Raw genomic sequence first — 72,089 nt, forward strand, 5'->3', positions numbered from 1 at the left:
TGGAAAATTGTGAATTTTTCGACTTTTTTAACTTCTTGTTTTTATAGCCTACAAAGGGGTTTTTTCTTTCTAGAATATCCTAAAAGAAATTTTCCTAGCTTATATTGCCTAAAAAAAAAAAAGTTAGAAAAATGGCCATTTTTGGACCAAAACTCTGGGTTAACCCCTTTGGAAAATTGTAAACTTTACGACTTTTTCAACTTCTTGTTTTTATAGCCTAGAAAACGGTTTTTTGGTCTAGAATATCGTAAAATAAATTTTCCTGGCTTATATTGCCTAAAAAAAAAGTTTGAATAAGGGCCATTTTTGGAGCAAAACCATGGGCTGACCCCTTTACAAAAATGTCAATTTTTCGACTTTTTGAACTTGTTGTTTTTATAGCCTAGAAAGGCGTTTATTTCGTTCTAGATTGTCGTAAAAGACATTTTCCTGGCTTATATTGCCTAAAACAAAAAAGTTGAAAAAATGGCCATTTTTGGACCAAAATCATCGGTTAACCCCTTTGGAAAAATGTCAATTTTTTTGGCTTTTCGAACTTCTTGTTTTTATAGCCTAAAAAGGCGTTTTTTCGTTCTAGAATATCGTAAAAGACATTTTCCTGGCCTATATTGCCTATAAAAAAAGTTGGAAAAATTGCCATTTTTGGACCAAAACCATGGGTTAACCCCTTTGGAAAAATGTGAATTTTTCGACTTTTTGAACTTCTTGTTTTTATAGCCTAGAAAGGCGTTTTTTCCGTTCTAGATTGTCGTAAAAGACATTTTCCTGGCTTATATTGCCTAAAACAAAAAAGTTCGAAAAATGGCCATTTTTGGACCAAACCGTGGGTTAGCCCCTTTGGAAAAATGTCAATTTTTTTGGCTTTTTTAACCTCTTGTTTTTATAGCCTAGAAAGGCGTTTTTTAGTTCTAGATTATCGTAAAAGACATTTTCCTGGGTTATATTGCCTAAAAAAAAGTTGGAAAAATGGCCATTTTTGGACCAAAACCATGGGTTAACTCGTTTGGAAAAATGTCAATTTTTCGACTTTTTGAACTTCTTGTTTTTATAGCCTAGAAAGGCGTTTTTTTCGTTGTAGAATATTGTAAAAGACATTTTTCTGGCTTATATTGCCTAAAAAAAAAAGTTTAAAACATGGCCATTTTTCACCAAAACTATGGGTTAAGGTGGCTCCGTAATTAATACAAGAGCATTTAGCTGTGACAAATTTTCCGTCATAACTTTTTGGTTTTTAACGCGTTGGCTGCGAAACTTTGCAAAGAATAACAGATATCATTCGGCAATAATACGAAATATTCCGATTTCATTGATGGTAAATATTTCTTGTGAAATTAGTGCTTAAGAGGACCCTACTGTTCAAAGAAAATCGCGTCTAGTAAAAAATTTTGCTGAAATTTTTTACTGAAATTTCTGGAATCGGCTTTAATTGATATAATAAATATGCCAGAGGAATTTCAGAAAAATCGTTGGAGCAAAAGTCCGTAACTAAAAGTCGCTCAAAATTCAGCTGTGAAATTGTTTTGGAATTTCAAAAATAAATTACCATCAGGAAGAAGGAGCCACTAGTTTGAATTTTCGGGACAAGTAAATTCAACGTTTGCTAATTCTTAAAAAAAGAGCCGATTGCCTATCGTGTTATTCTTTAAAAAGTACTTTTTAGTTTTAGAAGCACTATAAATTGCTCCAACGTTGCTCTGAAGTAGAATGACTTGTTCTTCGACATTTTTAAAATATCCCTCGACAGTTTTGGCTCAAACTCCTGCTGCATACATTTTGATGTACTGCAATACATTTTCAACGACTTTTACTGCTCTTCGTTGCTTCCAACTCAGGAAAAAAGTATTGAGATTGGACGCTTCCTCGTATCAGAGCTCAGACAGAACTGTCCAGCACCTTTGTTTATGACTACAAAATGAGCACGGGCGGCGGTTCTGCGAGGAATTCGCCCCTCAGCCAGGGGAGACGAATGACAATGATGCCCATGTCTGTGAACTGATCTGTATAAACATGTATTGTAGAGCAAAACCTAATAATCAAGAAAAAAATACCCATTCATTGAAGGAAGGAGTGACAAAAATTTCAGAGTTGTAAATTTAATCACAGGCAGTATTTTTGCCATAATTTTATTTTGCACTGTGATGTTATTCGGTTCACAGGCATGGTCATCGTGGTCGTTCGTCCCCCCTGGGTGAGGTGCGAATTCCTCGCAGAACCGCCGCCCGTGCTCATTTTGTAGTCATAAACAAAGGTGCTGGACAGTTCTGTCTGAGCTCTGATACGAGGTAGCGTCCAATCTCAATACTTTTTTCCTGAGTTGGAAGCAACGAAGAGCAGTAAAAGTCGTTGAAAATGCCTAAAAAAAAAAAGTTGGAAAAATGGCCATTTTTCAACCAAAACCATGGGTCAACCCCTCTGGGAAAATGTCAATTTTTTGACTTTTTGAACTTCTTGTTTTTATAGCCTAGAATGGCGTTTTTTCGTTCTAGAATATGGTAAAAGACATTTTTGTTGCTTATATTGCCAAAAAAAAAAAAAAGTTGGAAAAATCGCCATTTTTGGACCAAAACTATGGGTTAACCCCTTTGGAAAATTGTGAATTTTTCGACTTCTTAAACTTGTTGTTTTAATAGCCTAGAAAGGCGTTTTTTCGCTCTAGAATACCGTTAAAGACATTTTTGTGGCTTATATTGCCTAAAAAAAAAACTTTGAATAAGGGCCATTTTTCGAGCAAACCCATGGGCTGACCCCTTTGGAAAAATGTGAATTTTTTGACTTTTTGAACTTCTTGTTTTTATAGCCTAGAAAGGCGTTTTTTTCGTTCTAGATTGTCGTAAAAGACATTTTCCTGGCTTATATTGCCTAAAACGAAAAGTTGGAAAAATGGCCATTTTTGGACCAAAACCGTGGGTTAACCCCTTTGGAAGAATGTCAATTTTTTTGGCTTTTTGAACTTCTTCTTTTAATAGCATAGAAAGGCGTTTTTTAGTTCTAGATTATCGTAAAAGACATTTTCCTAGGTTATGTTGCGTAAAAAAAAAAGTTGAAAAAATGGCCATTTTTGGACCAAAACCATGGGTTAACCCCTTTGGAAAAATGTCAATTTTTCGACTTTTTGAACTTCTTCTTTTTATAGCCTAGAAAGGCGTTTTTTTTGTTCTAGATTGTCGTAAAAGACATTTTCCTGGCTTATATTGCCTAAAACAAAAAAGTTTTAAAAATGGCCATTTTTGGACCAAAACAGTGGGTTAACCCCTTTGGTAAAATGCAATTTTTCGACTTTTTGAACTTCTTGATTTTATAGCCTAGACAGAGGTTTTTTCGTTCTAGAACATCGTAAAAGATATTTTCCTGGCTTATATTGCCTTAAAAAAAAATTAGAAAACTGCCCATTTTTGGACCAAAACAATGGGTTAACCCGTTTGGAAAATTGTGAATTTTTCGACTTTTTGATCGTCTTGTTTTTATAACCTTGAAAGACGTGTTTTTGTTCTAAAATACCGTAACAAACATTTTCCTGGCTTATATTGCCTTAAGAAAAAAGTTGGAAAAATGGCCATTTTTGGACCAAAACCATGGGTTAACCCCTTTGGAAAAATGTCAATTTTTCGACTGTTTGAACTATTTACTTTTATAGGCTAGAAAGACATTATTTTGTTCTAGAATATCGTAAAAGACATTTTCCTGCCTTATATTGCCTAAAAAAAAAAAGTTGGAAAAATGGCCATTTGTGGACCAAAACCATGGGTTAACCCCTTTGAAAAAATGTCAATTTTTCGACTTTTTGAACTTCTTGCTTTTATAGCGTAGAAAGGCGTTTTTTTGGTCTAGAATATCGTAAAAGACATTTTCCTGGGTTATATTGTCTAAAAAAAAAAGTTGGAAAAATGTCCATTTTGGGACCAAAACCATGGCTTAACCCCTTTGGAAAAAATGTCAATTTTTGACTTTTTGAACTTTTTGTTTTTATAGCCTAGAAAGGCGCTTTTTTGTTGTATAATATCGTAAAAAACATTTTCCTGGCTTATATTGCCTAAAAAAAAAAAAGTTGGAAAAATGGCCATTTTTGGAACTAAACCATGGGTTAACCCCTTTGGAAAAATGTCAATTTTTCGACTGTTTGAACTTCTTGTTTTTATAGCCTAGAAAGGCCGTTTTTCGTTCTAGAATATCGTAAAAGACATTTTCCTGGCTTATATGGCCTAAAAAAAAAAAGTTGGAAAAATGGCCATTTTTCAACCAAAACCATGGGTCAACCCCTCTGGGAAAATGTCAATTTTTTGACTTTTTGAACTTCTTGTTTTTATAGCCTAGAATGGCGTTTTTTCGTTCTAGAATAGGGTAAAAGACATTTTTGTTGCTTATATTGCCAAAAAAAAAAAAGTTGGAAAAATGGCCGTTTTTGGACCAAAACTATGGGTTAACCCCATTGGAAAATTGTGAATTTTTCGACTTCTTAAACTTGTTGTTTTAATAGCCTAGAAAGGCGTTTTTTCGCTCTAGAATACCGTTAAAGACATTTTTGTGGCTTATATTGCCTAAAAAAAACACTTTGAATAAGGGCCATTTTTCGAGCAAACCCATGGGCTGACCCCTTTGGAAAAATGTGAATTTTTTGACTTTTTGAACTTCTTGTTTTTATAGCCTAGAAAGGCGTTTTTTTCGTTCTAGATTGTCGTAAAAGACATTTTCCTGGCTTATATTGCCTAAAACGAAAAGTTGGAAAAATGGCCATTTTTGGACCAAAACCATGGGTTAACCCCTTTGGAAAAATGTCAATTTTTCTACTTTTTGAACTTCTTCTTTTTATAGCCTAGAAAGGCGTTTTTTTTGTTCTAGATTGTCGTAAAAGACATTTTCCTGGCTTATATTGCCTAAAAGAAAAAAGTTTTAAAAATGGCCATTTTTGGACCAAAACAGTGGGTTAACCCCTTTGGTAAAATGCAATTTTTCGACTTTTTGAACTTCTTGTTTTTATAGCCTAGACAGGGTTTTTTTCGTTCTAGAACATCGTAAAAGATATTTTCCTGGCTTATATTGCCTTAAAAAAAATTAGAAAACTGGCCATTTTTGGACCAAAACAATGGGTTAACCCCTTTGGAAAATTGTGAATTTTTCGACTTTTTGATCGTCTTGTTTTTATAGCCTTGAAAGACGGGTTTTTGTTCTAAAATACCGTAACAAACATTTTCCTGGCTTATATTGCCTTAAGAAAAAAGTTGGAAAAATGGCCATTTTTGGACCAAAACAATGGGTTAACTCGTTGGAAAAATTGTGAATTTTTCGACTTTTTGAACTGTTTACTTTTATAGCCTAGAAAGGCGTTATTTTGTTCTAGAATATCGTAAAAGACATTTTCCTGGCTTATATTGCCTAAAAAAAAAAGTTGGAAAAATGGCCATTTTTGGACCAAAACCATGGGTTAACCCCTTTGGAAAAATGTCAATTTTTCGACTTTTTGAACTTCTTGTTTTTAAAGCGTAGAAAGGCGTTTTTTCGGTCTAGAATGTTGTAAAAGACATTTTTCTGGCTTATATTGCCTAAAAAAAAAAGTTGAAAAAATGGCCATTTTTGGACCAAAACCATGGGTTAACCCCTTTGGAAAATGTCAATTTTTTGACTTTTACAACTTCTTGTTTTTATAGCCTAGATAGAGTTTTTTTCGTTCTAGATTATCGTAAAAAAAATTTTCCTGGCTTATATTGCCTAAAAAAAAAAGTTGAAAAAATGGCCATTTTTGGCTCAAAACCATGGGTTAACCCCTTTGGAAAATGTCAATTTTTTGACGTTTTAAACTTCTTGTTTTTATAGCCTAGATCAAGTTTTTTTCGTTCTAGATTATCGTAAAAAACATTTTCCTAGCTTATATTGGCTAAAAAAAAAAGTTGGAAAAATGGCCATTTTTGGACCAAAACCATGGGTTAACCCCTTTGGAAAAATGTCAATTTTTCGACTTTTTGAACTATTTACTTTCATAGCCTAGAAAGGCGTTATTTTGTTCTAGAATATCGTAAAAGACATTTTCCTGGCTTATATTGGCTTAAAAAAAAAAAGTTGGAAAAATGGCCATTTTTGGACGAAAACCATGGGTTAACCCCTTTGCAAAATTGTCAATTTTTGACTCTTTGAACTTTTTGTTTTTATAGCCTAGAAAGGCGCTTTTTCGTTGTAGAATATCGTAAAAAACATTTTCCTGGCTTATATTGCTTAAAAAAAAAAAGTAAAAAAAATGGCCATTTTTGGACCAAAACCATGGGTTAACCCCTTTGGAAAATGTCTATTTTTTGACTTTTTAAACTTCTTGTTTTTATAGCCTAGATAGAGTTTTGTTCGTTTTAGATTATCGTAAAAAACATTTTCCTGCCTTATGTTGGCCAAAAAAGTAAATTGGAAAAATGGCCATTTTTGGACCAAATCCATGGGTTAACCCCTTTGGAAAAATATTCAATTTTTCGACTTTTTGAACTTCTTGTTTTTATAGCGTAGAAAGGCGTTTTGTCGGTCTACATTATAGTAAAAGACATTTTCCTGGCTTATATTGCCTAAAAAAAAAGTTGGAAAAATGCCTATTTTTGTACCAAAACCATGGGTTAACCCCTTTGGAAAAATGTCAATTTTTGACTTTTTGAACTTTTTGTTTTTATAGCCTAGAAAGGCGCTGTTTCGTTGTAGAATATTTTAAAAAACATTTTGCTGACCGATATTGCCAAAAAAAAAAAAGTTGGAAAAATGGCCAATTTTGGACCAAAACCATGGCTTAACCCCTTTGGAAAAATGTCAATTTTTGACTTTTTGAACTTTTTGTTTTTATAGCCTAGAAAGGCGCTTTTTTGTCTTATAATATTGTAAAAAACATTTTCCTGGCTTATATTGCCTAAAAAAAAAAAAGTTGGAAAAATTTCCATTTTTGGACCAAAACCATGGGTTAACCCGTTTGGAAAAATGTGAATTTTTCGACTTTTTGAACTTCTTGTTTTTATAGCGTAGATAGGTTTTTTTTGTTCTAGATTATTGTAAAAAACATTTTCATGGCTTATATTGCCTAAAAAAAAAAGTTGGAAAAAACGGCCATTTTTGGACCAAAACCATTGGTTAACCCCTTTGGAAAAATGTCAATTTTTCGACTTTTTGAATTATTTACTTTTATAGCCTTGAAAGGCGTTAATTTTTCTAGAATATCGTAAAAGACATTTTCCTGGCTTATATTGCCTAAAAAAAAAAGTTGGAAAAATGGCCATTTTTGGACCAAAACCTTGGGTTAACCCCTTTAAAAAAATGTGAATTTTTCGACTTTTTGAACTTCTTGTTTTTATAGCGTAGAAAGGCGTTTTTTCGGTCTAGAATATTGTAAAAGACGTTTTCCTCGCTTATATTGCTTAAAAAAAAAAGTTGGAAAAATGGCCATTTTTGGACCAAAACCATGGGTTAACCCCTTGTGAAAAATGTCAATTTTTGAGTTTTTAAACTTCTTGTTTTTATAGCGTGGAAAGGCGTTTTTTCGTTCTAGCATATGGTAAAAGGCATTTACCTTCTCTATATTGCCTAGAAAAAAAGTTGGAAACATGGCCATTTTTTCACCAAAACCATCGGTAAACCCCTTTAGAAAAATGTCAATTTTTGGACTTTTTGAACTTCTTGTTTTTATAGCGTAGAAAGGCGATTTTTCGGTCTAGAATATCGTAAAAGACATTTTCCTGGATTATATTGCCTAAAAAAAAAAGTTGGAAAAATGGCCATTTTTGGCTCAAAACCATGGGTTAACCCCTTTGGAAAATGTCAATTTTTTCACGTTTTAAACTTCTTGTTTTTATAGCCTAGATCAAGTTTTTTTCGTTCTAGATTATCGTTAAAAACATTTTCCCAGCTTATATTGGCTAAAAAAAAAAGTTGGAAAAATGGCCATTTTTGGACCAAAACCATGGGTTAACCCCGTTGGAAAAATGTCAATTTTTCGACTTTTTGAACTATTTACTTTTATAGCCTAGAAAGGCGTTATTTTGTTCTAGAATATCGTAAAAGACATTTTCCTGGCTTATATTGGCTTAAAAAAAAAAGTTGGAAAAAGGGCCATTTTTGGACAAAAACCATGGGTTAACCCCTTTGGAAAAATGTCAATTTTTGACTCTTTGAACTTTTTGTTTTTATAGCCTAGAAAGGCGCTTTTTCGTTGTAGAATATCGCAAAAAACATTCTCCTGGCTTATATTGCCTAAAAAAAAAAATTGGAAAAATGGCCATTTTTGGACCAAAACCATGGGATACCCCCTTTGGAAAAATGTCAATTTTTCGACTTTTTGAAAAATTCACTTTTATAGCCTAGAAAGGCGTTATTTTCTTCTAGAATGTTGTAAAAGTCATTTTCCTGGCTTATATTGCCTAAAAAAAAAAGTTGGAAAAATGGCCATTTTTGGACCAAAACCATGGGTTAACCCCGTTGGAAAAATGTCAATTTTTCGACTTTTTGAACTATTTACTTTTATAGCCTAGAAAGGCGTTATTTTGTTCTAGAATATCGTAAAAGACTTTTTCCTGGCTTATATTGGCTTAAAAAAAAAAGTTGGAAAAAGGGCCATTTTTGGACCAAAACTATGGGTTAACCCCTTTGGAAAAATGTAAATTTTTGACTCTTTGAACTTTTTGTTTTTATAGCCTAGAAAGGCGCTTTTTCGTTGTAGAATATCGTAAAAAACATTTTCCTGGCTTATATTGCCCCAAAAAAAAAAAGTTGGAAAAATGGCCATTTTTGGACCAAAACCATGGGTTAACCCCTTTAGAAAAATGTCAATTTTTCCACTTATTTGAACTTCTTGTTTTTATAGCGTAGAAAGGCGTTTTTTCGGTCTAGAATGTCGTAAAAGACTTTTTCCTGGCTTATATTGCCTAAAAAAAAAGTTGGAAAAATGGCCATTTTTGGACCAAAACCATGGTTTAACCCCTTTGGAAAAATGTCAATTTTTGGACTTTTTAAACTTCTTGTTGTTATAGCGTAGAAAGCCGTTTTTTCGGTCTAGAATGTCGTAAAAGACATTTTCCTGGCTTATATTTTGCTAAAAAAAAAGTTGGAAAAATGGCCATTTTTGGACCAAAACCATGGGTTAACCAGTTTGGAAAAATGTCAATTTTTGACTTTTTGAACTTTTTGCTTTTATAGCCTAGAAAGCCGCTTTTACGTTGTAGAATATCGTAAAAAACATTTTCCTGGCTTATATTGCCTAAAAAAAAAAATTGGAAAAATGGCCATTTTTGGACCAAAACCATGGGATAACCCCTTTGGAAAAATGTCAATTTTTCGACTTTTTGAAAAATTCACTTTTATAGCCTAGAAAGGCGTTATTTTCTTCTAGAATGTTGTAAAAGTCCTTTTGCTGGCTTATATTGCCTAAAAAAAAAAGTTGGAAAAATGGCCATTTTGAGACCAAAACCTTGGGTTAACCCCCTTGAAAAAATGTCAATTTTTTTCTTTTTGAACTTTTTCCTTTTATAGCCTAGAAAGGCGCTTTTTCGTTGTAGAATATCGTAAAAAACATTTTCCTGGCTTATATTGCCTAAAAAAAAAAAGTTGGAAAAATGGCCATTTTTGGACCAAAACCTTGGGTTAACCCCTTTGAAAAAATGTCAATTTTTTTCTTTTTGAACTTTTTCCTTTTATAGCCTAGAAAGGCGCTTTTTCGTTGTAGAATATCGTAAAAAACATTTTCCTGGCTTATATTGCCTAAAAAAAAAAAGTTGGAAAAATGGCCATTTTTGGACCAAAACCATGGGTTAACCCCTTTGGAAAAATGTCAATTTTTCGACCTTTAGAACTATTTACTTTTGCAGCCTAGAAAGGCGTTATTTTTTTCTAGAATGTTGTAAAAGACATTTTCCTGGCTTATGTTGCCTAAAAATAAAAAGTTGGAATAATGGCCATTTTGGGACCGAAACCATGGGTTAACCCCTTTGGAAAAATGTCAATTTTTGACTTTTTGAACTTTTTGTTTTTATAGCCTAGAAAGTCGCTTTCTCGTTGTGGAATATCGTAAAAAACATTTTCCTGGGTTATATTGCCTAAAAAAAAAAAGTTGGAAAAATAGCCATTTTTGGACCAAAACCATGGGTTAACCTCTTTCAAAAAATGTCAATTTTTCAACTTTTTGAACTTCTTGTTTTTATAGCGGAGAAAGGCGTTTTTTCGGTCTAGAATATCGTAAAAGGCATTTTCCTGGCTTATATTTTGCTAAAAAAAAAGGTTGGAAAAATGGTCATTTTTGGACCAAAACCATGGGTTAACCCCTTTTGAAAAATGTCAATTTTTCGACTTTTTGAAAAATTCACTTTTATAGCCTAAAAAGACGTTATTTTGTTCTAGAATGTTGTAAAAGACATTTCCCTGGCTTATATTGCCTAAAAAGAATGTTGGAAAAATGGCCATTTGGGACCGAAACCTTGGGTTAACCCCTTTGGAAAAATGTCAATTTTTCGACTTTTTGAACTTCTGTTTTTTATAGCGTAGAAAGGCGTTTTTTCGGTCTAGAATATCGTAAAAAACATTTTCCTGGCTTCTATTGCCTAAAAAAAAAAGTTGGAAAAATGGCCATTTTTAGACCAAAACCATGGGTTAACCCCTTTGAAAAATGTCAATTTTTCCACTTTTTGAACTATTTGCCCTTATAGCCTAGTAAGGCGCTTTTTCGTTGTAGAATATTGTAAAAAACATTTTTCTGGCTTATATTGCCTAAAAAAAAAAGTTGGAAGAATGGCCATTTTTGGACCAAAACCATGGGTTAACTCCTTTGAAAAAATGTCAATTTTTCGACTTTTTGAACTTCTTGTTTTTATAGCGTAGAAAGGCGTTTTTTCGGTCTAGATTATCGTAAAAAACATTTTCCTTGCTTATATTGCCTAAATAAAAAAAAGTTGGAAAAATATCAATTTTTGGACCAAAACCATTGGTTAACCCCTTTGGAAAAATGTCAATTTTTCGACTGTTTGAACTTGTTACTTTTATAGCCTAGAAAGGCGTTATTTTGTTCTAGAATATCGTAAAAGACAACTTCCTGGCTTATATTGCCTAAAAAAAAAGTAGGAAAAATGGCCATTTTGGGACCAAAACCATGGGTTAACCCGTTTGGAAAAATGTCAATTTTTCGACTTTTTTGAACTTCTTGTTTTTATAGCCTAGATAGGGTTTTTTTCGTTGTAGATTGTCGTAAAAAACATTTTCCTTGCTTATATTGCCAAAAAAAAAAAACTTGGAAAAATGGTCATTTTTGGACCAAAACCATGGGTTTACCCCTTTGGAAAAATGTCAATTTTTCGACTTTTTGAACTTGTTACTTTTATAGCCTAGAAAGGCGTTATTTTGTTCTAGAATATCGTAAAAGACAATCTCCTGGCTTATATTGCATAAACAAAAAGTTGGAAAAATGGCCATTTTTGGACCAAAACCATGGGTTAACCCCTTTGGAAAAATGTCAATTTTTAAGTTTTTGAACTTTTTGCTTTTATAGCCTAGAAAGGCGCTTTTTCGTTGTAGAATATCGTAAAAAACATTTTCCTGGCTGATATTGCCTAAAAAAAAAAAGTTGGAAAAATGGCCATTTTGGGACCAAAACCATGGGTTGACCCCTTTGAAAAAATGTTCAATTTTTCGACTTTTTGAAGTTCTTCTTTTTATAGCGTAGAAAGGCGTTTTTTCGGTCTACATTATCGTAAAAGACATTTCCCTGGCTTATATTGCCTAAAAAAAAAGGTGGAAAAATGCCTATTTTTGTACCAAAACCATGGGTTAACCCCTTTGGAAAAATGTCAATTTTTGACTTTTTGAACTTTTTGTTTTTATAGCCTAGAAAGGCGCTGTTTCGTATTAGAATATTTTAAAAAACATTTTCCTGACTGATATTGCCAAAAAAAAAAAAGTTGGAAAAATGGCCATTTTTGGACCAAAACCATCGGTTAACCCCTTTGGAAAAATGTCAATTTTTGACTTTTTGAACTTTTTGTTTTTAGAGCCTAGAAAGGCGCTTTTTTGTTGTATAATATCGTAAAAAACATTTTCCTGGCTTATATTGCCTAAAAAAAAAAAGTTGGAAAAATTTCCATTTTTGGACCAAAACCATGGGTTAACCCGTTTGGAAAAATGTGAATTTTTCGACTTTTTGAACTTCTTGTTTTTATAGCCTAGATAGTTTTTTTTTGTTCTTGATTATCGTAAAAAACATTTTCATGGCTTATATTGCCTAAAAAAAAAAAGTTGGAAAAAACGGCCATTTTTGGACCAAAACCATTGGTTAACCCCTTTGGAAAAATGTCAATTTTTCGACTTTTTGAAATATTTACTTTTATAGCCTTGAAAGGCGTTAATTATTCTAGAATATCGTAAAAGACATTTTCCTGGCTTATATTGCCTAAAAAAAAAAGTTGGAAAAATGGCCATTTTTGGACCAAAACCTTGGGTTAACCCCTTTAAAAAAATGTCAATTTTTCGACTTTTTGAACTTTTTGTTTTTATAGCGTAGAAAGGCGTTTTTTCGGTCTAGAATATCGTAAAAGACGTTTTCCTCGCTTATATTGCTTAAAAAAAAAAGTTGGAAAAATGGCCATTTTTGGACCAAAACCATGGGTTAACCCCTTTGGAAAAATGTCAATTTTTGAGTTTTTAAACTTCTTGTTTTTATAGCGTAGAAAGGCGTTTTTTCGTTCTAGCATATGGTAAAAGGCATTTACCTACTCTATATTGCCTAGAAAAAAAGTTGGAAACATGGCAATTTTTTCACCAAAACCATCGGTAAACCCCTTTGGAAAAATGTCAATTTTTCGACTTTTTGAACTTCTTGTTTTTATAGCGTAGAAAGGCGATTTTTCGGTCTAGAATATCGTAAGAGACATTTTCCTGGCTTATATTGCGTAAAAAAAAAAGTTGGAAAAATGGCCATTTTGGACCAAAACCATGGGTTAACCCCTTTGGAAAAATGTCAATTTTTCGACTTTTTGAAATATTCACTTTTATAGCCTAGAAAGGCGTTATTTTGTCCTAGAATGTTGTAAAAGACATTTTCCTGCCTTATATTGCCTAAAAAAAAAAGTTGGAAAAATGGCCATTTTTGGACCAAAACCATGGGTTAACCCCCTTGGAAAATGTCTATATTTTGACTGTTTAAACCTCTTGTTTTTATAGCCTAGATAGAGTTTTTTTCGTTTTAGATTATCGTAAAAAACATTTTCCTGGCTTATATTGGCTAAAAAAAGAAAGTTGGAAAAATAGCCATTTTTGGACCCAAACCATGGGTTAACACCTTTGGAAAAATGTCAATTTTTTGAGTTTTTTGAACTTCTTGTTTTTATAGCCTAGATAGGGTTTTTTTCGCTCTAGATTATCGTAAAGACATTTTCCTGGCTTATATTACCTAAAAAAAAAAGTTGGAAAAATGGCCATTTTGGGACCAAAACCATGGGTTAACCCCTTTGGAAAAATGTATATTTTTCGACTTTTTGAACTTCTTGTTGTTATAGCGTAAAAAGGCGTTTTCTCGGTCTAGAATATCGTAAAAGACATTTTCCTGGCTTATATTGCCTAAAAAAAAAAAGTTGGAAAAATGCCAATTTTTGGACCAAAACCATGGATTAACCCCTTTGGAAAAATGTCAATTTTTGACTTTTTGAACTTTTTGCTTTTATAGCCTAGAAAGGCGCTTTTTCGTTGTAGAATATCGTAAAAAACATTTTCCTGGCTTATACTGCCTAAAAAAAAAATTTGGAAAAATGGCCATTTTTGGACCAAAACCATGGGTTAACCCCTTTAAAAAAAATGTCAATTTTTCGAGTTTTTGAACTTCTTGTTTTTATAGCGTAGAAAGGCGTTTTTTCGGTCTAGAATATCGTAAAGGACATTTTCCTGGATTATATTGCCTAAAAAAAAAAGTTGGAAAAATGGCCATTTTTGGACCAAAACCATGGGTTAACCCCTTTGGAAAAATGTCAATTTTTCGACTTTCTGAACTATTTACTTTTATAGCCTAGAAAGGCGTTATTTTTTTCTAGAATGTTCTAAAAGACATTTTTCTGGCTTATATTGCCTAAAAAAAAAAAGTTGGAATATTGGCCATTTTGGGACCAAAACCATGGGTTAACCCCTTTGGAAAAATGTCAATTTTTCGACTTTTTGAACTTCTTGTTTTTATAGCGTAGAAAGGCGCTCTTTCGGTCTAGAATATCGGAAAAGACATTTTCGTGGCTTATATTGCCTAAAAAAAAAAGTTAGAAAAATGGCCCTTTTTGGACCAAAACCATGGGTTAACCCCTTTGGAAAAATGTCAGTTTTAGACTTTTTAAACTTTTTGTTTTTATAGCCTAGAAAGGCGCTTTTTCGTTGTAGAATATCGTAAAAAACATTTTCCGTGCTTATATTGCCTAAAAAAAAAAGGTTGGAAAATGGCCATTTTTGGACCAAAACCATGGGTTAACCCTTTTGGAAAAATGTCAATTTTTCGACTTTTTGAACTTCTTGTTTTTATAGCGTAGAAAGGCGTTTTCTCGGTCTAAAATATCGTAAAAGACATTTTCCTGGCTTATATTGCCTACAAAAAAAAGTTGGAAAAATGGCTATTTTGGGACCAAAACCATGGGTTAACCCTTTTGGAAAAATGTCAATTTTTCGACTTTTTGAACTTCTTGTTTTTATAGCGTAGAAAGGCGTTTTCTCGGTCAAAAATATCGTAAAAGATAGCCTAGAGGTGCGTTTTTTTCTCTAGAATGTTGTAAAAGACATTTTCCTGGCTTATATTGGCTAAAATAAAAAAGTTGGAAAAATGGCCATTTTGGGACCAAAACCATGGGTTAACCCTTTTGGAAAAATGTCAATTTTTCGACTTTTTGAACTTCTTGTTTTTATAGCGTAGAAAGGCGTTTTCTCGGTCTAAAATATCGTAAAAGACATTTTCCTGGCTTATATTGCCTACAAAAAAAAGTTGGAAAAATGGCCATTTTGGGACCAAAACCATGGGTTAACCCTTTTGGAAAAATGTCAATTTTTCGACTTTTTGAACTTCTTGTTTTTATAGCGTAGAAAGGCGTTTTCTCGGTCTAAAATATCGTAAAAGATAGCCTAGAGGTTCGTTTTTGTCTCTAGAATGTTGTAAAAGACATTTTCCTGGCTTATATTGGCTAAAATAAAAAAGTTGGAAAAATGGCCATTTTGGGACCAAAACCATGGGTTAACCCTTTTGGAAAAATGTCAATTTTTCGACTTTTTGAACTTGTTGTTTTTATAGCCTAGAAAGGCGTTTTCTCGGTCTAAAATATCGTAAAAGACATTTTCCTGTCTTATATTGCCTACAAAAAAAAAAATGGAATAATGACCATTTTTGGACCAAAACCATGGGTTAACCCCTTTGGAAAAATGTCAATTTTTGACTTTTTGAACTTTTTGCTTTTATAGCCTAGAAAGGCGCTTTTTTGTTGTAGAATATCGTAAAAAACATTTTCCTGGCTTATATTGCCTAAAAAAAAAAGTTGGAATAATGGCCATTTTTGGACCAAAACCATGGGTTAACCCCTTTGAAAAAATGTCAATTTTTCGAGTTTTTGAACTTCTTGTTTTTATAGCGTAGAAAGGCGTTTTCTCGGTCTAGAATATCGTAAAAGACATTTTCCTGGCTTATATTGCCTAAAAAAAAAGCTGGAAAAATGGCCATTTTTGGACCAAAACCATGGGTTAACCCCTTTGGAAAAATGTGAATTTTTGACTTTTGGAACTTTTTCTTTTGATAGCCTAGAAAGGCGCTTTTTTGTCGTAGAATATCGTAAAAAACATTTTCCTGCCTTATATTGCCTAAAAAAAAAAGTTGGAAAAATGGCCATTTTTGGACCAAAACCATGGGTTTGGAAAAATATCAATTTTTGACGTTTTGAACTTCTTGTTGTTATAGCCTACATAAGGTTTTTTTTGTTCTAGACTATCGTAAAAAACATTTTCCTGGCTTATATTGCCTAAAAAAAAAAAAAGTTGAAAAAATGGCCATTTTTGGACCAAAACCATGGGTTTGGAAAAATATCAATTTTTGACTTTTTGAACTTCTTGTTGTTATAGCCTAGATAAGGTTTTTTTTGTTCTAGACTATCGTAAAAAACATTTTCCTGGCTTATATTGCCTAAAAAAAAAAGTTGGAAAATGGCCATTTTTGGACCAAAACCATGGGTTAACCCCTTTGGAAAAGTGTCAATTTTTCGACTTTTTGAACTATTTACTTTTATAGCGTAGAAAGGCGTTGTTTTGTTCTAGAATATCGTAAAAGACATTTTCCTGGCTTATATTGCCTAAGAGAAAAAGTTGGAAAAATGGCCATTTTTGGACCAAAATTTGGGTTAACCCCTTTGGAAAAATGTCAATTTTTGAGTTTTTGAACTTTTTGTTGTTATAGCCTAAATAGGCGCTTTTTCGTTGTAGAATATCGTAAAAAACATGTTCCTGGCTTATATTGCCTAAAAGAAAAAGTTGGAAAAATGGCCATTTTTGGACCAAAACCATGGGTTAACCCCTTTGGAAAAATGTCAATTTTTGACTTTTTGAACTTTTTGTTTTTATAGCCTAGAAAGGCGCTTTTTCATTGTAGAATATCGTAAAAAATATTTTCCTGGCTTATATTGCCTAAAAAAAAAAAGTTGGAAAAATGGCCATTTCTGGACCAAAACCATGGGTTAACCCCTTTGAAAAAATGTCAATTTTTCGACTTTTTGAACTTTTTCTTTTTATAGCCTAGAAAGGCGCTTTTTTGTTGTATAATATCGTAAAAAACATTTTCCTGGCTTATATTGCCTAAAAAAAAAAAAAATTGGAAAAATGGCCATTTTTGGACCAAAACCATGGGTAACCCTTTTGGAAAAATGTCAATTTTTCGACTTTTTGAACCTCTTGTTTTTATAGCCTAGATAGCGTTTTTTTGTTCTAGATTATCGTAAAAAACATTTTCATTGCTTATATTGCCTACAAAAAAAAAATTGGAAAAATGGCCATTTTTGGACCAAAACCATGGGTTAACCCCTTTGGAAAAATGTCAATTTTTCGACTTTTTGAACTATTTACTTTTATAGCCTTGAAAAGCGTTATTTTTATCTAGAATATCGTAAAAGACATTTTCCTCGCTTATATTGCCTAAAAAAAAAAGTTCGAAAAATGGCCATTTTTGGACCAAAATTTGGGTTAACCCCTTTGGAAAAATGTCAATTTTTGAGTTTTTGAACTTTTTGTTGTTATAGCCTAGATAGGCGCTTTTTCGTTGTAGAATATCGTAAAAAACATGTTCCTGGCTTATATTGCCTAAAAAAAAAAAGTTGGAAAAATGGCCCTTTTTGGACCAAAACCATGGGTTAACCCCTTTGGAAAAATGTCAATTTTTGACTTTTTGAACTTCTTTTTTTTATAGCCTGGAAAGGCGCTTTTTCGTGGTAGCATATCGTAAAAAACATTTTCCTGGCTTATATTGCCTCAAAAAAAAGTTGGAAAAATGGCCATTTTTGGACCAAAACCATGAATTAACCCCTTTGTAAAAATGTCAATTTTTGACTTTTTGAACTTTTTGTTTCTATAGCCTAGAAAGGCGTTTTTTTGTTGTAGAATATCGTAAAAAACATTTTCCTGGCTTATATTGCCTAAAAAAAAAAAGTTGGAAAAATGGCCATTTTTGGACCAAAACCATGAATTAACCGCTTTGGAAAAATGTCAATTTTTCTACTTTTTGAACTATTTACTTTTATAGCCTAGAAAGGCGTTATGTTGTTCTAGAATATCGTAAAAGACATTTTCCTGGCTTATATTGCCTAAAAAAAAAAGTTGGAAAAATGGCCATTTTTGGACCAAAACCATGGGTTAACCCCTTTGGAAAAATGTCAATTTTTGACTTTTTGAACTTTTTGTTTCTATAGCCTAGAAAGGCGTTTTTTTGTTGTAGAATATCGTAAAAAACATTTTCCTGGCTTATATTGCCTAAAAAAAAAAGTTGGAAAAATGGCCATTTTTGGACCAAAACCATGAATTAACCGCTTTGGAAAAATGTCAATTTTTCGACTTTTTGAACTATTTATTTTTATAGCCTAGAAAGGCGTTATGTTGTTCTAGAATATCGTAAAAGACATTTTCCTGGCTTATATTGCCTAAAAAAAAAAGTTGGAAAAATGGCCATTTTTGGACCAAAACCATGGGTTAACCCTTTTGGAAAAATGTCAATTTTTCGACTTTTTGAACTTTTTGTTTTTATAGGGTAGAAAGGCGTTTTTTCGGTCTAAAATATAGTAAAAAGCATTTTTCTGGCTCACATTGCCTAAAAAAAAAAAGTTGGAAAAATGGCCATTTTTGGACCAAAACAATGGGTTAACCCCTTTGGAAAAATGTCAATTTTTCTACTTTTTTGAACTTCTTGTTTTTATAGCCTAGATAGGGTTTTTTTCGTTCTAGATTATCGTAATATATAGATTTAGCCAGGGCTAAAAGCGAAGCTCCCATTAATAAATTTGTAATTTCAATCAAACAATAAACTTTTATTCCACAAATTAGTTCACTTTAGAGCACATTCATGTGACTTTTGTTTTGAGGGATAAAGGCTAAGTGATTTGAGAGAAAAATAATTTGCTAACAGTCCAAGAGTGCACCAAACCTTACATCGAGTTTACGGCCTTATGTACACCCAAAAAATAGCAATCATCTACGATCGCATTTAACGTCCATAATGGCTCTTGATCACAGTACATTAGGCCTGGAAAACAAATACTTGGAAAGCAAATCCGGCAGAATTTTTTCCGTTTGACAAGTTTGCTTTACAAAATCTCGCTAACAAATCTGGGGGCGTGTAAACCAACCTTTTTGTACTATGAGGCGCTGTTTTTATCATACAGACCTCAGACAGAATGCAGTATTTCACAGTTTTGAAATATAAATTACACTCATTCAATATTCAGGACGATCGAAGCACGCGTGGGCTTTTAGCGAAACCGCTAAAAAAAAATTTCCAAAATCACCTATATAACGGCCAGCCAGTTGCAAGCTGTGGAGTGTTTGAATGAACATTAATAGAGTTACACTTCAACATAATAAAGAATTTATTGTGTTTTTTTTATTTAATGGTTTTATAACACAAGCGTTTAAAACGCGCGACGTTTTGAGTACTCCTGCAACTGAAAACATTAATGGCAAATTGCAAGAGAGACTACTAACAATCAATAAAAGAAATATAATTCGGTGAAACATTTACACTGTAAGAGAGACAACAATTTTCATTCACGAAGACAATTACGTATTAAAGTGTCTCTAAGAATCCTGAGTCTTTATGGTTAAAGCCTAAGTTTATGTTTTAAAGCCGGCTTCCCGGTGTTTGTTCTTTTCAAAGATGAACTCGAGGCGAGAAAATTGTTCAAAGCTTTCTTTCTACAGCCAAAATAAAAACGCAACGTTTTTTTCTTTCTATTTGCGGTGAGAAAATATCGACTAAAGACTTTTTAAAGTTCTGCAAGCTTACTAAATCAAACTTCATACTAGAGGTAAGATGATTATCTCAAATCTTAATTCAAACATGCATAAACTATAGCCTCATAAACTGCGCTCGGCTTCATGAAATTAGATATATGAAAAAAACAAACACAAATACAATTATTACTCAGGCAGCTCCTGGAAGCTACATCGCTTCAGACTTTTCAATCAAGCAAGGTGAAAAACGAAAACGAATCGATGCCATCCGAAATCGGATTTCCGACTTTGACAGGCGACGTATTTCTCAACCAAAAACCCAATAGACAAACTAGCCATGAATAACAGAAGACTCTTGATAGTAGCTGAATTTCATTTCGTACATCCAGTAGAACAAGACAGTTAAAAACATCACAAGTTGACACAAAACTCTGTCAGCTTCAGCTGTCACAGTAAACAAGTTTCAAGATGCTGCATAAATTTTCCTCATGAACTCACCTGTCAAATTTTGACCAATCAGAGCATAAAAATTGGACGTAGAGCGTGACCAACGCGTTCACGGACAACTAAAAACAACAACTGGCAAAGCGATCATGTAAGAACGAGATCTTGACAAACAATCAAGACAAGAAATATAAGACGAAGATACATTTAAAGGTCAACAATTTTTATTCCCGAAGACGTGTTTTAGAGTAAAGCTGAGTCACGAATAGATTTAAATTAAGCCTTAAGTTTTAAGCCGCCTTCGCCGTGTTTGCTATTTTGCAAGATGAACTCCAGGCAAGAATATCGCTCAAAGTTTTCTTTAACAAACAATAGGATAACTAAACTATTTTTCAGAACTTTTTCTTCTAGTCGCGGTCAGAAAACGTCTAAAGACTTTTTAAGTTCTTTACTAGATCAGATAAATTGATTCAAACCTTACAAATGTGCGTAAAATGACGGCATAAACATGAAAAAAGAAAACACATAAAAAGCAATAAAATAACTCAAGCTTACCGGTCGAGATGCAGCACGGAAACCCATCAAGTAAGGCCAGAATCGCTTAAGATTTTTCGCAAGGTCCAGCAAGGCGAAGCAAGCTTACTAAAAGTAGCTTATTTTTGAAAACGATGATTCCCGATTTCTTTTTGTCGTGCGGCGGATTTCTCAACCACAACCCAGTAAACAAGCCAGCCAAGAAAAACAAAAAAAATGTTGATAGCTGCTGTATTTCATTTTGTAGATCCAGTGCAAAAAGACAGGTAAATACATCAAAAGATGACTCAAAACTCTGTCAGCTTCAGCTATCAGTGAACAAGTCGCAGATGCTACATAAATTTTCCACTTGAATCCTCTTCGCTAGCGCGCCTGTTAATTCTTACTCTATGCCTTTCTCTTCTTCTCTTTTCCGTCGCTTTTCACTTACAAGCAAATAGTTCCAATCCAATCCGCTATTGTTTGTTGCCATAACAATTTCTTCGGAACAGGTTACTAGAAACTGAGCTCCCCGGACAAAATCCTTATGCAATGAGGTAGTTCCGTTGAAGTAAACATGTTTTTGAACGCGACGACAGCCACGTCATTTCTTGCGCGATTTCCCGCCAGGAAACAGGTGGGTTGCACAAATGCATCGCGCGGTTTATAACATACTCCTCCCCCGGACGGGCTGACACCTGATTCCCTTCCCTCCCCCGCAAAGAGTGTACGGGCGTACGCTACGTCATAACCAAATTTTCTCGGATGGATGTTTTACCAAATTTTACCAAATTTTTATTATATGTAGGGCAAAACGACTGGTCTTTCATGTGAGCCCGCGAGATGGTCATGTGATAATTGTCAGCGGATGTCTGATTTTGACAACTGTCAATCTAATTGTACTCATACGGATGGCTTACAAAACTGAAAGGCTAGTCAAGTTGTGCAAGATCTATTGTGACATTTGACATCGGCTTACATGAAGTGTGTGTACGGACGGGCGGGCGTATGCTACGTCATAACCAAATTTTCTCGGATGGATAGTTTACCAAATTTTGTTACCCATGGTGCTCCGCTGCGCGCGCTTCGCGCGCGGGAGCTCCGCTAAAAAACATTTTCCTGGCTTACATTGCCTAAAAAAAAAAGTTGGAAAAATGGCCATTTTTGGACCAAAACCATGGGTTAACCCCTTTGGAAAAATGTCAATTTTTGACTTTTTGAACTTTTTGTTTTTATAGCCTAGAAAGGCACCTTTTCGTTGTAGAATATCGTAAAAAACATTTTCCTGGCTTATATTGCCTTAAAAAAAAAAAGTTGGAAAAATCGGAATTTTTGGACCAAAACCATGGGTTAACCTCTTTGGAAAAATGTCAATTTTTCGACTTTTTGAACTTCTTGTTTTTATAGCCTAAAAAGTCGTTTTTTCGTTCTAGAATATCGTAAAAGACATTTTTGTGGCTTATATTGCCTAAAAAAAAAAAGCTGTAAAAATGGCTATTTTTGGACCAAAACCATGGGTTAACACCTTTGAAAAATGTCAATTTTTCGACTTTTTGAACTTCTTGTTTTTATAGCCTAGAAAGACATTTTCCTGGCTTATATTGCCTAAAAAAAAACAGTTGGAAAAATGGCCATTTTTGGACCAAAACCATGGGTTAAACCCTTTGGAAAAATGTCAATTTTTGGACTTTTTGGACTTTTTTTTTTATAGCCTAGAAAGGCGTTTTTTCGTTCTAGAATATCGTAAAAGACATTTTGGTGGCTTATATTGCCTAAAAAAAAAAAGTTCGAATAAAGGCTATTTTTGGATTAAAACCATGGATTAACCCCTTTTGAAAAAAGTCAATTTTTCGACTTTTTGAACTTCTTGTTTTTATAGCCTAGAAAGACATTTTCCTGTCTTATATTGCCAAAAAAAAAAACAGTTGGAAAAATGGCCATTTTTGGATCAAAACCATGGGTTAAACCCTTTGGAAAAATGTCAATTTTTCGACTTTTTGAAAAATTCACTTTTATAGCCTAGAAAGGCGTTTTTTCGTTCTAGAATATCGTAAAAGAGATTTCCTTGGCCTATATTGCCTAAAAAAAAAGTTGGAAAAATGGCCATTTTTGGTCTAAAACCATGGGTTAACCCGAGTCTATCTTTTTGTCGAGGGTCGAGGGTCGAGGGTTGTATGTCGAGGGTCGAGGGTACCATGTCGAGGGTAATTTTTTTTCAATTTTTTTAGAAAAAAAATGTTGTTGTGGTTGTTGTTTAATTAAAATATTACGTGGACATTCGAATTCACTTAGCAAGCGAAGAACCTTCTCCCTTCCTGTGAAGCCTTGTAGACAGGTTGTGCCGAAAAAAAATATCACAGAGCTTAGGCAGGGGCACCTAACGACTGTTTTCTGTAAAATTTCTGTTCGGAGAAGCAAAAATTTGCCTACCATTTTCTATTACTTGAGGAAGGCTAAAAATGTTTTAGATGGCCGTTCCATTTATGTACAGATTTCTTAGGTTATCTAATAAATTCCCTACGATTTTCTAAAGTTTAGTTTTCGCATTTCAGTCCCCAAGTTAGCCTATTTTTCGCAGAGAAAGGAAACTTAAAATTTTCGGATTGGAAAATGCGATGGAGGGAGCAATCACAAAAATTCTCACTTTCGTAAAACCTAAAATTGCATCTAAAATTTTCGGGAAAATAATACTGAAGCCCCAAGTAATTTCGAAAAGATTCAAGTCGCCCTAGAACAGAACACGTTACTTGATAACAGGTTTCTCAATATGGGTGACTGCCTAAGAACGTCTTCTGCTTGACGAGCCACCATATAGTAAAAAATGTCGTAAAAAAATTTTAAAAACTGATTTAACTGATATAGTACTTTCAAAATGAGCTTGGCCGCCTGTGGAAGCAGTAATTACAAAATAACAAATAAAGGATATGCGGCTAAACTAGCGATTAAAGCCTAGGCCCTAACCTAACCCTTCCAACTTTTCCCAGTTTTTGGCTAGGCGGACCGACCCATCTTCATGAGATGGAGGCGATGAAAAACGAAATATATTATTGTACTGAAAGTTAGCATAATTGTCTGCTTCGATCTGATCGCTGTTCGTGAATAAACGCTCCCCTTTTCGTGCAAAATAGGAAATAATCGCTGAAGTCGTTGTGAACGGAAAGTTTTTTGCGCAGACACCTCTGATTTATGTTTGAAATGGACACCAGGGATAAAGGTGTTACAAAATTAGTTTCGCCACATGACTTCCTATTGTCCCACTGCCGCCATCAACTGCGCAACTGCGCCGATAAGTGTTGGTTTTGCGTTCCATTTGTGTTTCAGGGTGTTTCAAAATTCTGCAGTGATATACTTTTCAAGCTGCAGAACATTAACGTTGAAGGAGTTTATTATTGCGGCGCAACTCGGGCGATAGCATCAACCATCTAAATGTCCTAAATTATCACTCTAGATACGCACCTACGTACCTAGGTCACGATTTCCGGTGTCGGTGACTCAGTATTATAAAATTTTATGGAACGTCTGCGTGGGAGGCTAGAAGTCGGCCCGAATCGGAAACTCGTTCCTAGCACTCCTCGACTGTCCTTTGGACGGAATGATTTAGGCCATGCAACCGTTTATCGGCCACAGATACAGGTCTGGCGCCGTAGGCAAAAGGCTGTTTACTCTTTTGAATTCAGTCGTGGTTTGACCTTGAGTAGACTATATTCTTCTTGAATGGCAGTATCTAATCTTACGCTCGGCGCTTTTACTGTTTTTCTCTTGTGTGTGTGGGAAATTCACTTGTTTTATTCGGTGAAGGAAGACCTCTACACAAGACCTCCTCGTAAGCGATCGACCAACAACTGTAGTCGAATTCTAAAGGTAATAGTAGAACAGATTCTAGTGGGTTATAAATGAACATTTTACTATTTAATTCATTCGGCGAAAGCGAAGTTAATATAGTGGAAATGATAACCGAGACGAGGTCTAGGAGATCAATTAACCGCAGTTGCTATTGTTGAGGAGAATGGTTTTTTTTAGTATATTTAATTCAGTAATTAACGGAGATTGAAAGAAAGGTATTCTGTCAGCGCACCGCACCATAAACACCGATGCATGAAGCTCTATACCCATAAAAAATCACTGTTTTATCGTTAGTCGTATACAGTCGAACCTCCTGTAATCAACCTCCCAAAACGCGAAGATTTAGTGGTCGCCTACGGGTGGTGGTCGCTTACGAGAATCGAACCACTGGGAATCTCTGCTAAGAAGACAGAGAAGAGGTACTGACACAACTACTTTTTGGAAAAGGATGTATCAGGGGCACCCAACGACGGTTTCCTCCTACATACATTCAAAACACTTTCTAGCATATCCAGAATACTTTTAGATCTCTAGAAATGCACTCTAATTAATCGGTGCTACAGAATTTGAATCTGTTCGGTCATCCTAGGGCAACGTAAGCCGTTTTTTCGAAATTACAAGGTCTTCAGTATTATTTTCCCGAAAGTCTTAGATGTAATTTAGAGTTTTACGAAAGTAAGAATTTCTCTCTCCATCACATTTTCGAATCCGAAATATTTTTTTTACCTAGAGAGTGAAGTGCGCAAAATTAAACTTTAGAAAATCGTAGGGAATTTATTAGATAAGCTTCGAAAATTTTAAATGAATGGAGTGGTCATCTAGAAATTTTTAGCCCTCCTCAAGCTATAGAAAATTTTAGGCCATTTCTGCAAAGATTCTTCTTGCCTTTATTTAGTTGCATGGCAGCACCGATACCACATCACGAAAGTCGGCCATTGAAGAAAGGATGTTTTGGAAGGTCACGATCACTTCCGCTTTAATTTTTTTCTGCAAAAGATATTTGCACGATGAACTTCACTTTTTTTTGTATTTGAAACCGCGTGAGAAGTATTTCTTTTCCAGACGGCGGGTCGCGTGATCGTGACATAATATTCAGAGATAGAACGTATCTCGTATTTTGTTTCCTTGGCTTCTTGGTGAAGTTTCAGGTACGTGAAGCTAACAAATGCGTGTACCTTAGTGCCAACCGTTTTTCGATGGAGTTTCGTTTGTCATTTTTGCATGAATTTGAAAAGTGGATTAATACACCAGTCAGTTGAAACTCCGCCCCCCCCCCCCGCAAGGGGATGACCGGGATAATGAGGGGCCTTTCACTTCATAATCACTCCATTTTTATTCCACGGTAGGCGGGGGATACGCTAGGAATCCCGGTTGCCTCCCTGACCGGGGAATAAGCAAGGGCATTCACTCTGTGGTAAGCGTTTCCATTTTCGTGCCGCGTAGTAAAGCATACATTTTTATTGCTTCTCGCAGCTGAAGAAATTTATGTATGCTTTGTATGAGTCTTTTGACGCGGCTAACATACGACACGTCTTAAATAAGACACAAACTGTACCATTTATACGAGCATATAAGGAGTGTCTTAGCTAAGTCCCGTTTTCTTTAAGCCTTGAACACACTTTTTGTGCCACTTATTGGAGAAGTTAACTAGACGCGTCTTCAGTTTCAGTTTCCCCGTTCAAGAAAAAGATGAAAATTCTATAGTTAAACAATCTTTAAAAATATCTGTTGACCTTTATCATAGTGGTCAAAATAGTTTTTACTCCAGTCTTAAGAAGATGACTGACTACTATGATTTCCCAGGCTTTAACTGTAATTTACTGAATAAATGTAAAATTAAGCAATATGTAGATCTTATGCAAAAGAAATATATCACTTACTGGAATCATACCCTTCAACATTCACAAAAACTTAACTTTTATTATAAAATCAAAACGAATTATAGCCCTTCTGTCTACCTAGATTTAACAAGAAAGAACCCTTCTAGGAAAACATTAGTGAAACTGAGAATAAGCAGTCACAAACTTAGGATTGAGACAGGTAGATACGACAATCTACCACGTGACGAAAGGTTATGCAATCTCTGCAATTGTAACAGAATTGAAGATGAAACTCACTTTTTATTAGATTGTCCAAGTTTTTCTTCTATAAGAGATATGTTCTTCTCTAAACTAGATCCTAAAATACCGTTTCTGCGACTACAATCACATGAGTCCTTATTATCACATCTGATGAATTCTCCTGACTATTTTATTAACATCCAATTAATTTCATTTATATCAACTTGCTTTGAATTGAGAGACAAACTTATCTCCGGAATAATTAATCCTACTGATGGTTAGAAATAAACAATGATTGATAAGTTTCAAATTATTTTAAATATTTAATTTACAAGGAATCAATAAGTAATTTCAAGTAGCTTTTGCAATACTGTAATACTTTGTTATGGTCATGCAAATAAAGCTTATTGTTGTTGTTGTTGTTGTTAATACCTTATGATGTAGCAATTTGTTGTATCCTGGAAATGACGACAAGAAAGACACTTTGTAATGATTGAGTCATTCTACAAAAACTCCAGAAGACTGTAAAACTCGATTTGTAATTTTTTGTTATCTCGCATCTTGTGACTTCACGTTGTAAAGTGTTCAAATGGTTGTCATTTTCCTTCTCCATCGAGGATATGCAAGTGTCGCGATAGCTGCGTGTTTTTTCGCGGCTATCATATCATTTGTCATCCATTGTTAAAAAGGGAGTACCGTGTGTTTAAGACATATCATTGCAGGGTGGGGGGGGGGGGAGTTTACTACTCACTTTGGCCCCGGGGAGAGAAAAATTCGCTTACTTTCAGTTACATAAAAAGTAAGTGCCCCGGTCCCACCCTGAGGGGGTGGCCGGGGCTTCGAATGACTGGACTGGTGCAGTGATCCCTTTTTCAAGTCATGCAAAAATGACAAACGAAATTCAGATCTGTTTTTCAAAGTGATGAGAAAAAGAGAAACGAAATTCAAATCCGTTTTTCAAAGTAATGCGAAAACGAAAAACAAAAAACGAAATTCATATCCGGTTTTGAAAGTGTTGGAAAACGAAAAACGAAAACTGAAATTGATATCCGTTTTTTAAAGTGATGCGAAAACGAAAAACGAAATACGAAGTGCAAAACCGTTTTTTAAAGTAAGGGCGAAAACGAAAAACAAAAAGCAAAATTCAAATCTGTTTTTCAATGTCATGCGAAAACGAAAAATGGAAATGGCACTTGAATTCCCTTTTCCCATGCCATCGAAAAACGGTTGGCACTAAGGTACACGCATTCTAACAGCTGTCGGAGAAGTGAGAGCTCGAATCCTGACAATTGAGTTTGTTTGTTTTCTCTCTTTCTTTCTTTTCTTTTTTTTTTTTGCCAAGAATCAAACGCACACATTCGCAAAAGAAGAGACACGGAAAGGCCGTTTCGGAAATTAGATAATTCACAATGTTTACGATATAATTTCTCCCGTTTAATATGCCTCACTTGCAACGAAATTACTCACAATACAGTCTCATTGTTGTAGCACACAACCACGCTAAAACGTTCCCAGTACGAAAATTTATCTCGAAATGTAACATGTCACACTTAACTACCTTTGACAGCTATTCCCATAATCCCTATCTTATGTCAACAGTATAATTGAATGTAGTACAGGCCAAACCTCCAAAACAATTGCGGGAAACGTTTTGTTGACATAAGCGGTTGGTTATTGTTGTGCTTGCTGTTTTTTCTACACGTTTTTATTCATATATGTATAATATGCAAGTGGTCTTTCGTTTATTCTAAGTATTTACAAAGGCGACAATTCTTCCCATACCAACATAGGAGTGTGTGACGAACCAAAAGACGCCTGCGTAAGTTAATATTTGACCATCAGCCACGGTGCTTCCCTCTCCCTTTGCAGATTAGAAGTTCAATCGACGTAAAAACGTGATCGGTCGTTTTTCGTTGCGTTAGTGAAGTGAGGTCTTCACCGTGTTCACTGAGGTGGAAATCATCATTAACTCCTGAAAATCGGGGACAAAAAGGGAAACTGCCCTGTAAAAACTCCCTTTTCAAAAAGGGAAACTGCTAAGTTGTCGACAACAAATAGTTCTGATAGTTGTCAATGACTACGTGTTTTACCGTTTTTTGTGTGGAGATAGATAGTTTAATTGTCGGCAACTATCATATTTGATCGTATCTTCGATGCGTTGACAGTGGTAAGTGGTCTTTTCTACAAACAAAAATGGCCGAAGGCACCTGGCAAAGGAATTACATGAAAGCAGGAGCTTCCTGATGAAAGGGAATTTTCTTTTTGGAGTATCATAACACGGCATTGAAAGCTCATGTTGATAATAATCTTGCAAATTTTAACACAAGAACTTAATTAAACAAGTGTCGGTTCCCCTGGCTCTCTATCCTCACTTTGCCCCTCTGCATTACAGGTAATGTGTACAATTATATGCTTCCCTTGGACCCCTCCCTTTTGAAACTTACATTACAAGCATGCGCAATAAATCTTAGTTTTCAAGTTTCCGTCAGGAATTATTTGCAATTGTCATTGACAACTAAATGCTTCAGTGTGAAGAATGCTTGCATCGGACATCGTTTGCGATCGATTACTTTTTCTTGTCGATAAAAGATAGTTGTCCCCAACTAAATGTCTTGTCTGTGAAGGCCCTTAGTTTTTTCTTTTTAATTTATTTGTTCTATGGTGCTTTTCATATCGCTCGTCCCAACTAGCTGACACGCAGGAACATTCTCTGCAACAGGCGAGAAGAACGAAGTTTGAGTGCTTTTAGAACCATGCATCATTTCAATTTGGCAACTGTAACGTTTGCATAAGTCATTTTGTTATTGTTATTATTATTTTTTTTTTTTTTATAGTTCAACAGTAGTTACTGTCAGCATCTCATAAACGTCGAGGCAAATGAAAACCTTGTGCGAGGAAGAAAAATAAAAATCAGCGAAAATGAAACTTACGAAAAACATAACCATGGACACCGCAAGGATACTGAAGAAAAGTACTTTTGTCATCCTCAACCTACGCAGGCTGAGCTGGACTTGAGAATAGCTTATGTAATTGTGGCTTACAAAGGTTCTGGACCTATAGAGAATCTTCTAAGAGCAATTTATATGCCTCACAACGTCTACTGTTTACATCTTGATAAGAAATCCACGGCGAACTTCAAACGTGCCATTCATTCCTTTATTGATTGTTTGCCAAACGTTTTCAAAACAAAGAAATTGATAGATGTTGTGTGGGAACACGTGTCCGTTTTGCAAGCGCAGTTGAACTGTATGGAAGATCTTTTCCACAGCGATGTACCGTGGAAGTATTTAATCACGTTGGTAGCACAAGATTACCCCCTTTATGACAACAAGGGCATCGTTGAGGGGCTGAAAAAACTCAACGGACTGAACAACATAGAGAGTTATCCTATGCCGGAGCACTTTGCCTATCGCGCGAACACAATCTGGACTCTTACAGAAACAGGGAAAGGGAAAGAACACGATGGTTACAGAATGGATTGTACATGGAAACCAAAGGCCCCCCCTCCTCATAACATCACTATAATAAAAGGATGGAACCATATTGCAGCAACAAGGAAATTTGTGGAGTTTGTCTTGTACGATAAAATAGCCACCGACTTTTATCAATGGTTATCCGATATTTTCATCCCGGATGAAGTGTTTTTCTCTTCTTTGCATCGTCATCCGGGAACCCCCGGCGGTTACCATGACAACGATAATCATGAGTGGATAATGCGCGCGTTCGCGTGGATTCATAAAAGCGATAATCAGTGTTTCGGCAACTGGATTAGAAACAATTGCTGGTTTTCTACTCGTGATCTTCGCTGGATTTTGGCGGAGAAAATGGGAACAAGCTTTTTACTCAAAAGATTCCATTCGAATACGAAGAAAATTTAGTAGAGTGTTTATCTGCCGTCGTTCAAGACAGGGAATACCCATCTGACTTCACCCGAAACTCCAATACAGCCGTTTCTTAGTTGGCACTCATCGCCGGACAATTTCGCGGCAAGCGTTGAAAGACTAACCTTATACATGCAAATTTATATATATAGAAATTAAAAAACAGTAAAAAATATACCTAAAAGCTGTATGTAATAGTTAGTTAAAAGCAACGTGTAACGGTATTTATTTTTCGTTGAAGATGATAAAAATGTATTGCAGAAAAGCAGAAAACGGACCTCTGGAGCCAGGTTACTGCGGTAGTTTGGACGGGACCTGAGAGTTTGAACCATTCTTCACCCTTTTCGTCAGTGAAATCTACATTTTGTCATGGTAAAAAATTGCATCTTCACCGAAAAGGCGAAAAATATTAATAGAGCTGTATTTATTGCTTCAATCGCTATTCTCTTCTTCAGCTAGCTTCCATGAAAGACTGCGAATTCCCAGTTCTCCATGATGAAAATTGTGGTCGATTTGTTTTTTACATTAATATTTATTTTTTTTAAGAAAAACCAAAAACAAAACAACCGGCATTGCGTGGCATTTTACGTCATTTCCATGGTCTATCCTCTCATTCACCATAGCTCTCCACCAATCAGCGCTCGACGATTCGCTCAGTTATTGTAAAAAGTGATTTATCCGATGGATAGCGTTATCCACTTTTTGAACAACTGGAGCCTGGTTAGTCTCCCTCCGGCAGCCGTTTTTTGAAACGGCTGCGAGGGAGACTAGGGCCGAGTATGTAAACAAATTCTAGGCCTACTGTCGAAAAACAAACTTGGAAGGAATTTCCAATTTTTGATTTAAATCGTCATAAACTTATTTCTTTTAATAAATTTAAATTTTCCAGTGCTGTTAAAAAAAACATCTTTTTATAGTCTCGTAAGTTTTTTTTCTATTCTAGTATACTGAACAAACATTATTTCGTGGCTTCTTTTGTACAAAAAAATAGGAAAACGTTGCGAATTTTTTGATGAAAATTATTGAAATTCAGCGACTAATGTTGAAAGTACAATTTTATAGTCAGAAAGTCTTCTTTTCTGTTTTGTATGTATAAAAAAAATTCTAGGCTTAAAGTTTCACAAAAATGAAACTAGGAAATAATTTCAGTTTTGACGAAAATCTGGGACTATTCCCTTTGATCAAGAATCGGCGAAGCGGCGAGGAACGAGGTCGAAAGCCCCCCGGGGAAAGCCCGAGTGAGGATAACCTGAAATCAGGGGCAACGAAAATAGAGTCCAACGGGAGGTTGATTCTCTTCACCCCGATCTTTCCTTTTTTTCACCATTGATCAGCATAATTTTATTCCTTCACTCACCGCTCTTGGGACTGTGGAGAGAAGGGCGACCGGAGGCGGTGACTCAGTGTATGCGAAGAACTCGTAACCAGTAAACAGGCATCCCAGGAGGATTGATGAACATTTCATTTCATCAGAGCTTGTTAAAAGTCAATATTTTCTCCCCGAAAAGAGTATCGCAAAGGGATGTGCGGAGAGAAATTTCTCTTTAAAGAACAAATGACGGCACATTCAGGGTTATCAACTCTCTCGGATAATCCGGGACTTTGAACCGTTTCTCCCAGTCTCCAGATTAGAGTCTGAAATCTCCCGGATAATCGACGAAGTTTGCCATTTCTTGTAGGTTCGACTTTCTGACAATGAAATTTCAAATACTTTGCGTCGTTTGAGCTAATTTACTGTTAACATCGAACGTTTCCCCACAAACTCTGGTATGCCATTGTAATACCGTAAAATTCCAAAAATAAGACCCTCCATGTATAAGCCCCTCCAAATATAATACCCCCAAACCGGTAACGCAAAAAACCCTCCGTTAAATCGCCCCTCCAAATATAAGTCCCCCGGGGGCTTGTACTTGGAAAATTGCCCTCAAATACAAAGTAAAACAAAGCTAAAACGGTACATTTACTTCCAACTATAAGGCTGGTCCAATCGATTTTAAAACGCAAATATCCCTCCGTAGATAAGCCCCTCCGTATATTAAAAAGCCCCTCCAAAAATAAGCCCCTCAAAAAGGGCTTTTGAAAACTATATGCCTCGGGGCTTATTTTCGGAATTTTATTCGAGAAGCGACCACCACAGATCGATTTCCCATGCTAAAGTTAATAAAACTGCGCAGTTTCAAAAGGATTCGTCGCAAACCAATGCAAAACTGAGCTTCGGAACTGGCGAATTCAGTGTCCACATTTTTTTTTACCTCTGGTCAAACAATAACAACAACAAAAAAACCGACTAAGTCGATGAATTCACACCAAAAAGCACAGGAATACATCAAAAGCAAGTCTCCTATATTTATTATAGAAAAATAAGTAAGAATAATGATATTTAGCGTTCGCAGACCTCAGTAATTTCTCATACTTCTCATGCTTGCGACTCTGTTGTGAGAAAGTTAATTTACATAACACACTAGCAACGGCTTATTTACTAAAAACTTTTGCTTTCAAGAATCGAAGCGTGACACATTCGTTTCATCAAAAAACTTTTTTCTGCGTAGACGAATGAATCCCCTATTTGATTTTATGTGAGGTCAGTGTGTGACAACAAAAGTCACATTGACTTTTAAACCCTAAAAACAATAGTCCGCCGAGCCCAGAAGAAACCAGAAGGCTTTATGAAGCCTGAGCTCCCCAGTCTAAAAGAAATAAGCAAAATAAAATGATATTTGCGGAGTGATACGTTAAAAATAGGAACCAAACAGAGACTGAGTTAAATCATGAATTTAGTAACAAGATAGAAAAAAAAATTAAACTCTGGATTGGAACAGAATACTTTCCATTGTTAGTACGGCAGAAAGGAAAATAGAATTGATTTGAACTGCGCGTTCATTGTTTAGGGCCGCCATGTTGTTTTCATCAAGTCGAAGTGCATCACTTTAATCGCCCAAAAATCAGCAATAATTCATTGATTCGAGATCAAAAATCCAACAAACACATCGCAAACGGATACAAAAAGCTAGTTCATACCTTTAAACGCGAGGCTGTACAATTTTTTGTGGCAAAAAACCTTGCCGTAAATAACTTACCGCTGGAAGCCTTTCCTGCGGTTCAAACTTGAACTGCAAACTGCAAACGTGACCGCAAGGCCGTGGTCACATGACATTTTGCGGTTTGCGGTTTGCCGTTTCCCACGAAAAACCTGATGCTAAAGGTCCCTAATTTGCATATGGTCTCTGGCGTCGATGGTCTGCTACACAGCCGTTTTCAGTGAAATCACGCAACGCTCCTCCCAACTAAGGAGGAACGTTGCGTGACGACACTCGGCTGTGTAGCGGACTATGGCGTCGTAGGCAAAAGGCTGTTTATTCTTTTGAATTCAGTCCTTGTTTGACCTTGAGTAGAGTATATTTCCTTGAATGGCAATTTCTAATCTTAAGCTCGGCGCTTTTACTGTTCTTCTCCTGGCTGTGTGGGGAATTTATCTGTTTTTTTCAGTGGAACAAGAATCACCGAGAACCACAAGACCTCTTCTCAAGCGCTTTACCGGTAACTGCAATGGGCGAATTCTAAAGGTAATAGTAGAACAGATTCTTGTGGGTTATAAATGAACATTTTACTATCCAATTCATTCGGCAAAAGCGAAGTTAATATAGTGGAAATAATTACCGAGACGAAGTGGAGGAGATCGTTCAACCGACGTTGAGGAGAATGTTTTTTTTCTTAGTATATTTACTCCAGCAATGCAATTAACGGGAACTGAGGAAAGGTAACAACACTTCAGTTAAAAATGTTTTTTAAAAATATTGTACGCTTGTATTGGGTTATATGACATAGTCATGGACCAACCAGATCGTTTGAATCTCCACCGAGAAATTTTACTAGTTCGATTTTAATAAAGTTCTGTTTTAAAATGCTGAACTGCTGGAGTTCATAAATAACCTGGTTCTTCCCTTCTCGCTTTTGAAGGACTCCAGACTAGGTGTAAAACAAGGTCTGGGTATAAAGCTTGGGCTAGGTATAAAATACGCATTACGGAATGCGTTTAAAAACAGCTCTAGGAAGATATATTAAAATTAGTGAAACAGATGGAACTACAAGTACGTGCACACAAACAAACGCATACAACGTTTCTTAGGATCGTCACGCAATGTTTTCTCCGCAACGTTCGCACTGAAAGTGGAAAGAAGCCCTAAAACACATATAGGACGAAAATTTGAAAGTTTGAATTTTATAAAAAATAAAAACTTGGAGTTAGAAGAGAATTCAATTTACGATATTATGAATGGAAGTTGCGTAAGCACGATCAAGTTTTTGCAACCGCAGACGTTTGAGAGGCAACCTGAGATCAGGCGTAATTTTTTTTTGGCTTCTTTGGCTCGTGGATACATAAAGGGATAACAGGGAGAGGGTATGATCTCAGGCTATTTGAGAGGAGACAATAGGTTTTTGTGTGTGAGAGATAGAACAAATATTTGAGACGCGTTGGAAAACCACGAAGCGAATAAAAACAAGTACCGCGTGAGATTAGAGTGTATGAATCGACATACAGATATTTGGACCGGGTTTAAAGTCCAGGCCTCATAATGAATGAATGCTTATGGTAGCTGTTCGCTATGGACGTAATTAGACTGTATTGTAGTTTTCTTTATCGGGCTTTATTCAGGGTCCACATCAACTGGCCATGTTTTGCATTAGACATCCAGGTGCGGTATTTAAATTTTACTTTCAGCTGTATTTGGCATTCAAGTCACTTGACAGTTAACTCTTTGCATTGAATTTTCAATATATAAACGAGAATGGCCTATGCAAATATTTCTAAACAAAAGAAAACAAGATTTGAGTAAACCTTCGGTTAAAAGTCCATCTTGTTCGGGCTGAAAAGGCAGAATCGCAGGGGGACTCATTAGTTTGCGCGACGAAAGTATGGTCAGTAAACAATCGATTGTCACGCAAGATTTTAATAACCACAGTAGGAGGGCCGGTATAGGTGGTTTTCATGCAATCTCGGGAGACACAAATAACAATGGTGAAATGAACAAATGCTGTTGGACAAACAAAGCGAGCTAATGAGCGATCTTTTGTTTACCGTCCACCAGCATGGCGGCGATGACGTAACGTGAAAACCAAAGGCGGGTATTAGCGACAAAGGTCTGGGTCGGTAAAGCTGTTGCAAACTATTAAACTGGGGTGAATTTGGTATCACAGAGACGGAGATTAAATCGTCCCCTGTGTATGTATGAGTTCAACGGCTAAGAGCTTGTAAAGTACAATTACGGGAAACGTTTTGTTGACCTAAGGGAAAGTTCATTTAATATGACAAGGGGGGGGGGGATGAAGATATTGAGGGGGGGCTCCGAAAATTTTTAGACACCCGAAGGGGGGGGCTCTGAAAAAATTGTTGTGCTAGGAGGGGGGGCTCCGAAAATTTGTATACTTCAAAACCAACACATGACATCATCATACAGATCGGATGGTTTTCAACTCAACAATTTAATGACCTGTGCAACTCAGCTATATCACGTGGTTTACAGATATAACAAATGTAGTCTCAGTAATTATTACACTCTTGTTCATCCCAAAAATGCTTTAGAAAAATTGTATCACAACTGTATCTCAAGTTTGTCATAGTATAAACCATTGAAGACAATAACGGTAAATATATTTAATACAGTCTAGCGATCTTTTTTCAGGGGAGCAAAGGAATTGAAGGAGGAGGGGGGGGGGGGGGCTCTGAAATTGTTTCGACTACCAAGGAGGGGGCTCCTAAAAAATTGAACCGCTAGCGAGGGGGGCTGCTAAAATTTCAAGCTTCGAGTTTCAATATCTTCATCCCCCCGCCCCTTGTCATATTAAATGAACTTTCCTTAAGCTGTTGATTATTGTTGTGGTTGTTTTTGTAAACTTTTTTTTATACACAAGTGGTCTTTTGTTTATTCTAAGTATTTACAAAGACCGCTATTTGAAATTGTCCAACGACCTCATTTTAGCCGGATATTATTGTCAGCAGGCAACAATTCTTTCCAACATAGGAGTGTGTGACGAACCAAAAGACGCCTGCCATCAGTCACGGTCAATCGACGTAAAAACGTGGTCGGTCTTTTTTCATTGCGTCTTTTTTCATCGTGTTCACTGAGGACCAAATCATCATTAACTCCTGAAAATCGTGGAGATTGGAGAAGTGTGACGCCACCTTTTCATGGTGCCAAAATTTCGCAAAGAACGAAAAGAAAAATAAAACAACGTCGGTGTACAGGCTACCTGAGTGCAATCATGCACACGAAAGACAAACATGTCAATTTTTTAGTCTTTTCTGCCATATTTGCCGGAACACGGTTTATTAAGATCCAGAAATTTTGCTGCCATGGCAACATGAAGAAACGACTTCTCGTCTCTGTAAGCCATTGTTCCACCCCAGTCCCTTCGTTTCTTTTGGTCACTCGGCCTTGAATCGTCCGTTACAAATTAACCGAGTGGCTCTGGGGACGAGAATGACCCCAGTCTGCCAATGAGCCTCCATTCGCGCATGGTTAGTCAAGACGAGCCAAAATAAAAGGAACGGAAAAAACAAAAGCGGCCCAGGACTGGGTCGTTCTCTGGCCGGTCCTCGTCCCTTTAGGGGCCTCCACAGACCAGACATTTAGTTGTCGACAACTATTTTTTCGACAACTAAAAGTTAAGTTATCGACAACTAAAAAAACAACAGTGTGTGATGCGAGTTGTCGACAACTAAACAGTTTCCCTTTTCAAAAAGGGAAACTGCGAAGTTGTCGACAACAAATGGCTGTCGATGACTACGTTTTTGACCGTTTTTTCTGGTGTGTGGGGATAAATAGTTTACTTATCGACAATATCATATTTGATTTTATCTTCGATGACAGTGGTCAGTGGTCTTTCCTACAAACAAAAATGGCCGAAGGCACTTGGCAAAACAATTACATGAAAGAGAATATTCTTTTTCGAATACCAACACGGCATTGAAAGCTCCTGTTGATAATAATCTTGCCGTTATTGCCACAGCTTATTGTGAACAGCAAGTTTTAAAACAAGAGCTTTTAAAATTTAACAAGTATCGGTTCCCCTGGCTCTCCATCCTCACTTTGCCCCTCGTCATTACGGGTTATATGTAGAGTATCTTCCTTTCCCGAGTTTGAAAATCGACTTTCTCGACTGCGAGTGCTTCCCTTGCCCGCCTCCCTGTTGAAACGTACATTACAAGCATGCGCAATGAATCTTAGTTTCCAAGTTTCATGCCTAGTCTTTGGAGGCCCTTAGATTTTATTTATTTGGTTATTTATTCACCGGTGCTTTTCATATCGGTCGTCCCAACCAGCTGACACGCAGGAACAACAGCCGAAGAGAACGAAGTTTGAGTACTATTTAAAAACATCAATTCCATTTGGCAATTGTAACGTTTGTTTCATTTTTATTTTTCAGTTCAGCAGCAGTTATTGCCAGCACCTCATAAACGTCGAGGCAAATGACAACCTTGTGAAAGGAAGAAAAGTAAAAGTCAGCGAAATTGAAACTTACGAAAAACATAACCATAGACAATGCAAGGATATTGAAGAAAACTATTTTTGTCATCCTCAACCTACGAAGGCTGAGCGGGACTTGAGAATAGCTTATGTAATTGTGGCTTACAAAGGTTCTGGACTTATAGAGAATCTTCTAAGAGCAATTTATATGCCTCACAATGTCTACTGTTTACATCTGGATAAGAAATCCGCGGAGAACTTCAAACGTGCCGTTCATTCCTTTATTGATTGTTTGCCAAACGTTTTCGTAACAAAGAAATTGATAGACGTTGTTTGGGGACACGTGTCCGTTTTGCAAGCAGAGTTGAACTGCATGGAAGATCTTTTCCACAGCGATGTACCGTGGAAGTATTTAATCACGTTGGTGGCACAAGATTACCCCCTTTATGACAACAAAGGCATCGTTGAGGGGCTGAAAAAACTCAACGGACTGAACAACATAGAGAGTTATCCTATGCCGGAGCACTTTGCCTATCGCGCGAACACAATCTGGACTCTTACAAAAACAGGGAAAGGGAAAGAACACGATGGTTACAGAATGGATTGTACATGGAAACCAAAGGCCCCCCCTCCTCATAACATCACTATAATGAAAGGATGGAACCACATTGCAGCAACAAGGAAATTTGTGGAGTTTGTCTTGTACGATAAAATAGCCACCGACTTTTTTCAATGGTTATCCGATATTTATATCCCGGATGAAGTGTTTTTCTCTTCTTTGCAGCGTCATCCGGGAACCCCTGGCGGTTACCATGACAATGAGAATCCTGAGTGGATAATGCGCGCGTTCGGGTGGGTTGCTAATGGGGATAATCGACAGTGTTTCGGTACCTGGATTAGAGAAAATTGCTGGCTTTCTACTCGTGATCTTCGCTGGATTTTGGCGGAGAAAAATCGGAACAAGCTTTTTACTCAAAAGATTCCATATGAATACGAAGAAAATTTAGTAGAGTGTTTATCTGCAGCCGTTCAAGGGAGGGAATACCCATCTGACTCTACCCACAACTCCAATACAGCCGTTTCTTAGCGCTCATCGCCGGAAAAGTCGCTGTAAGGGTTCAAAGACTAACCTCATACACGCAAATTAAAATAAAAAGTTAAAAGACAGTAAAAACAACTAAAAGATGTATCAAAAGTAGGTTGAGTTTGATCGTCTGGGTGAACGTAGTCCTGAATAGGACTGTTGTTGCTGACAGTGACTGACGTTTCGACAACCTGCATGCGCGGTAGTCATCTTCAGAGTCAAAGTGAGTTGTATCACGTCAGTTGATGGTGTTATACTCTGGTTGTTGATCTGATTGGTAAATTACGTCGCGATGTTATTGGTCGTCTGTCAGTTAAGCCGTGATGTGGTTGGCTATGAAGGCTCTTAATCAGTAACTGGTGCGTTTCGATCCGTCTATTGTCACAGTTAAACAGTCGTCTATTGTTAGTCAAATTGTTAGTTCTCCAGTCGTTCTCTCGTAGTTAGTTTTGCTTGATCTCGTCAATAAGTCGTTTGTACGGCGCTGGTAACGGTTGGCTACGATTCAGTGGCGTTTGCTCTAAGTTAGTAAACCAGCTTTCTAAAGTAAGACGTTGATAGTAGTCTATAGAATACGTTATACATGTCGCAGAGTCCCAGTCAATTTGATGTTTCGTCTTTAAATGGTGCTCAGCAATGTGATTGTTGACGTCATCATTCCTCGTCGCTCGTTTGTGTTCGGTCAGTCGCGTGCTTAGGTTTCTGCCGGTTTCACCAATGTAAGAAGCCTGGCAGTCGCAGCATTTGATCTTGTATACTGCTCCCTGTCTGTCCGCCTCCGGTTTGTCTTTGTCCCTGACATTAGTAAGCAGTCGCCGTAAAGTGGTTGTCGTTTGTCTGCAACACGTATATTGTAAGGTTGTAATATACGTCTTCAGAGGTGCCTCTGATGTACGGTATAGTCGCTGTCGTAACAGGGCCAGAGTTGGTCTGAGTGTTGAAACTGACTGACAACTTGGAACTGACAGACGACCAATAACATCGCGACGTAATTGACCAATCATATCAATAACCGGAGTATAATACCATCAACTGACGTGATACAAATCACTTTGACTCTGATGCTGACTACCGCACTGGTTGTCGGAACGTCAGTCACTGTCAACAACAACAGTCCTATTCAGGACTACGTTCACCCGGACGATCAAACTCAACCTACTTTTGAAATGACTCCTGGGTTCAAACCTTTCACAGTAAAAGATATATGTACTAGTAAATTAAAAGTAACGTGTAACGGTATTTATTTTTCGTTAAAGATGATAACAATGTACAATTTGTTTACTTTTAATACACTAAAAGAAATAAACGTTGCAAAACAACTGCAGAAAAGTATAATAATTTTTAGTAAAATCCAACTAGTGGTCTATTATCAATGCTACGTTCTGATTGGTTAAGCTACTACTAGGCTATATGTTATAGCCCACTAGTAGCGAAAAGCGCGGACTTTTTGGCGGCCAAAAAGGGTTAAAGTCTAGCTTTAACTACCTAAAATTTTTTATTCTCGTCATTTTTGACCAACTAGTTGGATTTTACTAAAACAATTATTCCTCTCGCCCTCATGGCCTCTGGGTCAAAAGCCCATTCGGCCGACAGAGCCCATTCGGGCTTGAGGAATAATTGTTAAATATGATCTGAAGGGATTAGTAGCTTCCTGACCAAGGTCCCGTTCATACGTTTTGGTGTTTTGTAAACGGTATTTTTTGCGGATTCGCCCAAGTATTCGTTAAAAACGTTCTTCGAAAACGCAGCCTGTTAAAAACACTCTACAGAGTGTAAACTTTAAGAAATGCAGTTTTCCTGACATCATGTGGACTAGTGAAAAAGGAAACCTTGAAAACGGTGACCTATCGGTATCTGATTTTGCGCGGAATAGGAATGCCACTTTAAAGTTAGAAAAAAAAAGAGGGTTAAATTTTCCTTTCGGGTAAAATGTTGAAGCTTGTGCCGAACCCGTGCGCACAAGTTCTTTCATCCCAAGTATTTCAAAAACGGACCTCTGAAACCTCGGACCTCTCGTTGAGACGTGTCCGTGCGTTCCATATCGAATTGGAATTTAAAAGCGTTGGTTTTTAAGGAGAGGGGAAAACCGGAGTACCCGCAGAAAAACCTCTCGGAGCAAGGGAGAGAACCAACAACAAACTCAACCCACATATGGCGTCGACGCCAGGATTCGAACCCGGGCCACACTGGTGGGAGGCGAGTGCTCTCAACACTGCTCTCCCCCTTGCTCCCTCCCCTGAAGCCAGGTTACAGAGGTAGTATGGACGGGACCTGAGAGTTTGAACCATTCTTCCCCCTTTTTGGTCAGTGTATTAATAACGTCCATTAAATCTATATTTTGTCATGGTTAAAAAATTGCATCTTCACCGAAAAGTCTAAAAAATATTAATATACAGTGTAGCTGCGGTATTTATCGCTTCAATCGCTATTCTCTTCTTCAGCTATCCTCCATGGAAGACTGCGAATTCCCAGTTCTCCATGATGGTTTCTCACCCCTCGAGGTAATCCTCGGCACGAGGATATATTCAAGTCATTTAGATTGGGACAGCCATTAATAACATTCCTGTAACGAATGAAAATGCACATGTCGGAATGGCTGTCGCAAAAATACTTAAGTATTTCAAGTACTTTTAACCCTTTCGTTCGTAAGTTTCTTAGAAGGAAAAGGCCGCTAAAAATACCACCAAGAAAGGATTTATTTCTTGGCATCGATCTTAATAGTATGATGTCAAAATTGACCTAGACTGTTTGGGGATATTTTCCTTGAAGCCACCACGCATTCGGTACCAAAAAACCAAAAATCGTATTTTGGAAATTTTCAACATATAAAAACTTGACAAACATACAATGCTGTCATTTTTCCGGGAGACTCCAGATTTTGGAGGGTATCTTCCGGTCTCCAGATTAGAGTATGAAATCTTCCGGATTATCGCCGAAGTTTGCCATTTCTTCAGTAGACTCGATTTTCCGACTATAAATTTTCAACTCTTTTGCGTTGTTTGAGCTATTGTAATGTTAACACCGAACGTTTCCTCATAAACGGCTCCGGTATGCCGTGATAATAATGTGATTGGGTGGGAAGTAGACCAATCAGGTCATAGGTTACAAGGCAAAAACATCTTTTTCGCGCGTTTTGTGTCATCGCAAATTCGTGACGATCGGAGAGTATTTTAAGCACAAATGACGTCACGTGCCGTGCGTAATGACGTCATCTACCATCGCTCCCCTATCAATTCTCAATATTTGAATACGTCGGGGGTTGACAGCCCTGAAAATATGTCTCAAAATGGTTGCTCAAAAAGTTTATCACCGGATGATTACTCTAAACAGCAACATATATCAAAGCCCAGGAGTATAAAAGATCGATCCAATGTCATACAAGCAGAATAAACAGCGTTAAAACTATGAAAGAATGGCTAAAACCTTTGACCGGTCGATACAAAATGGCACTATTTGCATATGTTTCTTTGTAAAATGACAACTTTTGCTTCGAGTTACCTTTCAAGCCTATAAATCCAGCACCATTCCTCGACAGCACCACACACTTAAAAGTTGAACTGTTTGAATGCTCAGCCTCCTAGTTCGCTGCAGAACTAATCGAAAAACACGACCATTCCCGAGAAAAATTCCCAAAAATATAACCGAAGCTGAAAGATCTTCGTCTTCCGTCGCCATTATTTGAGTTCGCGTGTCACTGAGGTCGCTAAAATATCGGAAATTTGACCAAAATCGATCATAGAGACAGCAAATTGTCGCCCATGTTGTTTTCTTTCTTGATCGAGTCACCACAGGCTACCCAAAACCCAAGACGCATGCAAATGTACGCTGACCATTTTCCTCCGGACCCCTTCCGATCGGACGAATTCGTAGGATTGCGAACAATTAAACAAGAGATGGAGTGTTGCATCCGATATCCAAACACCGAGAAGTGTAATACATCAAACGCGAGAAGGAGTTTTTGTATGTGGTATCCAGACAACAAGAAGAAACATATCAAACACGATAAGAGGTCTTTCATCTGATATCCAAACACGAGAAGGAGTGTTTTATCTGATATCCAAACGTCAAGAAGTAATATATCAAACACGAAAGGAAGTGTTTCATTTGATATCCAAACACCGAGAAGTAACATATCAATCACGAGGAGTGTTTTATCTGATAAACAAACACTGTGAAGTAATATATCAAACACGAGAGGAAGTGTTTCATTTGATATCCAAACACCGAGAAACAATATATCAAACACGAGAAGGAGTGTTTCACATTTATAAGTCAAACACGAGAAAGAGTGTTACATCCGATAACCAAACACCAAGAGGCGATACACCGAACACGAGGAGTGGTTCACCCGATATCGAAACGCCGAAAGGCAATACATCAAACACGATCCTATATCAAGCCAGCGAGATGAGGATTAAATAACAAGTTTTATTTTTTGAGTGTTCGATACGCATAGCTGAATATTTCGCTTTCTAACCCGCCTCTAGACACCTGAGCTTGGTTCCCGGAAGGTCGATAGGCGCTGATCCGGGGTTAAAACTTTTATCTACGACTGTATTATTTTGCTTTGCTATGGAATGTTTAGAGAATCATTTTTAGCGGGAACCCATGACCCGGTGTAGGCAACTCCCATACTAGGCCTTAGTCACGGCGTTTTCACGGATCGGTTCAATTTTAGAAACACATTTAAGAGCACTTTTTCCCGCGAAAGCGGAATGTCTGCTCCGTCTATCAGAAACGTCATGAAAGGATAAAACAAATATCATTTTTAGGTCTCTCGGTTTTGCTTCCTAGTATGAGTGGGACTTAAAATATATATACTTTAGAAATTCAAGCCAAAACTGTTCTAAAAAGAAATTAGTCGGTAAAAACGCCGTACCACAAAAGTACATGGTAGTTCTGTCCGACTTATGGGCTCCTGTTTTGAGTTAACAGTAATTAAAAGTCGAGTATTAAAAAGATCTCGCTCACCTCACACCATCTGAAGTTATAATCGTGTTGCTCAGATTTAACGACTTCAGCTTTTGCATCCCGAAATTACTCAATAACTTCATGCATTCGTCGTCAACACCTCTATTAGAAGAAAGATCTAAACTTTCCAAACAATGATGCCACTGAAATATAAAAATACTGATGTTACCTATAAAGCATAGTTGTGCTCAAAGTCCACGTAATATAATATATTTTATATTGTTATAATATTATTATTAAAAATATGTTGATATTGTCCTTCAGCAGCTTGATTGAAAATAAAAATATTGTTCAATTGAGGCCTTGAACTACTGTTTTTAATAATGAACTTGGCATCCCAGCTTTCGCCGATCAACAACATCATCAGGAATGGGAAAATATTCCGGGCGGAGCTACAATGTATATATTAAACTTTCACTCAACTAAAAAAGGACTACCCTTGGTTGATTCTTGGTCACGTGGCCTTACCTAAATTCATATGAATCCCCATCGTGATAAAATGGAGAAGAAAACTGGGCCGCGTTAACTTGCGCAAAGACCCCTGGGAATGTTACCGAGAACAGGGGCAAAAAATGCCATAGGGGACCTTAAAGATCCGACGACGGCGACGAGAACGTAAAAAAAGCAATAGGTTTAATAACCGAAACGTGGTTCGCACAACTTTCAAGGACTTTTCCAAGGATTTTTCAAGGATAAATTACAGTTTTTAAGGACTAAGATTTATTTAATAAATCGGCATTCTCTAATTCCCTTTGATTACCCTATTGGCTAAAACACGTCAGAAACTTTGCGAAATGATTGGATATGACTTGCAGTTGCATCTGAGGTACAGAAATAGCACTTGAAAAACAGAAACAGAAATAAAATGTTCTTCATGCACAAAAATGTTTTTACGTTACCCGTGAGTTTTACAGGTTCTTACACCGAGGATGAGCCAAATTTTCCACGGAAAAATAATCTAATTTTACAGAAAAAGGTGTCTGGCGTAGACAAGGTTGTGAATTTCAAAGACTTTTTAAGACCTAATAAAGAAATCCAGTACTTTTCAAGGACTTAAACCGAATTCAAGGATTAATTTTCAAAGTTATCCCAGAAGAGAAACTGCAGCTATAGGGGAAAAAGATGCCGATGATATAAGAAAAGTAATACGTAAATCATTCATTCAGTGGTTTTGAGGATTAAATTTGTGTTCTTATAAGTACCGAGTGGACTATTTTGATTCGCTCCGGTTATTCTTTTGTTGCTGTTGAAGTGAAAGTCGACAAATATATGTTAGGTCCCTCAGGAAACCAGTTGGCTATATGTTTTCCTTCGATCTGACATTAAGTGTATATTGCTCTTATGCTAACTAGTATAGCAAAATTTCCATAAGAAATGGAAAGAGGTTTGTATCAAAGTAAGGTCAATCCAGCCTCACGTTCAGCCAAAGGCTAGGATACTAAACCCCCAACTGTAAAATGGTCGATTCAACTTTAGGAGGGTTCACCTACATTTGACAAAGTTAGTGACTTGAAGTAATCGCGATGAAGATTGAAAGAACGCGAATTCACTCTTTCAGCGACGTTTTCGCTGCCGTACCCGTCTTCGGGATCTCAAGGTCCTTAAAGCAAGGTGTCCACTAGCGCATAAGCATAAGCATAAGGACATACGCACGCGCAGAATGGCATATTTGGCTCAATTCTCGATACCAGCTCTCCTAAACCCGATGATAAACAAGACGACGGACGCTTCGTCCGCCATATTGCTTATGATATGTTCGCATAAAGTCTGGGTCAAAGTGACCTACGATTGGTCCACGGCGTTGTGCTTATGCTTATGCTTATGTCGACCCGTCTTCACTAATCGAAGCTACGACATAGAGCGGTTTTCATTTGAGTGTCGAAAAGTAATTGGTTTTGCACTTTCTACACGATGCGATTGGCTTAAAAGATTCGCGCCACCTTTTCATCCAATCAGAAGTAAAACCAAAGCCAATTGTGACACGCTCGCATGCATTTTCCCGCGCTTTGCGTCAGCCACATGTAATTACTTCGAGTTTTGATTGGTTCAATGTATTGTCTGTGTCCTATGTGATTGGCCAGAGTAATTACTTTGGTTTTGGTTTTACGACACTCAAACGAAAACCACTCTAAGCATTAGCACAAGCACAAGGAGAACGACCCTGGCGGTTTTTCTTGTGCTTATACTTATGCTTATGTCCACCCAGTTTTCACTTGCTTACACATGTGCTTGTGCTTATACTTATGCTTATGCTCAGGTGCTAGTGAAAACCAGCTTTAATAGACCTTTGTCACGTGGCGGCCATTTTGTCCCGAGAGATGAAAAAAACTCTGTATTTGCACGACTAGCCTCATTTTCACTGCGAGGCTAACCGTACAAAAACAAAGCTTTTTTAATTTCCTGAGACGAAATGGCCGCCGTGTGACAAAGGTCTATAGCTGACCGGCGCGTCCCCCGTAATGATCCCAGAACTCCTTGCAAAGCTAACTCGGCCCAGTGACGAGAGAAGGCGGGAAAAAAATACTGCCAGTTCTAACACAACAACACAAACATGGAGCCGCAAGCGAAAATAGAAACGATTTTTAAAGTTACTCAAGAAGCAGCTGGATAGCAGCTGGTAAACGAAAAAGATGCAGGTATCAATAAGGAGGAAGTACTTTATAAATCACTCGTTCGGTTTTTGTGATCTTATAAGTACTGAAATTGTTTTGATTCGCTTCTCATTCTTCGCTTCACGAGGTCCAGACTCTTACCCAGTCGCCACTTATATTTATTCTCGCAAAGGGATATGTAAAGGCAATTTGACGCACGCAAAGGCGCTTGGGAAGGAGGGAGGAAAAGTGACAACGCTTTGCGTTTTTCTTCGTTCCTTCCCTTGATGCACCGCGAAATAAGCACATCCTTCCCCTCAATCACAGCGCATACAGTAAAGCGACTGGGTACAAGTCTAATTGAGGTCTAGGAAACTTGTCTCAGTAAACACCATACAAAATTAACTGGTCTCCCGAGGGACAAGACATGAAGTGTATTTTGTTACAGGAGAGAACAAAAGGAATTTGTCTTACCTTTTCAATAATAGCAGCGACTTTAGAATATGACGCATTGTTGTATATCAGAATTTTCAAAGGAAAATCTGGCAGATTCTAGAGACGTTAGAGTATTCGTTAGTCAACAGTGGACGAAAAGGGGATTTTCTATTAAGAGTTACACAGAGACTTTAAATGGAGCTCTGCAGTGGCTGAACCAGTGGAGACGCCTTGGGGCTCGGCCCCCTCTTATTTTTGGACCAACTGAGGCCCGAAGGGCCAAAAAAAAAATTTGGAGACCGCTTCCCCCCTCCTCCTCCCCCCCCGACCTTTATCTCAGTGTCTGGATAACTGGGTCCATCCCCTTATCTAAAGGTCTGGATCCGTCTCTGATCTGATTGGTTGAAAATTTGTTTCACCCAATGAGACGCTCTAATATCCGTTTTTTTTTTCTCAGGCTACAGCTTGTACTCGAACCTTAAGAAGCAATTCAACATTGGCTTGTTTTACTGAGATTAGGAACTGACATACCCGAAATCCCTCGGCAGTAATCAGATTGGGCCCTTCAAGAATCAACATTCGGAGATCTTTGGATGCCCACAGTATTCTACAGGGAAATAAGCATCAGACAAAATAGGTAGAAATGCATTCCAGAGACAGTTATAAAGATATAATGTAAAGATACCCTTTAACCTCCATGATCAACCTCACTCGCAGGATTCTCTCCTATTTTAGGGACATGCAGAAAGCACCCTGGGAACGAGGTTGCTCCAAGATTGCCAAGATTGTATCCATTCCCTTGAAAAGGATCTAATATCCAGATTTTTTCAAACTTGGCACAATTAACCCTTTCACTGCCACAGTGTTTGATGGAGTTTTGTAAGGTAACTCTACCTTTTGAGTCTGTGGACGAAATCCTATGATGTGACCAATCAGATGAAAGCTCTCTGCCTGTACTTTCACGTGGTGCCATTAATTTTGTCACAATTTTAGAAAATGAAATTTGGAAATTTGGTGGAAATTTGCCTTTGGCCACATTTGGCAGAGAAAGGGTTAATAGTCTTAAATAAAGCATTAAAAAGCTACAACTAAAAGATGGGTCACTGCAGGTGGTCACTTAAGAGAATCAAACCACAGGAGGTATCTGCCAAAATGAGGTCCTTTTGGCAAAGAATTTAGTGCGAGCAATTTATAAGCTAAGTGTAGTTATATGCTGTCACATGATCTTTGTTTTCACTGAGACCACAAAATGCATCAAGTGGTCCCTAACAAGAGGTGAAAAACAGTGACTACAAAACTGTGAGGCCAAAAAGTGGTCCAATCGCTTACGAGAGGTGGTCATAATTATAGGGCTGCGACTGGGAAAATTTTGATGTTTTGGATAAGTGGACGCTTATGGGAGGTGGTTGCTTATGAGTTGCACATGGAAGTTTAAGGAATAATCACACCTAATTAAGGGGTTTGAACTCAGTAACAAGATGTCATTGCTATCTCACCTGTATAACAGCTGATCATTTCTACGATCAAGTCCGTAATAATCACAAGAAAGGTCCACCACCTCAAGATCAGGAAAACCATTTGCTGACTGAAAGGAAATGAAGAACAAAGTCAGATCCAGAGAGCAAGATGATCTTCATGCTGGCATAATGTGGTTTAGTAAAATCCAACTAGTGGTCTATTACCATTGCTGTGTTCTGATTGGTTAAGCTACTATTAGGCTACATGTTATAACCAACTAGTAGCGAAAAGCGCCGGCTTTTAAACCAAAACAATGGTGGCTGAATCATGTTTTGCTAGCTAAAGTTTTTTTGTAAGAATAATTGTTAAATAAAAGCCAAGACATTCCCTCAGCAAACATGAATATTTCATCATGTTCATATTTAAAAAACAGGAAAAGTGCTGTGCTTGCACTAGTTCAACACATTGACAGTGTTGCATGTCAAATGGCTTTAACATGGCAATGACAGGAGATAAGACAAAGCCGGTTTGAAACTCATCTCTGCGTGTCAAAACATACCATGGCCATTCGCCACTTTAGAACAAGAAGGGGACTTCACTAGAGCTCGCTGAGGTGAATTGTGTCCCGCAGTTGTTTCTGGGTTTGTTACTGGGGACATGCCAGTCAGCTATTGACAGTTTTCCCCATCCCTAGTAACAGCCCAGAAGTCTTTGCAAAAGCTAACTCAGACTAGTTTCCTTCAAATTTCTAAAATGGTGAATGCTGGGACTTGAGCATCAGCCAGTCCCAACACTGGCTCTCAAAAAATACTAACTTAGAGCATTTGGCCGAACTTTCAAAGTGTGCATATTTGTTGGGTTTCCTGAGTCTAAACTAGCTTCTATTCAATTGTACGCCGGTGGACCCCCTCAGCAATGTATGTACTCTAATATCCATAATGTATCAGTTTACTGTACCTTTTCATTGGTTTTTGGTATGGAGTTAAGTAAGAGATTTGCCAACATAAGGCGTCTTAGTTTAGGACAGCCAGCCTGTAAAACACAAAGAAAGAATCAGTTATCATATGGTAAGTTTCAATGTGTGCCACGGAAAGGTTCTCAAGCTCTGAGTCTCCATAATACACTTTTATGGCCCAAACGTTGAAAAAAGATCCAGGTCCCAGATTTACATGTACATGTAGGAAAAGCTGATAACATAAAGGAACACAAGCTGTTTGCATGGCCCAAGGCAATGGTGGTCACATGAAAAGGGTATGAATACTAGCCACTTTCATTGATACTTTTTGCTAAAGGCAAACTTCAATGAATAAAATCTGGTGGGTCCCTACTCTCCTTTGTAGTTGCTCGGGCAGGAGTCATGCAAGCTCCCCGCCAGCGTGCATGACTCCAGCCCGAGTGGCTGTGAAGGAGACTATTTGGTTGCAAGGCTTATGGTTGTAGTTGTTTGTCTGTTGTTTTTTTTTAACATGTTAATCACAATAAGTAAACAAAATATTGCTGGGAAGCGCTGTTGTTTTTTATCAAAACATCCCACCAGCTACACAGGCTCCTGAAAAAGATATAAAACATAACTCTGACTGCCCTGTGTCTGGTTTCTCGGGCCAACTTTTTGGGACCAAAATCGAACATTCAAATCAAAATCTTAAGAACAAGAGCATGTCTCCAAGCTAACAAACCAGCCCATTTTACTGATAGTTTGATCATCATGTTATATGCAAAATTACTCAAACCTCTAGAAATCTTGAATGTAAACAACAAACAACTTTCCAGACGCATCAACTTTCATGAAACGGTCCAGTCCCCATCTTTCCGCTCAGGATACGACTGAACAGTGTTACAGTTTCTATGGAAGACAGAAGACAGAAGCGTACCTGCAGTTTTTCTATGTGAATTTTTCGAATGTTGGTACCGCTAACATCAAGGTCTATCAAGTTTGGACAATTCTCCTGTAAAATAAATTGAAAAGAAAAATTAAACGTTTTAATAGCATTTTCCTTACTCAGAAAACTGAATAAATACCTACATGTACATGTATGCAAGATAATTTTAATAGAATTTACACATACTTGTAATGTCAAAGTGATTTAGTTTATTTGCAAGTACATGTATGGCAAATCCAAGCCCCTGGGAGTCTTATTTATGTCTAGCATAATTATTTGAGGGGGGAGGGGAGAGGCCTAAGTAGAGGGAGGCTTATTTAATTTAACAAAGAAGAAGGTTTTAAATTTCCATATTAGAATGCAAAGTGGGAAAGTTCAGGCACATGAAGTTAGAGGTTTTGCATTTGAATTTCCATTTCAATTAATACATCAAATCAAATCAATCAACAAGTAAATCAAACTGGATCAGTCTATATGAAGTGTCACAGTCAAAATTAAAAGATAAGAGGAAGAGGCACTTATTTGAGAAGACGCTTAAATGAGGATTTACATCAAAATACCTGAATAAGTGGAAGTATATGAGTGCCAGTAACACGACAGCAATTTGCCAACCACAGTGTCTCCAGCTGACTTCCTAATTGTTTAACAATATGTTTGAGACAATTGATGTCAATCTGCAACAATATAAACATTGTGGAGTGAGTGTTTCCAAAAAAGGTCCAGAAACATGAAGTGGCATGTATCACTTTGTTATGTGCATTTCAGTGGATCTAACATCCAAAATTTCAACTCGCTACTTTGTAACTCACTTCTCATTCTGAAGAAAACGAAAATCCAATGCCAAATGCCACCACAGGGAGTCTCATGGATTTACAATGTATTGCTTTTTTCCATTTGGTCTTTTAGAGTTCATGAGCACAGATTTTCGGTCATTTTATTTTAGCTTTTTTTGTACCATTGTCTTGAAATTTTCAGCAGGTAGAGTCTCCAGCTCACAATTTTTAGAACTCAAGTCTCCGGGTGGGAATAGATAGAAACACTTAATTTACCATTCTATACCCCTTATAGCTATGAGTGTCCAAGATGTTCAGGCAGCGGGAAACAGCTCACAATAGAGGAGAGCGGGGCAAAAAATGTAGAAAAGAGGAATTCAAGGAAAGGAATAGTGCCTGGAAAGTGACTCTGACCAACTGCTAAACTATAATTTGTTTGCCTTTTGTATGTTGTGGTTTGATTTTATCCCTGGTTTACATTTCACATAATAATGAGTTTAAAACAAAGGTTCAAATAGAATATTAAACAGATGAAAAAATGCTACCCCTTTCGGGCGGAGGCCATTATAAGGAGTGACCCCACGGGGCAGAGGCATTTTACAAAATGCTGAAAGGCCACTGAAGGGCTAGGGCGTCTGAAAACTAAATGATTTAAATAAAATGGTTAATATTATGGATGAACCGAATTCATCAAGTTCCACTTACATGTACCCAATGACATGTACATGCACCCCCAGTAGTGTTACAGAGGACATTTCATGTACCATGGCCATTCAACATTCTGCGAAATACCCTGACAGACCAACAGCATTTAAGAAAGAAGAGGTAAAAGGCCAGGCAGAAAAGCAATTGTAATTTTTCTTACATTTGTAGATTTGACATCAATACTTGTTAAGTGGCAACATTTGGTGACAAGTGATGTGATACCCCGAGGAGTTAAGCTCTCACATTCAGAAAGCCCAATGGTTTGGAGTTCATTACAGTGCTGTCCTATAGCCTACAGTGAAAATCAATAATATGAGTACATATAACAGTAAGCCCTTGAGTTAAACAATATAGTATACTTTTTCTTTTCCTAATTCAACTGATTATACTGTTTTTCCCTAGTTCAAATGCATGTAATTTTTGGATAATTATATGTTACAGGTTAAATTTGATTTCAGGTTAAATTTCTTTAACCTAGATTCTGGATTCTCAATTTCCCTTGTCTCCTAGGGTTAGAGGATGAAAGAAATTGAAAATCAACCTAGGCTAATCAAAATTTACCTGAAATTAAATTGACCTGTAAAAATGTATACATAGTACTCACATTTCTGAAAAAAATTCCAATGACTTTCGAACAGTGCTGAAAAAGTTCTGACAACTTCCAAACATTACCAAAGATTCTCCAAGATAAATGTTACAGTGATTTCCAAAGGTTGCCAAATGTAGCAGTATGGAGCGACAAATCTAGGTGCCATTATTATTGATCACACATATCTCGGCAAGATAAGCAATGCCACCTACTTCATCAACTTTCACATCTGTAGTTAGTATATGAGACAATTTAATTGTCTTGTATTATAAGGGTGTGTTCAATGTTTTCAATCAGCAGGCATGTGCATAATGCCTGTGAGTGACATGTAGCGGCTACATGTATAAGTTGGCGCATGTGACTTAATTTGGCCAAGTATTAATAGAGACATTAAAAGAGAAAACTTTTAATAATAAGTTTAAAAAATTAAAAATCCGATGTTACCATACTTCTATTCCTTTATCTGTCAGTTTGCTCCACCCATCAAGGAAAAGTTGCCTGACATATTTCAATCGTTCAGGTGCCAGTTGTTGCAGAATTGAAGGTGAAGCTGAAATTTTCACATATGAAGTTGACAAATTCACCGTCCTCCATAACCTTGGTTCTGATGCAACCTGCCTCCAATGGCGACAAACCCTTGACATCCTGACAATCATGAAAAAAAGAAAGACAAGTGTATTGTCCACACAGAGCTTGAAACTTGGATTCCAGCTCAGGTCCTTTGGACAAACAGGTCGCACATTTTTCTCGCCTGGAGCCACTTCTTGCTTGTCCTAGTTAATGTTTTTGTTAAAGGATGACTTGGTGGCTGGGCCTTAAAAGTGTCCACTGGTCAAGTAAGCTTTAAAAAATACTTGCCCAGCAAGAAAATCTACTTGTCCCTGACTACTGGATGGAACTTTTTCCATCCCTGCTATACTATGAACTTAACAGATCAAAATTTAGATGAACCAAATTTTCTGGTACATATGCTTTAATAATAATTGCTACTGTAACTGGCAGCATTTCAGAGACTGGTAATTAGAATGAGAATTAGAAAAACAAGCAAAACAAAACTGAGAGCATAATCAGTCAGTCTATATACATTAAAGGTCGCATTAATTTTGTCACCCACAAAAATTCTCAAACGAAAACATACCACTTCTCCTGAAACATAAAGCTATACACATGACTATTTTGGCCTTGCTGTATAAGGCAAATTTCTTTTTTTAAATTTTACAGTGAACTGTAATCTAATTTCAAGAGATTTCTTTCTTGGTTAAGGACATGGTATAAAATTGATAGGGCTTGAAAAAGTCCAGATTGTCATACATTCCTGGGAAACTGCCCACCTACCCAGTGGTGGATCCAGGGGAGGGGCCCGGGGGGCCAGCTCCCCCCCCTTATTTTTAGAGCAAACTGAGGCCCAAAGGACCAAAAAATTTGGGGGGGAGACTGTGCCAAACCCCCCCTCCACCGCCCCCTTATCTAAAGGTCTTGATAACTGCCCCCCATCCCCGCATTATCTCGAGGTCTGGATCTGGGACTGCTACTCCTCCCTTAAGCCAACATTAACACTTACTTCTGACTTAGGGTAAAGTGTTGGTTTAGGGGAGGGGTAAGTGGGCAGTTTCCTTGAAACATATAATGATCCAGAAGTCCCAACCAGTAGTCCAGGACAGGTAGATTTTCTTGATTGGGCAAGTAACTTTTAAAGCTTGCTTGGCCAATGGGCAAGAGTCCAAGCAAGTCATCCTCTAACAAGATAATTAACTAAAGACAAGTTAGCAGTGGCCCAAACCAAGCAAAATGTGATAGCTGCTTGCTCAAAGGACAAGCTGAAATTCAATTTTCTTTTAAGCCATGTAAATGAAAGGTGTATTTGAGTAAAAAAACCTGGTCAGCATTTCCTTAGCTGGATCCCCAAATTTGATATAGGGAAGAAGTCAAACTTTAGTGGAAGAATGTTTTACAATGTAATTTGGCAATAAAAATTAAATAATTCAGTAGTAAGGAAAATTTTCATGTTACAGTCATTATATAATGTTGATGTCTGAACTCTCACCTACACAAGAAAGGTATTTTGGATCCTATAATTTGCTTCATTGCATGCTGAAATATTAACGTGAGGAGTTCTACTGGAATAAGCTCTGACCATCCTTTCGATAGCTGCACTGGGGGATTAGACTTAGATTCAGCTCCTTTTTTGTCTTTCTTCTTAGGATCTGCTTTTTTCCTTTTTTCAAGCTTTTTCTTTTTTGAAGCATGTCCTTCTTCTTTATTTCTCTTGGTTTTCACTAAAAAGGAAACAACATTATTGTGAATATTCCAGCATTCAATTAAGCTTTCACATAGATGTTCTTTTGGCTTATAGTCACACAATCCTCCCTGGCAAATGCCTGCTGAAATGAGTGGTTAATAACATACAGACTGCATACCAATCACAGCACACTTCCACATCTGGGAAGTGCATTTTAAACATTGAAAAATTTAGGGCAAGACCTGTGGCATGCAACTCCAGAAAAGGTCAGCAAAGTCAGAGAAGGTCCTCTATCAGGAAGAGCCCCCGTAGATTTCTTAGACCAAACTCGCCGATGAGAATAACATGCCTCTGTCCTGGAGACTACCCCCAACATCTCATAAACAATAATTACATTAATCGAGGTTAAATTTACTGACTAAAGTCAGCTTTACTACAACAAAGCATATTTCTCTTACATCTACCACGTCACACCCTGCCTTTGCCTAACCTCAAGAACATCTCAATGAGAAAACGGTACCTGATTCAAATCCAACCTCCAACACACTTCAAATTCAATACTTCATGTACACAAAAAGTTTCCATGCACTAATAATTATCTTAAATAAAAAGGAATAGTCCATATCACACTATGTGAGCTTGTGACTCCTGTTTGGCCTGTCAGCACTTAATTTTCTACTCATGATTGGCCTTTTATCAAACAATCACTTAGTGCCAAACAAAGGGAAAGGAATTCAACTGCTTATTTCAGCAGACATTGATGAAGCCCTAAGAACATCTGCATAGGAGGCTAAAATCCAAGAGCCAGGTGTAAAAAAACATTAAATCAAATTAAGAAGGGTTTTGCCATACATGTAGATGAATGGGTTATTTCAACCTTGTCATCCTGGCCTGCAGCGACAGTTAGATCATACTTAGTGCCACCTAAACCCCCCCAGGGGGGGGATCCCTAGGGCTTCCAACAAATCCCAATAAAATCCCTGGACCAAATATCAACGCCCAAAAAAATTGAATTCCAAAGCATTAAAAATTTCCAGAAAGCAAAACAAGTTTGGTGGTAAACGCAGAACGACATGTAAGTGCTGGCACTATGCGGGCACTACCACCAATATTCAGATTCTTTTGAATATCCCCCCAAAAAACCTCTTAAATCAAGCCACCCAAGTATGTGTTTCGGTATATTTTCTTTTCTGATCATTGTATAAAGAAAACAGATTCCCTGTTACCGTGGGTCTGTTCAGTAATAGATCACAGAAGACGTCAAAATGTGCAGCTCGTGTGTCACTTCCTTGTTTTCGCTACATTTTGACATCATCTGTGATCTATTACTAAACAGACGCATGGCAAAATGGAATCTATTTGTTAAATGGACCCCATGCTCCTGTTAATGATGCCAAGCAGTTTCCTAAAGCATCTCATCTCAGTGGCCTGCAAATTCTTCTGGATGTCTGTTGTTATTGTCCAGGTTTCACAGGCATACAACAGTCTTGAGATTATCAGGGAGTGCATAAGTCTGATCTTTGAGCTAAGAGAGATTATTATGCATATCATTCCAGATGGTCTTCAGTCTTGCTAGTGCTGCTGTCTTCTGTGGAATTCTGTTAAGTACTTCTGGCTTGGAACCTTGATCCTGACGACTGTGCCCAGATACTTGAAACTGTCCCCTAATCAACCTCGTCCAATTTTTCACCGATGAAAAGCCCATAACATTTAACTTGGCCATTTTGTTTCTGTTTATTTGATGACTTAGTTGCTTGTTTTTATGTCTTCCTTTTAAGTTTGCACTTTTGTTCTTAATATTCTTCTAGGTAAGCTATTCAGAAATGAAACAAAATAACTAAAACTACTATAAAAGACCTTGATCGGATCGGTTCGTCACTTTTTGCAGTAGCTTGCGTGTTATTGCGGCACAACAGCCAACATACACTATTTTTTGCCAGGACCCAGTTGTTCGAAGGTCGATTAGTGCTTAACCCGGGGTTAAATTTAACCCGGGTTTCTTTTTCTTTTGTTCAAAAGTATTTTCTCAGATAATTTTCTCGGTCATTCTAAGAGCATCCAATCATCAACTTGTTGACAAAAAGAATTAAACTGAATTTTCTTTTTAATCCTTCATATCTGAATTCAAATTTCGCACTAACCCTGGGTTATCTTAACCCAGCTTAGAACAACCGGCCCTGTACGGTAATAGAATGCTAAAGACCTCGATCGGATCGGAGAAACTCAGGTTAAAACTAACCATTACGTGATGTGCTTGCAGCGTTTGTTGATGTCTCGTCTTCTTCTGGAATGAAGTCTGGATCATCGCTTTCGTCTGAAGGCAATGGCTCGGCGTGTCTTCCAAACGCAAACACTTGTGTCCCTGCCCGTTTTGGCACTCCGAGGATGCCTTTTGATCCTTTACCTTTACGAGGCATTTGAATCAAACATCCGTTAATTCCTGTGTTTAGCTAGCTTTTTACAGGCTCAGTTCTTCGGAATTCTTGCCCTGCGCTGGGAATGAAGCACTATTCATTCTAATTGTCCTGGTGAGCGCCATGTTGTTTACAACTAACGGCCGAAATGAGTTGTGGGTCGATCGTTTGGACTGTGAAGAATAATCGGCTCCGGGAAATACTGAAAACGGGAATTCTGGATGGGATTCATAAAAGTAAAGTGGCAACAATGAACACTAACGTGCAAGGGCCATGTCCTATTATGGCTCTTGGTGCAACTTAATAGTAAAAAACCTAAAACAATTATTGATTCATACTTAGAATGTGCAATAAACAGCTCACATTATTCTTCAGTCTGACCTCAGGCACCCTTTCTATCTTGGACTGAGGTAGCTTTCCGTTTCAAAATCGCGAAAGACTTTATTTTAAAAAAATTGAAGAAATGTCCAATTTTTGACCAAAATCATTTACTAACCCCCTTGGCAAAAAGCCATTTTTCGACTTTTTTGAATCGATACTGTTATAGTCTACAAAGGCTAGTTTTCAGGGGCACCCAATGGATCTGTTCCTCAAAATATCTGTTCTTCAGGCACATTTTTGCTGGCTGGGAGATGTGGAAGAAATAATAGTCCTTGGAAGGAAAGTGTTGCTGGGAAAAAGATAATTCAGGGTGTCAGAGGGGATTTGAAGTCTAGAATAGCTGCTACGGGTTACTTGTATGGGTTACTTACCATTCAAGATCTGAATTGTGCCCTATGAAACTTCCCAGTAAGTCAGGTTGCAGGTTGTAAGGTTGCTGGCTGGGAACTCTTCCATCAGTCTTGCTGGGAGTGAGGAACAGATAATTTTTTTCCAGCAATCTCCCAAAATGCTTAAAATAGTCTCAGAAAACTTTATTCACGCTTTGTTGTTGTTTTTAGGTCTTTTTCTCAAAATTTCCCATTGGGTGCCCCTGAGTTTTCTATCTAGAAGGCCACAAAACACTTCTTTTCGGTTCATTTTCCTTGTAACCAAAAAATGAAAGAAATTTAAATTTTTTTTGACCAAAACCATGGACCAACCTCTTTCTGAAAATACAGATTTTTCGCGAACAAAGAACAAGAAGTCCAAAGACCACTGCAAAGCTGATTTAAAACAATATATAGAGCGGTTTTCACTTGACTGTCGAAAGTAATTGAGGAATTGGTTTGGTTTTGGTTTTACTACGCCCTTTGGTTGGCTAGTGTATTTACTTTGGTTTTGGTTTTACGACAGTCAAGTGAAAACCGCTCTATTGTTTTTTATAACAATATTTCTGCTGGCCATACCAGCCTTCTTCAGGTTTACAGATGTTACAAAAAACAATATACGTTGTTTTAAATCAGCTTTGCAGTAGTCTTTGGACTTCTTGTTCTTGGTTCCTTATATTTTGGCTGATTTGATCTCTTTTCTAGATATCCAACGTTTACAACTAGCAGGATCTTCGTCCACACTTTTTACAGATAATTTAATCCTAGATTTTTCGCGGACTTTTTTGATTTTTAAAACCGATATTTTTATAGTCTACAAAGACTCTTTTCTATGTAGAAGGTCACAAGACACCTTGTTTTGGCCTATTTTGCTTAAAACCAAAAAATGAAGAAATTTCCAATTTTTGACCTAAATTTTAATTTTTTAGCCAAAATCATGTGTTATCGCCTTTAGAAAAATCCAAATTTGCAACAATATAAAACAAGATATGAAAAAATTTTAATTGTTTTGGCCAAAATCATGGTTTAACCAGTTTGGAAAAATTCAATTTATCGACTGTAAAGTTTGATACTTTTTTAGTCTAAAAGGACTTTTCGTCTATCCAGAAGATCACCAAACACTTTTTATGACATTTTAAAGACTAAGACAAACTATGATTTTTGTGGCCTAAATTATGGGTTAACCCCTTAGGAAAAATCCCATTTTTTTCAATTTTCTTGTGTCATCCTCTTTGCAAAAAACTAATTTATCGACTATATAATAAGGGCTATATTTTTTTTTGGTCTAAAAAGGCTTTTTGTCCATCTAGAACATCAACAAACACTATTTTATGACATTTTATATTAAAGCTGTGAGCGAAAAACAAGCTATGATAAAATTACGATTCTTTTGCCAAAAACATGGGAAAACCCGTTTCGAAAAATCCAATTTTGCAACTTTATAAGATATATGTTTATTAATAGTCTGAGAACGTTTTTTTCTCTATCCAGAACATCACCAGACACTATTTTAGTACATTTTAAAACCAAACACAGTATAAATGGTGAAATTGAAATTTTTTCAAAGGGGGATGACCCATGATTTTGGCCAAAAAATGTAAACTTTTTCAGTTTTTTTTTAGCTGTAAAAGGCCAAAACATAATTTTTGTTCAAATTTCGAAATTAAGGAAAACGCTTTTCAGACCATAAAAATATCGATCTTTTATAGTCTCGAAATTGCTCGAAATTAGGGTTTTCCAAAGGAGTTAACTCATGATTTTAGCCACAACAATTTTTCATAGTTTGTTTTTGGCTTTTGAAAGGCCATGATATAATGTTTGGTTATGCTTTAGTTAGAAATCAAGCCTTTCTATATCATTATAGCTAGACTATTTAATATTGGTTATAGATTTTTTTTCATAGTGACAAGTCCCACATTGATCATAGTCACAAAGAGGGCATGTTTTTATGGTTTATTGATGTCCCTAGTACTTGAAGCTGAAAATTATAAGCTATAAGAAAATGACTGATATTTTCTCATTATCCTACGAAAGACCGATAATTTTCTTATATTCATCATGTTGCCTCGGATACATTTTGCTACATTTTGTTTAACACTGCGATCGTTGTTAAAAGTAACGCTAGTGGGAACCACCCCTAAAAGTCTAATTTGATGTAAAATGGAAACATGACCCGAAACAAGAAAATGTTTAATCAGTCTCTTTAATATATAATTTGAAAAAGCACAAAAATGATTACAACTTTATATTAATCACATTTAGGTTCACAGAACAAAAATTCTTGAAGCAGTCACTCTACGCTCCGAAGCTTCAGCCTGAGTTGTACCTTATGAACACAAAAAAAGAAAGAAAATAAGTCATTTAAAAAATACTTTCAGTAACGTACGTATAAAGAAAGTATTGTATTCTAGTAACCCAGATAGACTAGCAACTGCCCTTCCTTAGCCTTAAGTAATTTCACAGTTAAGTGTACTTTTAGCACTATTTTAAGCAAAGTAATTTTCCCCCGAAAAAAGAAGAACCGCTTTGTTCTCTATGTGTGTAAGAAGAAGAGAAGCAGATGTCGTCAAAATTTCAGAGAGACTATTTTCTAGTCTCCATTAAATCAATAACGCATTTTTAAGACCTATTTGATAGTTAAAATCCACTGGCGGATAGATCTCAAATAAACTGGCCTGTAAAAAAGTTGTTGCATGGATCTGGACGAAACCTGGTTGCTCCTGGTATTTCCATAATATAAATAATGTAAGTGGAGAGGGCTGAAGGAGCTCCGGAAAAATCACAATAGGAATGATACGGATTCCTCGAGAGGAAATGATAAATAATTGAAAATTTAAAAAAACAATTTTTTTAACTAATATGTAATGGTATCAGTGACGATTATGGTGGGAAAGACGGTGACGATGAAAATGACGATAAGGGTAAGGCAAGAGCCATTATGGCTCTTGGGTAAGGATAGTGGTGATGATAATGATGACGATGATAAAGATATCGATGAAGGTGATGATAAAGATAGTAGGGAGCTTAAGCAACTACTACTACGACGACGACGATAACGACAACTTCATAAAACAATAGGTTTAATGATCAAAACAACAGCTCTGCTCGTGCATCACGCTTTTTAGTACATTTCTTTGACGTCCACTGTGCGACTACGACGTGAAACCTCCTAATTTGACATTTTATGGAAGGCGTGGTCATACGACGACGAATTTTCCTTCCCCTTTTTGAACTTGAATGAAATCCTTAAGAATTCAACTCCAGGAAAAGTCGCATGCATTTCACACATCGCGGGGGTCCAAATAGACGCGATTAAGTTTGATAGAACGCAAATTCTTTTTTTTAGCGACGTTTTCACTGCCGTCGTCGTTGTCGTTGTTTAAGGTCCCTAATGAAGAAGGTGACGACAATGATAATGATGCAAAAGACAATGATGATATAATGATGACGATGATGACGAAGATAACAATACAAATAACGTTAATGATAGAGATAGTTATGATGATGATGATGATGATGATGATGATGATGAAAATGACGATAATACTGATAATGATAATCATGGTAATGATGATAATGACAGGATGGTGACGATTTGAAATAAGAGTGAACAAACCTGTTAGATGGACTTGGTCCCATAAAAAATGACGGTTGAGCTTGATGAGGTTCAAAGAGGGCAGAGCTCACTGCGTAAAAAAGAATTTTTATTAACTTTTTGTCCGTAAGCTGTGACACTTATGGCTTTAATATTTTGAATGATGCATGCAAATAAACAGCATGTCTTTTACAAGTGCAAACTTTACTCTGTTTTTTACTTAGTGACATAGATGTGCAAGAAATCATAAATATACAAAATTAAAACTCCCATCGATCTACTAGTCACGGATACACTCCATTGGCATTACCAGTTTTCTATTCGTGAGAGATATAGTGAAAGTTTGGAGTCTAACCATTGGATCCATTTGTCAAGAATAAAGTCGCTGGAGTCACAAACGTCCAATTTGTGAGAGACTACTTATTTGATCTAGCTAAATACCTCTTGGCTGAAGATTCTGGGGATGATTTAACACAGATGGATTATTCTGACGCCTGTCTCGACGTCGTGGTCTGACAGGGTGTGGCAGGAATGGAGCTGCTATGGGGACCACATCGTACTCAGGCGGAGCAATCATGGAGGCACTAGCTCTGTTCTGTAATCACAAAAGATTAGAATGGAGAATACAATAAGTAGGATCCGGTTGATATTGGCAGGGTGTTCGTTCGAAATTGTTTTTCTTGAGAGTGCTAACATGAAAAAAAAAACCTTTTTTGTTATCATCTTGTCGTGGTAAATTTTCAGTTATTAAAAAATTCCTTTATCATATTCAATTAGTAGCATGAATAAAGTTACTCGGTTTATTGTTACGACAAACAACCGTTACGTGATCCTGGTGGAGGTGTAAATACTTTTAGGCTGTTGTTTTGTTCGTTTTTAACGAAGAAAAGAAAAAATACCTATGTTCTCGTGGCTGTAATGTCTTTCAATGTAGAAATCAGCATACTTAAATTAATAAAACTATTGCAGGATGCACAGCCAGTCAAACGGTATTGTTCTTTTTAAAAAGAGAGATGATGCGTTGGTGACGGAATCTCCAGAGAGCTGCTCTAATGGTATTTCTGAGCCAAAAAGAAGAAAATTTTGAAAAATTTCTTGGAATGTCTTTTGCTGATAAGGTCATATCATTTGTGAAGACTGGTATACTAACCTGAAAGTCGGCAGGGACAAAGTCCTTCGCAAAAACGTTCAAAGAATGCCTTCCTCCACTAATTCTGTAGGGAAAAACTGACAGAGATTAGTTAACCTGGCGATTGTCAGCTACATTAATTCCAAATTTGAGCGTTTCACCGAGGCGCTGTCGCTTGTTTTACTGGGCATGTTCATGTTGCTATAAAAACTGGGTGAAACGCAGTGGACTAGAAGAAGATCCTAGGAGGCGGAATTACTTCTCATTTGTGTTATGTACTTGACATCATTCTAGAGGGAAACTAACAAACGTTACTCAGGCGCATATTCTTCCCGCTTGATTTGTCTTCCTTCGATTCTTCCACATTAACAGAACCTAAGTCACAAGACCACGTCAGCAGACTATGAGTATCTCTGACAAAATTTCCTCTCAAAGGGCCAGAATACCTAGCTGCATAATTACATTCCATACAATAATCCAGTTAGTTCTCATAAATTATAAGCTTCCTAAGTGCACAATAGAAATTAAACAAAATACATACCCAAACTCTGGTGTGCCAAAATCGTCTGTTTGAATTCCCCCCGTTGCTTGAAAGCGTGGAATAAATGTATCGGCGTTAGGGTTCAATATATAACGTTGGTCGTCCTGTCCAGCAATACTGAAATATATAAAAAAGACGACAGGCAACGATAACCAACACGTTCCAGTTTTCCTAGAGTCCTGTTACGTTTAAAGTCAAAGAAAGACAGGCCAAGACTCACTACAAGTGAGCCAAGTTAATATGCTTTGAACTTATGATGCTTCTCAAAAGGACCTGTGGACTATCATCTATACCTAACATTACCCAGTTAGTTCTCATAAATAGTTAACGTCCTATATAAATAAATGCGCAATAGAAATGCAAAGTATGATTTATACCCAAGCTCCAGTTTGCCAAAAACGTTAGTTTCAAATGCACCAGTTGCTTGAAAGCCTGGGATGAATTCATCCGCGTCAGGGTTTAAAACATGGTGGTGTTGGTCAACTTGTCCTGCAATTCTGAAAAAATGTTAAAGACAACAGGCGACAATAAACAAAAAGATCCAGTTTGCTTTGCCAATTAACGGCAAAGAAAAGCAGGCCAATACTCACAGCGAGATTTCAAATTAAAGGAATCAAGTTTCTAGTTTACTCTTTTACTTATTGTAAATGATCACAGGCAAGTGTGGAAAGAGAAGAAGGCCTAAAATCAATCAATGTGGGACTCCTCGGTCTAGGCTTGAGAGGCTGGAAAGCAGCCAAGAGACAGATTCGTCTACATTCTGATAGGAAAAACCTGAAGCACTTTGTTGCAGTTGAGCTAATGCGATACTTGGCAAGTTTTTTTATAGGGATAGCTTTTAAAATCGAGTCATGGTACAGTGTGTTTCAGTGACCTACCAGTTGGCTTGAATCTCAGAGCGGCTGTTTACCTGTACATGGTGGGAGGAAGATCCTAAGGACCGAAGAACTTTTCGTTTCGTTTATACGCACATTTTTGTAAAAAAAGTTCTCAGCTAGCGCTCATATATTAGTAACGTCCCAAGTGCGCAATGGAAATAAAATATAAAACATACCCACGCTGCAGTTTGGCAACTTTGTCTGTTCCAAAACCGCTAGTTGTTGAAAAGCGTGGGATGAATTCGACGGCTTTGGCGTTTAAAACATGTTGGTCGACTTTTCCGGCAATGCTGAAATATAAAAAAGACCACAGGTAACGGTAACCAACACGTTCCAGTTTTCCTCCTGTTTACATGCAAACTTCCTAGTGGGAAGCTCGCGACTTTCAAGCGCGTATTTGTCTTGTTTGTCTTCCTCTATTTACTGTATAAACTAAGGCTAATTCACAGAACCTGTCAACAGGCTATTATGCTATAACGTTTTATTTCTTTCCTTCGCAAAGAACCAGAATTTTAAACATCTATATCATGAAACACCTTGTAAAGATCTCATACATGATTACCATCCTTGGTCGTGTGCAACTACGGTAATTTATACCCAAGCTCCAGTCTGCTGAAATCTTCTGTTTGAAATCCGCCATGCAGTTAAAACGCTGAAGCCAGCAACGCAGCACAAGGTCAATTCCGACAACTTTTTAAAAACATGTTGACATCTAACTTGCGCTGCGTTGCTGGAATATAGAAGACAACAAACAAAGGCTACAAAAATCGGTTCAATTCCAGGTTGACTGAATACGTTTCAACCGAAGCCAAACAAAAAGAAGCTTAAACTCAGCACATTATTTCAGTGCACTTAATTCAAAATACTTTGTACTGTAATCTTGAATTTTGCGGGATTAATATTGTGGGGAATGAAGAAATCGATCACTCCCTCTTGGCATTCTGTTAAGGGAAAGTCTTACCAAGTTAGTTCGAATTCTTTGTTTGGCATAGTCTTTTTCCCAATAATATCATCGTTGGGATCTGGACATTCAGTTACACACATTTCAACCTGAAGGCAAAAAAAATGCATATTAAAACAAAGTATTTCCTTCAACAAATTTTAAACTTGATACATGGGTGAGTGTGGTTTGTTTGTATGTTTTTGTGCAAATTTAAAGCTACATATTCATAGTTTGGAAAGAGACCCAACGTGGCCTTGATTATACTCAAATGGCTCCAAGAGAGGCATGAATCAGACCTTTTTCTGCAAGGCTAAATTGGCACTTTAGAGTCGAGACAGATCTTTTTAATTTACATTATATATACAAGAGGATCTCTTTACCATCAAACGACCACTAGACAATATTTGAGCGGTCGGCCTTCAGCCCAATACGAGTTAGTCATGAGTGATCAGTCAAAGTGTCTATTTCTAAAGAAGATTAAACAACCTCACTTACACTCTTCAAGTCCAATGAACTTTCAGGCCAGAACGTGAAGGATGTTTTTACTTCTGCAGCTGCAACTTCATTGGAGATCACGGAAACATCACTGCCATTTTCCATCAAGAGTGAACATTTTGGGAAAAACTCGTGCGCAGTCTCACTTTTTGTTAAAACGGACTCGCGAGTAATTCTTGTGGAATTTCGCTGCTCGAGAGGAACATCAATAGCCGCTGTAACACTTTGCCTCTCGAAAGAAAGGTCAGGTTTCACTTCTGCGGCGCTCGACTCATGGACGACACTAGGAACCTCAGTTACACCCTCAAACTCGGCCGCAACTTCTGGCTCAATTACACCGACGGTTTCCCATTCTAGCACGCACTCACTCCCCTCCACTGCACCGCTGAGTTGGTCAACAAGAACATCAACCGAGGTTTGACTGACTTCATCCACTACTACATCCTCAGACTCAAGCTCGATCACACTATCAGTCAGTTCGCAGACGACGACCTGGATTGTCTCTGCCTCAGATGCAATGTCTTCAGCCAAAGCGAGGCTTTCTAATTCTCTTAAACTGCTGGTAATTGCTTCAGCTGCCAAGTCTTCAGCGATCACATTTAGAAGTTCTTCTTGAACTTGTATCTCAGTCGCCCCACGTACACTTTCTAACTCGATTGCAAAGTCGGGTACTAATTTTACAGCGCTGGTTTCCTTTTTCGCTTCACCAACCTCGTGTGCAACAACAGAGACAACCTCTTCCAGTAAATTTATCTCAGTGACTGCAGTTACATTTTCAAACTCCACGGCAATTTCTGGTTGAACTGCACGGATGGTTTCCCATTGTAATGTGCACTCATGGGCTTTGTTGTTGAGCTTGTCATCTTCACTTGGGACGTCACTCAAGGTTTCTTTGACACTTTCATGCACCTTGGGATTTTCAGATTCAAGCTCGATCACACTATCAGTCAATTTGCAGGTGACCCGTGGGATTGTTTTCTCTGCCTCAGATGCAATGTCTTCAACCAAAGAGGCTCTTTCCAATTCTGTTAAACTGCGTGTAATTGCTTCAGCTGCCAAGTCTTCAGCGATCCAATTTACGATTTCTTCGCGTACAAGTACTTCTGTCGCCCCACGCACACTTTCTAACTCGATTGCAAAGTCGGGTACTAATTTAACAGCGCTGTTTTTCTTTTTCGCTTCACCGACCTTGTCTGCGACAACAGGAACAACCTCTTCCTCTAAATAGATCTCAGTGACTGCAGTTACATTTTCAAACTCCACGGTAATTTCTGGTTGAACTGCACGGACGGTTTCCCATTCTAATGTGCACTCATGGGCTTTGTTGCTGAGCTTGTCATCTTCACTTGGGACGTCACTCAAGGTTTCTTTGACACTTTCATGCACCTCGGGATCTTCAGATTCAGGCTCGATCACACTATCAGTCAATTTGCAGGTGACCCCTGAGATTGTTTTTTCTGCTTCAGATGCAATGTCTTCAACCAAAGAGGCGCTTTCCAATTCTGTTAAACTGCGTGTAATTGCTTCAGCTGCCAAGTCTTCAGCGGTCACATTTATAAGTTCTTCTTGTATTTGTACCTCAGTTGTCCCACGTACACTTTCTAACTCGATTGCAAAGTCGGAAACTAATTTTACAGCGCTGTTTTCCTTTTTCGCTTCACCGAACTCATGTGCGACAACAGAGACAACCTCTTCCTGTGAATGGATCTCAGTGACTGCAGTTACATTTTCAAACTCCATGGCAATTTCTGGTTGAATTGCACTGACGGTTTCCCATTCTAATTTGCACTCATGCACTTTGTTGCTGAGCTTGTCATCTTCACTTGGGACGTCACTCAAGGTTTTTTTGGCACTTTCATGCACCTCGGGATCTTCAGATTCAAGCTCGATCACATTATCAGTCAATTCGCAGGTGACCCCTGGGATTATTTTTTCTGCTTCAGATGCAATGTCTTCAACCAAAGAGGCGCTTTCCAATTCTCTTAAACTGCTTGTAATTACTTCCACTGCCAAGTCTTTAGCGATCACATTTAGGAGTTCTTCTCGTACGAGCACCTCAGTCGCCACACGTACACTTTTTAACTCGATTGCAAAGTCGGAAACTAATTTTACAGCGCTGTTTTTCTTTTTCGCTTTACCGACCTCATGTGCGACAACAGAGACAACCTCTTCCTGTGAATGGATCTCAGTGACTGCAGTTACACTTGTTTCAAACTCTACGACACTTTCTGGTTGAACTGCACTGACAGTTTCCCATTCTAATGTGCACTCACAGGCTTTGTTGCTGAGCTTGTCATCTTCACTTGGGACGTCACTTAAGGTTTCTTTGACACTTTCATGCACCTCAGGATCTTCAGATTCAAGCTCGATCACATTACCAGACAATTCGCAGGTGACTCCTGGGACTGTTTTTTCTGCTTCAGATGCAATGTCTTCAACCAAAGAGGCGCTTTCCAATTCTCTTAAACTGTTGGTTATTGCTTCCGCTGCCAAGTCGTCAGCAATCACATTTAGGATTTCGTCTCGTACGAGTACCTCAGTCGCCCCTCGTACACTTTGTAACTCGATTGCAAAGTCGGGTACAAATTTAACAGCGCTGTTTTCCTTTTTCGCTTCACCGACCTCATGTGCGATAACAGAGACACCCTCTTCTTGTAATTCGATTTCAGTAACCTCTCTTAAACTGCTGCTTATTACTTTAGCTGCCAAGTCCTCAGCCATCACATTTAGAAGTTCTTTTGGTATGAGTACCTCGGTGGCGCCACTCGCACTTTGTACTTCGATTGCACTGCCTTCAGATGCTAGGGTAGAAACCTGTGAAATTAAAAGCCAACATTACCCAAATTACCCAAAGACGCAACCTAATCACTCTGATAATTTTTAATAGTTTTTATCGAATTTAATCATCAGTCTCCATTTGTAAAAAAAGTTAAAAAACGCTATCCACTGGATAACTTTATTAGTTTTCTTAACACTTATTCCCAGGATAGTGATTCGTCCGGTGGATATATAGCCCAGTCCGATGTTTGAACAACTGAGGCTACTATTAAATGCTTCTTGACCAAACAAATTACTATGTTATCTTTATTTGCCAAAAGGACCCTTAAACTTATAATAATTAAGAAACGGTCCAGATAAGAACGATAGCAACAACGGCAACGAACATGTTGGAATGCAAAAAAGGCGCTAACTTTTCGATTGTCTGTATTTACTTCTGATTGGCTTAAATAGCAAAAGTTAACAAAACTTCATAAAGCAGTACATATATTCATCCTTACTTTCCAAACATCCAAAAGCTGGTCTCAGTTTGAATAACAAAGAAATCCTATGTGGGGAACATGTAAAATTGTAAACTTTTCTTGCCTATTGTTTTCAACTCTAGTGATTGGTCAAAATCTTTTAACACAAAAAAAAATCCTTTCAAAGTGGAGTGTAAGTGCATTTTATTGCGCAAACGGCCTTCATGTAGGTTTATGCATTCTCTGTGTAAAAATGAGAAAAACCCTATGTGGGGAAAGCACCGTTGCCGCATAACAAAAGAAATTGCTATCCACCTTACCCGGATCATTACTTAATATCTACCTAGAGGAAATTCTAGCCCTTCAACCAATCATCATTAATCTCGTGCCCGCAGACGTGTTTACCTGTCCACTACCCACTGGACAAGGGTAAAAGGGGCTTCAAAACACAGTTTGCTCGCACATGTGCATCTGATCCAATAGCTATAAAAGGCAGAGGTTATAAATCTGTCTTTTCATTTTTACGTAAAACCATTCTTATTACCATTTGTTGCGGTTGATCTGTCTTCTGGTGTATATTAAATCTGCTGTCCTTGATCCTAAAAAAAAGTAAATAAATAAATATATATTTTTTTTACTTAACCATAAAAGTTGGTTATGATTTTGTCATTTTCCACTTTAATAATTAGAGGTTTAGAGAGAAACGAAATCTCAATTCAAAGTGTTAAGAAGAATTTCTCAGCTAAATGAAAGTTTAATTTTGATACGGCAGCCATATTGAATTAATTGGATTTTAGGAGTATTATGGGGATGCCCAGGGGGCATGAGCACGATCCGATATACTCGCTCCTTTTTTATGCGCACTTTTTCGGGCCAATTTTTCTTTAAGTTTTCCTAGAAAAAGATTGTAACGGGAAAAAAAGATCGTTGTGCCGTGTTTGGATTAAATAATGATCACCTTTTTCCAGAGAAATATACAGTGAAGTTCTCTTTTTGCCCGAAAAGCGCGCGTAAATACTGAGCGAGTACCCCCTGGGCATCCCATATTACTCCTAAAATCTAATAATTTCAATGTGGCCGCCGTATCGGTAAAAAGGTCTATTGATACAAACACGCTTAGAACCGGAATTACATTTTTTTTAACGTGTGCTGCTAGAAATGTCACCAAGCGTGTGAATACCGCCACCTTTTGGCGAGTTGTATTTCGCTCAGGACCACAAAAAGGGTTTACTCCAAAAAAAATAAGCCTTCGGATAAATTTGATCACAATTTCAATGAACTATATGTTGACTCCGATAAACCCAATGATTTTCAATGCATCAAACTAAGAAGCGTACAAATGATTTGATTCCTCGAGAGAAAATCAGAAATCGTTAAAATGGTTCCCCCAAAGTGCAAAAAATTGTCTATCCGTAAGAATTAAACTCCTGCAAGCTTAAAGTTCGGAAGACGCAATTTTGGTGGCTCGCGCGCAAATTATGACTAAGCTGTGACGTCATCTCTCGTTACCATACCAACCGACTGTCAACAATTTTCCCAAATGCGTTTAAGAAATGGAAAAAAGTTATTCAACGAAAAAAATCCGTTAACAGTTCATGAGCAAGCCTACTATAATAAAAAAATTAAGTTTATCTTTTTCCTAAATAAAAAAGGAAAAATCTGACAAGAACAATCAGTTTCAGTTGGTGGTTAAATTTTCTTGTATCTTTTTGCTAAAGCTTGACAAGGCATCCGGCACAAACACACTTTTCTGTAGCTGAAATAAAAGGTAAAAAACCTAACCTACCTTTGTTGAGGTATCACTTTAACTGCTGTAGGCACCCTTGAATGAAAACAGAATCTCCAAAGTTTATACGCGGCTATATAGCCGACCCAAAAAGAAGCAAAAACCATCTCGCTACTTTGCAAGAAAGTTTGAAACTTCCATTGATACGTCATTATCATTATCACGTCACTTATGGAATGTGGAACGCAGCGCGCGTGATTCTTTTTTCTTCGTCATCACTGAACGGCAGTAGGTCGTTTAAAAATAAAGATGTTTTTCGTTACCGACGTATAACAAACACAAGTTCCCAATAACACTCGGGGATTAGGACACGTCTTCCGCTGACTCTGCTAAGTCCATGCCGGACAGTGCTTTTGAATTTTTCCCCCGCTTTTGGGCTTTGGCATGATAGATCGTGCGACCACACATTTTTGGGGAAAAACACTACGTGCAAATTTTCCCTTTGTACTTATTTTTTTTCGCCGAAGGACCTTTTAATCAAAACCTAATGTTTATCAGTCTCAGTGTCGAACGTGCGCTGGCTGTTAAAGATATCAGTTTGTTCAAATAAGTTGAAAATTTTAGTTTTTGTTCTTACCTACCTCCAGTAGCTGCGCAAGTTGTGGTGTTAGTAAAATTAGTAGAAAGGGATTTCCAATAGCACCAGGAGACGAAGCACATCTTTAAATTCAGAATATTTTCTCCGATCAGGATCAACCGCTAATTTTTGCAGTGCAATATATAAGCGGTCATCTTTTACCAAGCGCGCGTGCACATCTCGCATGTCAATTAACTTTTTGCACACGACTACAAAAATTAACGAACTTTACTTTTGAATGTGTCATTTGTCATCCATGAAAGAAGGAAGTACATCACTGGAATGTTGCGAATCCAACCAGAAATATGGTGTCATAAATAACCATTTTAACTTCTATCAGCTTCAGTACGGTTTGTTTTTCGACCCAAGACGTCGACTTACAGTCATAATAATATACACGAAAAAATAACTCAAATCTGATTGGCTGAGAAAGGAGTGTGGTTCTTCTGTAACAAGAGTGCAAAACTTGTAACACGAGTGCAAGTTACAAATGGTTTCTGATTGGCTGAAAACACAAAAGATGTGTAATAATAGTGAGTAAAAGAGTAGTAGTAAAAATGAGATTGAACGCAACTCCACAACTGTAATATCTTAAGGGGGATTACATTTAAACGCCTGTTTGTATTATAGTTGGGCACTTTTCCTTGAAAATCTAGCTCGTCAAAATGTCATTCGATTTTAAAAATTATCACTCATCCTGGAGTTCTTGGAACGATGAGTTTTAGAGAAGTTTGGTGATTATTAGAATATTTGTAATCAATAAAAGTTTGAAGGGTAAATGTTAAAAGTTATGGAAAAGTGAGAAAATATTGGATTTAAGGGAGGGTAGTTAAAAATTAAAATTTGAAGTAAATAATTAAAAGACAAAAGACCTGACAGTCCGCCACCACAACAAGGTGGCCCTAAGACATTTAGCGGACTGTATAGAGCGTTTTCACATGACGTCACGGCGGCCATATTCGTGTACCAAAACAATGAAACGGCGGCCATGTTGGTGTTCCAAACCTGTCCTGTGGGAGTTGAATTCTTTTTATATGCAAACGCTTCCTTTCGTTCCAATAAATTTGCATAGATGCTGGTCACGTGAGTGAAAACGCTCTAAATACCCTCTTCTATCCTTCCTTCTTTCATTCTCAATTCAATCCCAATTCCCCCAAAATTCAACTGTCACGTGATCCCACCTTAAGGCTAATCGCTCACACTATACCGAACAACCTTTTTCGTGCCCACCGAGAAAAGCTATGCTGTATAGATCTAGTATGAATTCCTATCTTCTTTGTGACTCTCCACTTTAAAGATCGGTGCGGCGCGGCTTCGCTCAGTTAAACAAATCACGCCGAAGTCACCCGAACACAAGAAGCCATATTCGGTATGGTTTTCTTG

General features: G+C 37.3%; 3 protein-coding genes across 3 annotated transcripts; 2 read left to right on the forward strand and 1 right to left on the reverse strand.

Moving 5' to 3' along the window:
* The first annotated feature begins 24,002 nt into the window (after positions 1-24,002).
* On the forward strand, positions 24,003-30,166 carry LOC140937819 (N-acetyllactosaminide beta-1,6-N-acetylglucosaminyl-transferase-like). The gene is made up of 2 exons (XM_073387395.1): positions 24,003-24,246; positions 29,123-30,166. Exons 1-2 carry the CDS (start codon positions 24,100-24,102, stop codon positions 30,164-30,166), a joined length of 1,191 nt encoding a protein of 396 aa, XP_073243496.1. The 5' UTR covers positions 24,003-24,099.
* Positions 30,167-33,487: 3,321 nt separating this feature from the next.
* Positions 33,488-38,809, forward strand: LOC140937052 (N-acetyllactosaminide beta-1,6-N-acetylglucosaminyl-transferase-like). Its single transcript, XM_073386582.1, has 2 exons — positions 33,488-33,732; positions 37,595-38,809. Exons 1-2 carry the CDS (start codon positions 33,577-33,579, stop codon positions 38,720-38,722), a joined length of 1,284 nt encoding a protein of 427 aa, XP_073242683.1. The 5' UTR covers positions 33,488-33,576; the 3' UTR covers positions 38,723-38,809.
* A 1,123-nt stretch (positions 38,810-39,932) lies between these two features.
* On the reverse strand, positions 39,933-56,901 carry LOC140937051 (F-box/LRR-repeat protein 6-like). The gene is made up of 12 exons (XM_073386581.1): positions 56,600-56,901; positions 54,166-54,397; positions 52,571-52,766; positions 51,693-51,824; positions 50,615-50,728; positions 50,046-50,120; positions 49,132-49,206; positions 48,213-48,301; positions 47,248-47,323; positions 46,756-46,833; positions 43,691-43,833; positions 39,933-41,282 (listed from the first exon to the last, which is right to left on the reverse strand). Exons 1-12 carry the CDS (start codon positions 56,775-56,777, stop codon positions 41,138-41,140), a joined length of 1,533 nt encoding a protein of 510 aa, XP_073242682.1. The 5' UTR covers positions 56,778-56,901; the 3' UTR covers positions 39,933-41,137.
* Between the last annotated feature and the right edge of the window lie 15,188 nt (positions 56,902-72,089).

The sequence above is a fragment of the Porites lutea genome, chromosome 5 (assembly GCF_958299795.1).
Source record: "Porites lutea chromosome 5, jaPorLute2.1, whole genome shotgun sequence".
Classification (NCBI taxonomy): Eukaryota; Metazoa; Cnidaria; class Anthozoa; order Scleractinia; family Poritidae; genus Porites; species Porites lutea.

Excerpts from the sequence above, each read along its gene's own strand:
- LOC140937819 (XM_073387395.1), top strand. The coding sequence starts at position 24,100 with ATGGCAGTATCTAATCTTACGCTCGGCGCTTTTACTGTTTTTCTCTTG. Across the intron at positions 24,247-29,122 it reads ACTGTAGTCGAATTCTAAAG|TTCAACAGTAGTTACTGTCA; the intron begins GTAATAGTAGAA and ends TTTTTTTTATAG.
- LOC140937052 (XM_073386582.1), top strand. The coding sequence starts at position 33,577 with ATGGCAATTTCTAATCTTAAGCTCGGCGCTTTTACTGTTCTTCTCCTG. Across the intron at positions 33,733-37,594 it reads GCAATGGGCGAATTCTAAAG|TTCAGCAGCAGTTATTGCCA; the intron begins GTAATAGTAGAA and ends TTTATTTTTCAG.
- LOC140937051 (XM_073386581.1), bottom strand. The coding sequence starts at position 56,777 with ATGCCTCGTAAAGGTAAAGGATCAAAAGGCATCCTCGGAGTGCCAAAA. Across the intron at positions 51,825-52,570 it reads TGACAGATAAAGGAATAGAA|GCTATAGGACAGCACTGTAA; the intron begins GTATGGTAACAT and ends TTTTCACTGTAG. Across the intron at positions 43,834-46,755 it reads TCGCTGCTATTATTGAAAAG|TGGCATCATTGTTTGGAAAG; the intron begins GTAAGACAAATT and ends TTTATATTTCAG.